The sequence below is a fragment of the Mustela erminea genome, chromosome 21, assembly GCF_009829155.1.
Source record: "Mustela erminea isolate mMusErm1 chromosome 21, mMusErm1.Pri, whole genome shotgun sequence".
Taxonomy (NCBI): Eukaryota; Metazoa; Chordata; class Mammalia; order Carnivora; family Mustelidae; genus Mustela; species Mustela erminea.
This window is the reverse complement of record NC_045634.1, coordinates 13,094,932-13,167,020: the sequence shown is the minus strand read 5'-3', so window position 1 is coordinate 13,167,020 and position 72,089 is coordinate 13,094,932. Positions and strand designations below refer to the sequence as shown.

Here is a 72,089-nt window from a genome sequence, read left to right as displayed (position 1 = left end):
AGAGCCAGACATGGGGCTCCATCAATACCAGGACCCTGGGATCATGACCTGAGCCTAAGCCAGATGCTTAACCACTGAGCCACCCAGGTGTCCTGTGAAATCTCTTTAAAATGTTGCTCCGGAATCTTAATTATCACATAGAACAAAATCTCCCCAAATGATATTCAAGTACATTGAGAGAAAAGCAAACAAACCATTTTAAAACCATAAATGGTAATGTTTCAGGAGTCCTGCTTTATATGCCATTGGAACTGGTAGTTGGATAGTCAAAAGGCCTATTAAAAGGGAAACCAAATAAAATATGACTTGTATGCCCACTGCACTTTAGAAAGTAAGCCGAGCAAAAGCAAGCAACAGGAAGGAAATAATCGAAATAGAGTAGAAATAAAAGAAAGAGAAAAACAAAATAATAACTTAATGAACACATGTCATTCATTTGAAAATATCAATAAAACCAACAAGCCATTAGTGAGACAAGAAAAAAAAAAAAAAAAAAACAGAGAAACTCAAATGACTAAAATCAGGACCGAGAGGAAACATCACTACTAATTCACTACTAATCCTACAGATTCAAAAAAAAAAAAAAAGGATTATAATGGAATACTATGAACAACTCTATGCAACTAACATAGAAGATAGGGACAAATTCCTAGAAAGATATAAAGTACTGAAACTGACTCAAGAAGAACATAATAACCTGAACAGACCTAACAGAAATCAAGACATTAAATCAGTAATTTTAAAAATTTGAGAAAACCCGAAGCAAGCTGCAGATTCAGTGCAATCTCTATCAAAATCCCAATGGCATTTTTCACAAAAACAAAACAATCCTAAAATTCTGTATGGAGCCACAAGGCATCCCAAATGGCCAAGATAATCTTGAAAAAGGACAAAGTTCTTGAAATAATCTTGAAATAATCTTGAAAAAGGACAAAGAGGCATCGTGCTTCTTAATTTCAAACTATATTACATACCTGTAGTAATCAAAACAGTATGGTATTGGCACAAAAACAGATAAATGAAGGGAAAAGAACAAAAAGCCCCTAAATAAACCCACATATATAGTCGATTAATTTAAAACAAAGGAGCCAAGAACACGTGATAGGGAAAATAGTCGCTTCAATAAATGATGTTGTAAAAACTGGACAGCCACATGCAAAAGAATGAAACTGGACCCCTATCTTACACCATACACAAAAATGAACTCAAAATAGATTAAAGACTTAAATGCAAGACCTGAATCCCTAAAACTCCTAGAAGAAAACATAGGCGGTAAGTGCCTTGATATCAGTCTTGGTGGTGATTTTTTGGATTTGACACCCAAAGCAAAGGCAACAGAAGTTAAAATAAGTGGGACTACATCAAACTAAAAAGTTCTGGCACAGCAAAATAAGCCATCAATAAAATGAAAAGGCAACCTATCCAATGGGAGAAAATATTTGCAAATCATGTATCTGATGAGGGGGTTAATATTCAAAATATAAAAAGAACTCACAAAATTCAATAGAAAAAAAAACTGATTTTAAAATGGGCAGAGGATTGGAGCGCCTGGATGCCTCAGTGGGTTAAAGCCTCTGCCTTTGGCTCAGGTCATGAGCCCCACATCAGGCTCTCTGCTCAGCAGGAAGCCTGCTTCCCTTCCTCTCTGCCTATGTGTGATCTCTGTCAAATAAATAAATAAAATCTTTTAAAAAAAAAAAAAAAAGGGCAGAGGATCCAATTTGGTATTTTTCCAGAGGAGACAGCTGGCCAACAGGTACGTGAAAAGATGCTCAATACTTATCATCAGGGAAATGCAAATCAAAACCATGAGATACTACCTCCCATCTATTAGAATGGGTATTATCAAAAAGACAAAGGGGTGCCTGGGTGGCTCAGTCAGTTGAGCATCTGCCTTCAGCTCAGGTCATGATCCCAGGGTGCTGGGGTCAAGCCCTAGATGGGCTACCTGTGAAGTGGGGAGTCCACTTCTCCCTCTCCCTCTAACTGCCACTCCTCCTGGCCTGTGCATGCTCACTCGCTCTCTCCCTCTCTCTCTAGAGAAAAACAAAAGACAAGAATGACTGTTGGTGGAAATATGGAGAAAAAGGAACTTGTGCACTGTTGGTAGGAATGTAGATTGGTGGAAACAGTATTGAGATTTCTAAAAAAAATTAAAAGTAGAATTACCATATGATCCAACAATTCCACTTCTGGATATTCAAAGGAAACAAAGACACCAATTCAAAAAGGTATCTGCACTCCCATGTTTATTGCACATTTATTGCATTATTTATTTATAATAGCCAAGTATGGAAGCAAGCTAGGTGTCCACTGATAGATGAATGGGTAAAGAAAATGTGGTGTATATACACAATGGAATATAGGTCAGCCATAAAAAAGAACTCTTGCCAGTTACAACAACATAGGTGGACCTTGAAGGCATTATACTAAACGAAATAAGATAAAGACAAGTACATATGAACTGACTTCCACATGGAGTCCAAAAAGAAAATCCCCCAAAACAAAAAACTACACTCATAGATTCAGAGAACAGATTGGTGATTACCAGAGAACAAGCTGGTGGTTAGGGATGGGAGGTAGGCAAAATGGGTGAAGAGGTCAAAAGGTACAAACTTCCCATTATAAAAGAATTGTCATGGAGATTCAATGTACAGCATGGTGACTATAGTTAATTAACACCATATTATTTATTTGTAAGTTGCTGAGAGATCTTTAGAGTTCTTCTCACAAGAAAAAACGATTGCAGCTATATGCAGTGATGGATGTTAACTAGATCTATTGTGATCATTTCACAAGGTATACAAATATCAAATTGTTACATTGTATACCCGAAACTAATAGAATGTTACATGTCAATTATATTCTAATTTTTAAAAGTCCTTCAAAACGTTAAATATACTGTTACCATATAACCGAGCAATTCTGCTTCTAAGGTATATACCCAAGAGCAAGGGAAATGTATGTCAACATAAAATCTCGTGTCTGAATATTAAGAGCAACATAATTCATGATAGTGAAAATGAGGAAGCAATCCAAATATTCATGTACTGATGAGTAGATAAGCACCATGTACATCTATCATATGGGCTATATGGCCATAAAAAAGAATGAAGTATTGATACATGTTACAGCGTTGATGAACCTTGAAAATGCTTTGGTAAGGGAAGGAAGCCAGACACAAGATAATGGCATCCTGTAGGATTCCATTTACATGGGATGTCCAGAATAGGCAAGCCTATAGGTACGGAAAGCCGATGGCTAGGGTATGGGGGAGGGAGAGCAGAGATGGGATGGTAAATGGCTGCTAATGGGTATGAGGTTTCTTTGTGAGAGTGAAGTTGTTCTGAAATTAGACTCACAGTTGCACTACTCTGTGGGTATTTTAATCATCACTGAACTGTACACTTCAAATGGGTGTATTTTGGCATTCGTGAATTATAGCTCAATAAATCTGTTCTTTAAAAGAATACATACAACTATTACAGCTGACTTATTAACGCGACTTACCACGGATGGCATGAACCTCATTCACCTCGCTGGTTTCACATTATAAGACTACCGTTCCATCCTTCTCCGTCCTCTAGGAATGGGAAGAAATGGGGAGAGGGTTAACCCCCTTTTCCGTGACAGGAGGAATACCTCCTGTCAAAGTTATTTGGAATTCTTCTGTGTAGGAGTTTTATTTCTCCGTTCTCACTCATTTTTATGTTTTTTCCAGTAGTTTTTTTTATCGGCCTAAACTCATGGGTATTTGTATTTTTTGCTCTGGAATATAATCCAACACTACATTATTCATTTCACTACTTAAATTGTTCCAGTTTTGGTCATGGAAACTCTTTCAGGTCGAGGCTTATGTAATTGTAAGTAAATTACTACTTTACAGTAACAGTAGCTGTGCTCTGGACATGCAAACAAACAGGCAGTTCAGAAGCCGGCCGTCAGTGAACAGAAGCTCACGTGTGCACTGCAAAGTAGCCTTCAAGCCGCGAGCATTTCATGGATGGTGGAATCTGCCAGGGTGTCCTACAGGAGTTCTGGGGAGGGCTGGCAATGAATTTGAAAGTCGATTTAAGAGCTTCAGCTCAAATGTTAACTCAAAAACAAAGCCTACCATGCAGAGAGAAATTATCGAAACCCCCAAATGCAATTGTCCAGTGTTTTCAGAGACATTTTGTTACTATCCAGGCAAAGAATCTTTTTTCTTTAAGATTTAATTTATTTGACAGAGAGAGACAGCCAGAGACGGAACACAACCAGGCAGAGTGGGAGAAGGAGAAGTAGGCTTCCCGCTGAGTGGGGAGCCCTATGCAGGACTCAATCCCAGGATCCTGGGATCCAAAGGCTCAGGTTTAATGATAGAGGCACCCAGCACCCAGGTAAAGAATCCTATGGTTTTCAAACAACACCTGCTACCTGCCCCCCACCCCCACTACCTGATAGGAGATGACTTAGCATTAAACAATCTAGACATGCTAATGAGACTTCTGAAAGGAATGCAACCTCTTTCTAGAGCTATAGAGGTTGTCTTGGGTGAAGAGCACAGCCTGGGCTGCAGATAATTTATTGCTCTCTTCTGTTCCAAAGCACATTTCTTGCTCTGTTCTGTTCCAAAGCACATTTCAGACCCACTCCAAGCTTTAAATGGCAACTTCTTAAAGAATCTAAGTAAATCTCAACATTTTGTTGACCTCTGATAGAGTCCCTTTTAGAGAAGAGAAGAATCTATTCAGTTGTTTGTTTGCCACGTTAACAGTAATGCTTTCATTATGACAGATGTCTATTCCAGGGGACAGATCTTTGGGGGCAATTACATTCTATTAGGGAAAATTACACAGAAATTTGAATTTCCAGTAACAAACATGGGAAAACAGAAAAGCATTATGAATTGAAAGCATTATGTTGCTCTGGTTTTATAATTGTATGTTTAGGATAAACCCCCAAGAAGCAACTGGGTTTCTGCATATTTATTAACTCATTTGTGTATTCACTCACTCAACAAATAGTTACTGAAGATCAACTATATTTTAGAAGTAGAATGAGTAGGATAGAAAATAGGGGAAAAAAGTAAGATATATTTTATTGTGATACAGTCATAAAGTTATCGTGTCAGTGAGGACTCATGTCAGGGTTTAGTTTGTCTGGATGAGCAAGACTTCCTCACAGATGTGGCATTTTTATTAAATTTGTAATGTTAAACTATATTAAATTAATATTTAAATATTTTTATATATTAAAATAATAAGGTCAGTCAAGTAAAAGCTGAGAATGGTACCTTCCAGAGAAGCCAGTCCCGAGGGCCTCAGCGAAGTGCACTGGCAGAGAATGGGAACAAGGATGGGGAGTGACAGGGAAGGAGGTCGGTCAGAGATGCAGGAGCCAGAAAGCTCAGGGAGGAGAAGTCTCAGGCAATGAGTCTGAATTAAGTAAAAATCAAAGACCTTCGAAAGATATGATCTAGAAGTCCAAAAATCTGCCTCCTATGTTGAAAAATTCTGCTTACTTAAAGAGAATGCATTGTAAGAAAACAAGAGATGGTAAGGATACCCATTTGGAGACTCGAGTTAGTTCAGGCAGGAAAGTGGTGGTGGTTGGTGGGTGTTGCCTGGCAGCAAAGAAGAGGTACTGAAATTGAAAGCAAACACCCTGCTGATCAATGAGATGTGTAAAGAAGGCCAGGGTTCCTGAATTCAGGGAAGAGACTTGCACCTTATAAGATTATAATTTATTCAACCAATAATACAGAAAATATCAGAAGGGGGGGTGGTCACACAAACCGTGGGTGAGGTAGAGTATCTTAGCCTAGATTTCCTAGCTACCTCAGAGAAATTTACAGTTTTTACTAAATGTCCACCATATTTTTCTTACTTTAAGGGAAGTAAGAGGCTTTATTTGAAAGTGGTTAATTTTCTTCAGAAGCTGTACATTCATGAATGTGGGAAACAGGGAGATCAAAGCAAATCTTTCTGGGCCGGCATGGTGTTCCCAACCCGGTCTTCTCAGTTCTGCACTCCCCTGGGTGCATTAATAATGCTACTAAGTGCATGTGGAACAGAGCAATGGACCGCCAACATGGCTGACCTTTCTTCTGTTGGTTCACCATAGAACAGTTCAGTGTGGGGGCAGCTCCTTCAGCCTCCTCACTGTCTCCCTTTGCTTATCCTTCCCACAGTGGAGCCTCACACAGTTCTGACAAGATCATTATTCTTTAGGACACTTAAGAAAAAAATCTGCTAATACAGATGGTGTCTTTGAATAATAGGAGTTTGCATTCAGGACAGAATTTCAGCAGCAACAGAAATACGCCCCGGTAAAGCAAATGTTTTTAATGTATGCATTCGCACTTTTAATGGTCTTCTATAAAAAAGCCAACTCCACCCACAGGGAGGTTTTTAAAGGTGTGGGCATTCATTTCCTATTGCTGCTCTGACAAATTACCACAGACTCAGGAAGCTTAAAACAACACAAATGTATCATCGAATAGTTCCAGAGGTCAGAAGTCTCAATTCAGTCTCACTGGAAGAAAGTCAAGCTGCTGGCAGGGCTGCAGTGTTTCTGGAGGCTCTGAGGGGAATATCCCTTTCCTTGCCCTTTCCAGCTTCTAGAAGGACCTGCACTCCTCGGCCGGTGGCCCTTCCTTGCATCTCACCAACCTCTTGCTTCCATGGTCATACTACTAGCTCTGGTCCTCCTGTCTCCTTCTCATAAGGACCCAGTGATTGTATGCGGCTCCCTGGGATAATACAGGATAACCTCCCCCATCACAAGATGCTTCATCACCTCAGCAATGTCCCTTTTGCTGTGTAAGTTAACAAAGTCATGGGTTCTGAGGATTAGGACATGGACATGGGGGGGGGGGGCAGTTAGAATAACCCAGCCTACCATACCCTCTGTAGTCAAATTTCACATCCTGGTCTCTGCAGTGTGCAATGAGGGAGGGAGAATACAACTGGTAACTCCTGACTTTAAAAAATAACTTACTAGAAGTGAAAATAAGAAAAACAAATAAGACATTTGAAAAAATGCCATCGAATTAGTAAAATCTCATTCAAGGCATCAACTTAATTTTAGCGGCCTTGACTGTCCTACGATTTATCATGGTCTTTTTGCTTCTTAAAAGTATTTGTGGACAAGTAGGACTTTAAAACGTGGGGGGGAAATGGAAGACTGTAAAGCCTCAGACCGTGATTATCTGTGATTCATAATAAACAGAGTACCAGAGATGAATGCCAATGAAATATACACAACTAACTATTTGATGGTATGATGTTTTGGTCTGTGGGTGCACTGGTGCTAAAAATGAAATTCATAATAAACAAGGTTCTTCCCGTATTTAAATTATCTCCAGATTAATTCAGGAGTCCCTTTAGGGCAGTTGAGCAGCTTTTCATTCTGCTAATACACTGCAGCTGGAGAATTAAGACTATTAGAGGAAGGGGGTTTTAAAAAACTCACTGGAACTAAAACAGAAACTCTATTATGTTGCCTGTATGGTAGCTTATTTTTTAAATACTTCCATATCCATTGGTTCTTTTGTTTGGTTATTTGTACAAAAATATTTGAGCCTTTCCCCTCCATAGGTCAGGTGCGTCTTGTTGAGGATCCGATAGGCCATTACATGAGGCAGGTTCTAAAGGGGTCACTTTGACTCCTAGGTTGACACCGGATAAAGGGAAGGAAGGACTAAATGGAGGAGACTGGTGTGAACAGTGTGATGTCCGTGTTTGACAGGTCACTCTCAACAGTAACAGGAATGCTTACTTAGGATCTAATGTACTCGAATCAAGAATCAGTAACCTAGAGACGGTTCCTTAGTATTTCAAGGGATACTATCAGAATCCACCACAAGGGGACGCCTGGGTGGCTCAGTTGGTTGAGCGGCTGCCTTCAGCTCAGGTCATGATCCCAGCGTCCTAGGATCGAGTCCCACATCGGGCTCCTTGCTCGGCAGGGAGCCTGCTTCTCCCTCTGCCTCTAGCCTGCCACTCTGTCTGCCTGTGCTTGCGCTCTGTATCTCTCTCTCTCTAACAAATAAATAAAAATCTTTTAAAAAAAAAAAGAATCCACCACAGGGTTTGGTAGTTAGCAAAATTAACAAAGAAGCACAACTGTGTTGTTTAGAATAGTTGAAGGCCAATTGGAAATATCTGCACAGGCCCTACTACCCTTGCCTGAGTGGAGTATGAGAACCTGCAAGCCCACGCTTGTGGCTTTAGTCTGCCTTCAAGGTCTGGCGCTGCTGCCCCACTGATTCTCGATTTGTCTACTGAATCCCACCTTGAGGTGGGCTGATCCTTTTATCAGAATTCTGTGTCCCCCTAAAAGAAAACCTGATGACACCTCAAAACTACACAGATAGGTTGTATAACCTTTTGTACAGGCTTGCTAACAAATATTTATATGTTCGGCAGAATTTGGTCCAAGACTTGCTTTCTCTGTCACATACTATCTTACAGGCAGTTAGTGGGGGAAGGGAGAGTAAGGCAGCCAACCTTTCTGTAGCCGATGAGAAGCTATTCACCAAAAGAACCTGACATTTTTGGAGAGGTCAAATCAGTTTAGACCCATTCACATCTAATAAAATGATTTAGCTCTTTATTTTAATCCAAATCTGGATTCTATGCACCTATGTTTCATGTTGGATGTTTCTATGTTCAAGTATAATATTGCTCTGAAGTTTCCCTTTCAAGCTATCTTTACTAGGTTCTAGAAATATAAAAATGGACAAAATTCAGTCAGAGCATGAGCAGTGCATTGGGATTATGGGTAATTTTTATTCACATCTCTGTACTGTGATGTATTTTAAAGTTTCAAGAAACATACTTACAGTCCTAAAATTCCATGGAAAATTCTTAAACATTTTAAAGGGCATTCAGTCATTATTTTTGGTATTTTGAAAGTGAACTTGGGCCAAAAGCTTCCATTAGTTAAGAAAACAGTTTTTTAGATAATATTTAACAGAAACTTTATGATTTTATATAACTACTTTTTAAGATGTACAACATACACAATAATCTTTAAGGAATCATATTTATATTAGTATTTATGCATTAGTTATATTTTAAATCCACCCATTGTTTTGAGAAAAAAATTCAATATGTGAAATATAATGAAAATATTTTCAATAAGTTCTCATAGAACATTTAACATTTCTCATTTATATTGTTACCAATTGTGTTTTAAAAGTTTCTTCCCTCTCACCCTCCATTATAAAAAATGACAGGTACAGTCTTAAAATCGATCTTAATAATTATTCTTGGATGAAGTGGGTTATGGGTGAGACAGTTCCTTTTGTTAGTTTTTCTCTGAAAGTTTTGAATATTTTGGTATCTGCATCTTTGCGTCCTCTGCTTTGTAGCAATCATTATTTAAGTTTAAAAAGAAACATTTAAAGTGAAATTCATTCATAATACTTTTGTGTAGAAGTTTGCTCTGTATTCTAATAGAGACTATGCTCTCTTTTTTAGGTAAACAATTCAATGGGTTACATCTGAATAAAGCATGACTTCTAAGGCTTCACCACCACCCCCCCACCACCAAATTATGTGGTTCTCAAATATCTGCACACCAGGCACCTCTTGCCAAGGGGGTCATCACCTGAACTCACTTTCTGAAGGGAGTTTTTAAGAAAAAAATTTCCGCAGGTGATTTTAACTTAGTGCTGTAATGGCGGAGCTGGGGAGACACTTCAAGTGTATTCCTGCAATGCCCAGGCATGGCAGAGATCTCCAGCCAGACTTCATGGGAACCAGATGAAAATGGACAGTATCTGCAAATTCCCAGCAGCTCTGCACCACAGGACCTTCCACAACACTTGAGTATCTGTAGTTGGTAGCGCTGAGTGATCATTTTGGTACAGGCTGTTCCAGCGAGGCGCTTTTGGAAAACACCACAGCTACAGATTGGAGGTAGGATAAGGTGGGGCTGAGGGAGGATGCCATTTTAAGGCTGCAAGCAATTTCTCAGCTTCTGGAAATTCTGCTGCCTGGCTTTGGCATGCCAGTTCTTAGGATACCTGCACCCTCTGGTGGGCACCTTTGGAAGCTATGAAGATTTCACACTAAGCCCTTCAAAGAACTGCATCCTTAATATTTGTTCACTGCACTCTTTCCACCAGTTTTTTATTTTCTTTTTAGAAGCTCCTAAACCAGCTAGCCAACAGACCGCACACTGTCCACGAGTCAGGGAATATCCACACGTGAAGCCTTTGCTCTGTTCACGTGAATTGGACAAATCAAAACCAGATGAACCTTCTGGCCCTAAGAGGCTTTACTAGGGTCAATAGTAGTTCCCCACCACCACCACCACCATGCCTGGGGGCACGTTCCCAGATCTCCAGCGGATGCCTGAAACCGCAGATAGTACCCAACCCTCTCTATACTATGTTTTTTTTCCTATATGGACACAATTTTGATGAAGTTTAATTTATAAATGAGGCACAGTAAGAGATCAACAGTAATTAATCAGAACCGTAACAACAGGGGCACCTGGGTGGCTCAGTGGGTTAAAGCCTCTGCCTTCGGCTCAGGTCATGATCCCAGGGTCCTGGGATCAAGCCCCGCATCAGGCTCTCTGCTCAGCGGGGAGTCGGCTTCCCCCTTTCTCTCTGCCTCCCTCTCTGCCTACTTGGGATCTCTCTCCCTGTGTCAAATAAGTAAATAAAATCTTAAAAAAAAAAAAAAAAGAACGATATCAACATGCCGAAATAAAAGTTACGTGGATGTGGTCTCGCTCTCCCTCTAAACGTATTCACCCAAGGTACTCACCCTTCTTCCCGAGGTGCTGTGAGACGATGCAGTGCGGTGGCTGGGGAGGAAGTGAGGTAGATATCCCGCCGCCACTTTGTGACGTCAGGGGAGGCTGCCGCTGACGTTATGACGCTGCGTCAGAAGGAGGAACAGCTGCTTCCGGATCCCGGGTAACCGAAACCAGGTGGTCGGGACTCCTGGGGTCACAGATCAGGATGGGCGTCTGCCCTGTGGACCCTGTGGCTGGAGTGGGCTGAAGCCGGGCCTTGCCACACTCAGCCAGCAGGGAAAGACTTTCACCCAGTCCCGGAAGGACTTTCACCCCTGGAGTTTTGGAGTCCCTGTGTCCATGTCTACTTCTGAGCGTGTGCATGTGCGTGTCTGTTTGCCTGTACGTGTATATGTTTGTGGGAGCGTTATGTTGGTTTTTTTCTTTTTCTGTTATCAAACCTCTAGTATTCAGGGACGCCTGGGTGGCTCAGTGGGTTAAGCAGCTGCCTTCGGCTCAGGTCATGATCCCAGCGTCCTGGGATCGAGTCCCACATCAGGCTTCTTGCTCGGCAGGGAGCCTGCTTCTCCCTCTGCCTCTGCCTGCCATTCTGTCTGCCTGTGCTCGCTCTCTCCCCCTCTCTCTCTCTGATAAATAAATAAAATCTTTAAAAAAAAAAAAAAACCTCTAGTATTCAAAGACTGTGTTCATCTTAAATATTGCAACTTGATGTTAATATTCTGAGTAATCAAGGTAGGGCCTTCCGTTCCCATGTTCAGCAAAGCAGCTGTGGTGGAGAGGCAGGGAGTGACCAGAGGGTGGAGGGGGGCGGTAGAAAGGCGTGGGGAGGGCAGTAAAGGCTTAAAGGAATTCACAAAGAGGTGGCAAGACGTAATCCTGAGCCACGGGACTCACCTACACGGCAAATGGCAACAGGGATGGTTTGGGGGAACAAAGGAGAGCTGTCCGCCTACCGCCCTCCAGGTGTCTGAGGGGCCCAGCTGTGGACCTCAACCCCTGTGCACCCAGTGCTGGGGGCTCACAGTAGTCACTCACTAAAAGGAAGTGAGGTTCCCCCAAAGCTGAGGACTCTGGAGCATATTGTTCAAAGGAGAAACTACTATCCAGAGACTAGATATTTACAACAATTATATTTGAAAAGTCAAGCATATCTGAATGGTGAAGTTGATTCAATGTTTCCAGATATTGTAGCTACATAGAATTGTTTAGATAAATTAAGAGCATTCTGTCTGGACGCTTGTGGTTTAAAATGTAACAAAAAGAGGTATCAAAGTGCCATCTAGTGGGACGATGGAGAATTAAGCTGAAAATATGTACCAGCTGATGGGGGTTTTTTCCCTGTAAAAACAAGTAACATTATATTATGTTGTAATGGAAATTATAATACCGTGTCATACATGGTGGTAATAAGGGGTATGAGGCGGCAGGAGGGGTAAAGTACACGGAACAGCGTGCAGCACGTAGCAAGCACTCCGGAAAAGGTAGAGATTGGAATTCCTTATTTGTGTTTTTTCTCATTTCTGCTAATCAAATGATATTATTAACAATATTGATTGTTGGGCCTACTGAATCTCAGGTTTAGGATATCCATTTAACAAGCTCTCTGCTTAACTCTAGAACCTCCATTTTAACTCCTTGGGGATAGAATGAAATGATAATGATGGGAGAGCCTTATGGTCACCCCTTCCATGGGATTGCTTAAAAGGCTGCTCAAGAAGTTTGTTTCCACATACAGTATTCCCCAACACTGAACTAGAAGCTGCTGGAGTTTGGAGGAAGGAAAGAGTAAAACACACATCCAGTGAAATATCTTCAGTGTCGATGCCATGGGAGCACACAGAAGAGCAGTTAAATGTAAAATGTCTGTGGGTAACATGTGGCATCTAGAAACCTGTTTCTGATGCATCCCACAGGGCAGCAGAGAGGACTCTCTTCACATGGGATTTAATACCCTGAGTACCACAGGGCAGGGAGGTAGGGGGGAGAGACTGGAAACATAGATATCAATGTAAAATGCCCAGAATTCAGATAAATTGGACTGATGAGCAAATGGAGTGCCTGAGCTCTAGTGGAGCTGCAGCCCGTTTTCATAACAAGTCATCAGTATGTTGTTAAACTCACGTACTGATGTCAGAACGTTAAAGCTGCCAGTCCCACCTGAGATTTTCATTCTGTTTCTCATTTACAAAGTAGACTCTGCATAAAGGAAAATTAACTTTCAAGTCTGGGAAAATAGTCTTACCTTGATTGCTACCACTCTACACGTTGAAATTCAGATGATGCAGAAATATCACTCTAAAATAGCTATATTAATCCTTCCCTCAACTAAGTGAATGACTTGAAAAATATATCCAGATCCTCCAAGCCAAATCCAAATTAATCGTGTGATTATGTAGACACTCCTGAGAAGGGAACTTTTGGCCCTGATTCCTCTTCACTGCTTTACCATTTTTATAATGGGGCTAATTATTTTAATTGTGGTAGCAGAGACTTTAAAAAAAAAAAACGACATAAACCCTACTTTGTGGTTGATACTGTTTTCCATGTAAGAACCAAGGTTTCATATTTTTGTATACTTTGTTAAGGTGCCTTTCCGGCCAAGATCATGAGTGCTGCCCTGGCTGTTCTTTTGAGAGTATCCAAGCATTGATATTACCTATAAATCCTCACCAAATTTAGAAATTCCTGCCTGTGCACAGCAGTGTCCTTTCAAAGTATCTTGTGGTTACAAAGTATGTATCTCTTCACTGGGGGGTATTGAATGAAGTGGGAAAGCTGCCTCAGTAGATAAAAGTTGACATCTTTTTAGGTAAAACAAACACGTAAATACACAATTATAATCTCCATCTGGAAATCCCGCCATTTATTATTACATTTGTCACAAAATTACCTGATACCCCAAGGACAAAAGGGAGGGAAGTCATTTATTGGATCTGCTTCGTGCCAGTTACCACATGAGTCATCTGAATCATCTGAATAGTCTCTTCTCTAAACATTTGGGTTAAATGGACAATGACAGTAAATGATGTACTATTTTACACGGAAGGTTGGGGCTCTTAATCCAACATGACTGGCATCCTTATAAGAACAGGGGAAGAGACAAAGGGGAGGAGGCCATGTGGGGACAGAGGCAGAGATCAGAGGGAGGCAGGCAGAAGCCAGGGAACAGCTGGGGCCACCAGCATCTGGAAGAGGCAAGGAAGGACACTCCCCTGGAGGCCTCAGAGGGAGTGAGGCCCTGCTGACACCTCAGTTTTGGACATCTAGTCTTCAGAATTGTGAGAGAATAAATTTCTGTTGTTTTAAAACACTCAGTTTGTTGTAATTTGTTACAAAAGCCATAAGACAAAAACCACATGTGAAGATGAAGAAGCTTCGAGACCCAGAGAGGAGGTGAAGCGGAGGTGACTGTTAAATATTCATTTCATTCTCTGTCTCTCTCTCTCTGTCTCTCTCTCTCTCTCTCTCTCTCACACACACACACACACACACACACACACACACACACACACACACAGGTACATTCCTATGGGATGACCTTGGAAATGGCAAAAATGTTCTCCCAAGAAGGAAGAGAAGCTCACACTGCTCTGATTAATGGACACCACATGCACACAATGTGAGTTGGAGTTGGGTAAGGCCCATAGACCACAGCTGGCCTCCACCTCTTTCTGACATGGTGAGAAACCCTCGCAAGGGCAACAAGCTCACCCACAGACATCACGTAGAAAGGCCCATTGACAAAACCTACTGTGACAACACACCATGACCAGTAACTGCTGCTGGGACAACCATGTGGTTGGTGAAATCTCTGAAGGTGACCTTCTAGTCACTGTCAACCAGGGATGTGGAAAAACCTCTCACGCAAGGAAAGGGAAAAGCCATTCTAACCCAGGATGGTGTAAGGTGTGGAAAAGCACACAAAAAGGAAGTTAACACAATGTAGAGCCCCAAGGATGAACAGAAAAGAGGGACTGAAAGGGCCCGAGGGAAAGATGTTTCTTCATCAAAATGGATCAGGTACCCCGAGTTTTTAAAGAGGTTGGGCAACAGGTAGTGCCCTAAGAGTAACATATATAATACAAAATGTGTTGTTTACAAAGTCTTTCTTAAATAAATATCTTAATATTGTATATGATTCTCATTCCAAAGTTTGGGTTCACTTCCTAGAATCTGTGATAATGGCAGCCTACAGGTGCCCAGGGTGCTGGCCTGTGAGAATCACTCTAGGTGTGGTCCATGTGTGGCCTCGTTACTTGCTTTCCCAAGCACCACTCATCTCAGAGAGACACATGGCTCTATAAAGAGTCCTAACCAAAATTATTCAAGAAAATAGAACTTCTAAAATTAGAAGAAAAAATAAAGGATGTGCTGTCAAATAGTACAGTTCTAAGTGCCTAATATATATAGGCTAAAGTTAATTGAATCAGGGTAGTAATAATACTTGAGGTCACTAAGTCCCAGTGCCTCCCAATGTTTCAGCTGCAAGTAATAGAAAACCCAATTTGAACTGCCTTAACTGTGCCTTAAACACAAAAGAGGATTGATTTACTGCTATGAAATAAGGAAGCGCAGAGTTGGTTCAGCCTTCCGGCATTCTGTCTCCATGTCTCAGTGGGGCCTGGGCTGGCTTCTCAAATTTGCTGCCATGAGTGCTTCCTCATTCACATGGAGGAGGAGGAGAAAGCCATTCCCTCGACAATTAAAAAGTCTTACATGTTGCTCAGACTGACATCTCTGAGCCAATCCCAGGAGCTGGGGGAGGCCATGTGCCAGCTACCTAGACCTGCTCAGCCACAGACGGATGGATCCGTCCCTGGAACCAGAGATGGCACTACTTCCACACCAAATCTATGCCTGTAACCTGCAAGAAGGACAGCCGACCAATATTTCCACAACACTGAGCTACTGTCCAGTTTTAATAAGATAAGCTCTGGAAGTTTTGTTTTGTTTTGTTTTTCCTTGCAAGAATTCTTACCATGTTGTAAGGCTGCAAGGATCATACTCTATTTTTTGTCTACATGGTAACTACTAAATATTTAAATAAAAATTAAACTGTTAATAAGTTGATGACCTTATACATGTGATGTTTAATGTCATTTGTATTAAGGAAATCACAAAAACAAAACTATATTGAGACACCTTTTTCCAACTATCAGGCTGTCAAAAATTCCCAAGTTTAATGTCATCAAGTTAGCCAAAGGGTGGCCCTGCTATATTGCTAATGGGAGAGAAAATTGCCACAGGTTTTTGGAGAGAAACGGGATAACATTGAAATTACAAATGCATTTATTCTTTTGGTTTGGTTTTGTTCTCAGCAATTCTACTTCTGGAATATATGCTACAAATTTACCACATATGAGTGAGTGAAAAAACTGAAAACCACTTAAGTGTCTATCAGTAGGTGTTTGGGTGTTTGGAATCCCCACACTGGAATACCATACTTTTGTAAAAAATACAAACTGAGGAAGCCCATTGGGTACCAATCAGAAATATTTCCAAAGCAGAGTATAAAAAAGAGAACAGTGCTGAACAGTTAGGGTGTGCAATCTTTTGGTGTGGGGCAGGGAACCTTCTCATTATAGGTATAAGGTATATTTAATATGTTCTCCCAGTATTTTCATTTCTGAATCATGGGCATATGCTTACTGTTCAAAAATTAAGATAATATTCAATGTTAAGTATAACAAAACTAAGGTGTGTGCTTTTCTCAAATATTTGTCAGGGAAGACTTTTCAGAAAGATCTTTCTCTCTCTGCCTCTTTTAAAGAGCAAACATTTATTCAGAAATGGATTAGTAACACACGGTCTCCTCTCCCTTTCATGCCTCTTCCTCTCGTTTTGAACTACAAAAAAGACACAAATGGGGAATGTAGAGGGAAGATCTCTTCCTATGAAGAATTATATCCCAATTTTTTTTAAATGTGAAGTGTTACATCAAGACTACTAAGGTAACGGGGCACCTGGGTGGCTCAGTGGGTTAAGCCTCTGCCTTTGGCTCAGGTCATGATCCCAGGGTTCTGGGATCGAGCCCCGTATCTGGCTCTCTGCTCAGCAGGAAGCCTGCTTCCCCTCTTTCTCTGCCTGCTGCTCTGCCTACTTGTAATCTCTGTCAAATAAATAAATAAAATCTTTAAAAAAAAAAAGACTACTAAGGTAATAAGCAGATAATAAGAAAATTATTACTACTGTTTGGTAATTTTAACGGTGCTCAAGTCTCAGTCTCAGTCTTGTTTGACTCTGTAAGCATTTTGGATCTGGCCCCGTTAGACCATCCCAGCCTTTTTGATTTGGGGTTCTGTTTGCTTTTGTTTTTAATTTGTCCTCCTCAGCACAAGCTCATTTTTATCCCAGTCTTTGAACCTGCCCCAAATGCTCTTCTTCCTGTCCATTGTCACAGAACCCTGTATGTCCCTCCCGCTGAAGTTTTACACTTGTGTCATTCTTTGATTTTTGTTGTTCATGCTAACTAGACTGGGGTTCCATGAAGGTAAAGACATAGCACTTTGCTTACCACTATGTCCTCATAGTTCAGTGTGCTCCCTAAGTATTTTTCATACTGGATAATATGTAATGTTGTTGACACAGGTTGAAAGCGGCAGTGGAAACAGTGCACAGTCTAGTCATCAGAAACAGTAACCAAATACTCGCACTAGAGGGAGAACCCCAACACTTAGCATACAGGGAGCTGTTTTGAATATAAAGAAGACGCTACAAGAGCCATCCATTGTTCCCAAATTGTTTTTTCCCTGAAGTCTGGAGGTACTTTGTATTGAATTCTGTCCAAATCCTTTATTACCATGAATGCAGATTTGTAAACTCACACTCACCATGGCAGCTTCTCTTCGGAAAGCTCTAGCTTGCTCCCCTCACCTCCATCAGCTTCCCTCACCCAGAATCACACCGAATAAATATACAATCTACGCACCAGTAGTTTTCTAGGCAAGTACAACTTTAAAAGTCTTCCCTTAAGATACCATGTCCAGGTGAATTACAGCCTTCAATCCTTTCCCATATAGAAATCCTAGAGTCCACATTCACATGCACTCATGGTTCATGTCCACCCAAACTACTTTAAAAACATATTAGAAACCGAAATGACAGGGGTGCCTGGGGGGCTTAGTTGGTTGAGCAACCAACTCTCAATTTTGGCTCAGGTTATGATCTCAGGGGCATGGGATCAAATCCTGCATCAGGCTCTGTGCTGAGCATGGAGCCTGCTTCAGATTCTCTCTCTCTCTCCCTCCCCTCTGCCCTACCCTCCACCCACTCTTCTCTCCCTCTTAAAAAAAAAATATTTTGAAATGACAAAAATTCCTGATTATTCTGAAAACCAGCCATTGAATCCAGTCAAGTTCTTCTTTCACAAAAGAAAGATGTTCATGTAGGCAGAGTACACATTCTTGAAAAATGAGGGTGACTGTCCTTGTCCCCATTTTCTCCAGCTCCCAGTTCTCACTTCACGAATCTTTTCATGGTGGTTGCTTCTGGCAGCTCTACCGGAGCCTCTGATGCCACAACTTGATTCTTGAATCTTAAAAAATATCAATACTTGAATTGTTAAAAAATATCAATACTTGAATTGTTAAAAAATCACCATAGAGTATTTCTTTGGCCCAGTAACATGTGATCAAAAACCAAGAGACTGGATGCTGAAAACAACAATTATCATAGAATGGAATTTTTGAAGATGATCATTTGTTTCTCTTGGCACGTTCTCACAAATACCCACCGCCTTCAATGCGTTACTATCTCAGTACCATAACCTGTGCAGGAAAATGGCGGCCCAGCCTCTGTCTTCAGTGCAATCAAAACTCTCCTCCCAGAAATAATCTGGTTTGCCTTTCAGGTGTCAAATGGCATGTGGGGACTCTTTCACACTGCTTGGGTTTTCTCCAAAATCCAGTCCACATACTTAACCACGTTGGTGTAAACCCCTGGCCGTTCCCTTTGACCACAGCCTTCTCCCCAGCTGGTGATGCCCACCAAATGCCAGACCTCGTTGTGTTTACAGGACAGGGGGCCCCCTGAGTCTCCCTGTGATGGGGTGAAGAAGGGGGAAGAAAAGATGCACATATGAGTTCAGATGCTTCTCATCAAAATACATTTCCCTCAGAGTGATTTTGCTTAAAATTCTATTCTTGGCTCTTCAATAAACTTCAATGTAAATAAAATAATATATCATGGTTTCCAGAAGACTGCTTTTTAAATGCATTAAACTTTCTGGGGTGCTTGGGTGGCTCAGTCAGTTAAGTGCCCAACTCTTGATTTTGGCTCAGGTCTTGACCTCAGGGTCATGAGATCAATCCCTGCATCAGGCTCCTTGTGTGGAACATGCTTGGGATTCTCCTCTTCTCCTGCTGCCCTTCCCCCGCTTGTGTGCACGCGCTCGCTCTCGCTCTCTCCTTAAAAAATGCATTAAACATTCTAATGTGAATGTATTCAACTGGTTGAAAACACTCTTACCTTACAAGCATCCTTCCCTCCCTCTTTATAGCCTGCACAGATCATCTTATTCGTTATTTTATGCCTTCTGTATCTTATCTGGCATTCTTCAGTCGTCACCAAGGGTATGCTAGCTTTCTGGAGAGTATTTTGTATTTTGCCTGAAAAAAAAATCAAAATCATACTTATATAAAAATCTAGAAAAAATATTAGGTTTACCTCATAAACCTTTTATAATTGCAAAATATAGAGATTATTTGTGAACATTAAGTTCAAAACTAAGTATGCCTCTAACTGGAATTACAGCCCAGAGAAAATATCTGAATAGGCCAGGACATTTCATGAAAAGTGCTAGGTTTCACATAAAACGTCATTAAAAATAATGTCTTTAAATGAGATTGTCATGTTTAAAATTTCCCATCAAACAGAAGTAGGATCCTCCTCACTTGGGCAACTTTACCTTTTCATTTTTTTAAAGGTTTTATTTATTTATTTAAAATAAATAAAGAGGGAGAAACAGACTCTCAGCTGAGCAGGGAGCCCGATGTGGGGATTGATCCCAGGACCCTGAGATCATGACCTGAGCCGAAGGCAGACACCTAACTGACCGAGCCACCTAGGTGCCCTGCCTTTCATTTTTATTAACATGCTTTCTGTAGTTGAAGGACATGATTATTTTACTCACATTTTAGCTGTATGCCATGATACAGCAGATAAGGGCAAACCTGAGTTATGTTCTTTACCTTTAGGATAGAGCACACTGAGAAACATCATTTCTTACCTCTTAACTTTCTGTACCCCCATCCAGTCACCCAGCAATCAGTATATATTACATTTCTATCTCCTTTGGAAGGTAGACATATGGGCCTCTGAGCATCTAAATTTTAAAAATCATAGTTTAGTCATCAGAATCAAAATATATCTTCTCTCCCAGGAGAGACTCTCTTCTTTAGCTTTATATCAGGTCATGTGTTCTCTATTTATTATATTTGGGTTTACCTCATTTCCATTCATTTTCACTCATGTTCAGCATTATCCGTCACATACTAGATGGGTGAGGGAATGAGGGGGAGACAAGGCACAGCCCTCCCCATGAGCTCCATCTCTCTAACTAGGTCTGTGACCCTGTAGAAATTGCTTACTTGTTCTGACCTGCAATTCTTTTGTCTCTAAAAGAGAGATATAAATCATCTTTAATATTCCAATATGTTATAGAGTTACATCATTTGGTGCATCTGAGAAAACCTGCAGAAAACTTAGCTCTTCACCCACATCCCACAATAAAATTTATTTTTTATTTTTTTAATAATCAGGAAAGAGTGCCAGTCTTAACAGACTAAAAGACTAGCTTTGCAGACTCTCTCTCTTTCACGATCACACCACCTTGAGATTGCTGAGGTCAGGTCATGAATCTGGAGGTGTTAAACATTACATCTAGGAAATCATTCTTGATAACTTCGCATTTAAAATTCCAACATACCTGTGTAATTTATTGCGGTTTCCAGTTTCAACAAGGCAATATCATACCCACTTTCTGCCACTTCATATTGATCATGAATTATTATTTCTTGAACCCCAAAGAAAGATGTGTCCTTTTTAATTTCTGATTGGTTTAGAATGCCACTATAGACACGCAAGATTTTAGGTGACTCTATCCTAAGGAAAAAACAGTAAGAGGATAAGAAATTCCCATTACCAAGTTGCTATTTACCTATTACTAACATTTTCTACAGGTGGTGGGCTTTTTGATGGAAAAGAGTGATTGCATAGTAAGCTTTTTCACTTACATATTCCTCCCATAGAAAGCTCTGGGTTAGTATATAAAAAAACACATAAAATGAATGAGGCTCTTTTCACCCAACACACACATACACACACACACACACACACACACACACGCACTCACACACACACGTGTTCTCTCTCTTTTTCTCTCTCAACCTCCCTCTCATGAAGGGTTCCAGGTTCTAGTCTCAACCTTAGCATTATTAGCTGTGATCCTGAGAAATTCATTTGGATTTTCTGGTACTCCATTTTCCCATAGGAAAAAGGTAAAAAAAAAAATATATATGTGAGTTATAATGTGAGTATGCTACATATTGGCGAAAAACAAAAAAAAAAAACACACAATACCATGTCTGGAAACTCAGAGAATTCTGAAGTACAAAGAGCAAGTTTGTCCAACTAAAATTCCCTGGGATACACATAACCTCCCGATGGAGCTTTTAGATCTGGTCAATATTGAAACTGACCTAGGTAGAGAATCCAATTTGAGGATTTATAACGAATTCTTCCTTCTGTATTTGGAAACATAGGAAGAGAAGAGAGAGAGAGAGGAGGAGGGGGAAGGAAAAGAGAGACGGGGAGGAAGCAGCAAGGGAGAGAGAGAATGGTATAAGATTTAGAGAAGGGGAAATTCTCCTTGTGTTTAGTTCTGGACCCGAGGCCCAAGACAATGCACAGAAGATATGTCCTGATGGAACTACCAAGAACACTCCTGGACATTTGGATGCATTTAAATGGGCACGTGAAATAGCATGCCATCATGTTTCCGCACCTCATCTGATGCTGGCAGACCATAAGTGGTTTTCCCCTTCTGCATTTCTTTTTTTCACTCTAGAAATTTAATTTAGCAAATAGAATAATTTGAATTTTTAAAGTATTTACTAAAATGCTAATGACAGGATTTAATATATGTGTGAGCCTGGGGAACTAATAAAAACAGGAATGGTACCAACTCATCGAAACAGTGCGCAGCTGTTAGTATCCACCGGTTTCCAATGATGGAGCCTCCACACAGGTGTCTCTGGCTAGGTGACGTGATCTGCAAAGTTATCTGCCATGGCCACTCGCCATGAACAGATGCCGTTCCTCCAACAATTCTGGGTTTGATTTTGGTTGTACACACTGCAACAGAGGGGTGGCAATGAGGAGCTTCCTAAATCTTCCTTTTCCATCAGTAGTTATATCCCTTCAGGTTCAAAGAGGAGAAAACCCTCCCTCGATTCCATCTTTTTGTTTGTTTGTTTTGTTTTTTTCCTTTTTTAAAAATTTTTTCAATTTATTTATTTTCAGAAAAACAATATTCATTATTTTTTCACCATCGATTCCATATTTTATCATGATGCTGACTTGAAATTTTGTAATCAAGTTGGCAAGCGAAGCATACACAGGAAAACTGAATGACTGAGGCACCTGGTAATTACACGTCCCCAAAGAAAGTCTCATCCGGTATTGCATGCAGTCTTATCCTCCCTCACATGATAAACCCTAATGGTTCTTTCAAAGAAGTCATTGTCAAGGGTGGCCCTTGGACCTATCACATTAGCTGGGAATTTGTTAGAGATGCAACCTCTTGAGCTTCCCTCAGAACTGATAGATCAGAAACTTGGACAGCAGAACCTAGGAATCTGAATTTCAATCAGCCCTGAAGCTTGAGAATATCCTTCCACTCAGTTTACAGCATCTGTCCAATTCCTCCCATCTTCTTCCCTTTAGGCTGACCTTTGATCCCAGTCTCTCCTGCTCCAGCTGCATTCCATCCAAACCCAAGCTGCTCTTCTGTTTTTGAACTGCTTCTGCCTTTGGGTCTTGTTGACAGTTGGACGTTCTCTCAAGGACTTTGATTCTGATTTACCCCTCTGTTTCCTCCTGTCTTAGCTGCCCTGGGTAGGACAGTCCATTCCGCTTCTACTTCCTGAGATGTCAAACATGAGCACCCACCTTCCTGATGGGAGCCTTGGCCAAATCTGGCCCAGCAACCCAGGTAGAATGGAAATGAGGTGCTAATAGACAACAGTTTTCTAGAGCAATTCTTCTCATATTTTAATGTGCATATGGATCACCGGGTTATCTTTTATTTTATTTTTACTTTATTTTTTCACCTGATTGTTTTTTAAAGTACTGATTCTGATTCAGTCTAGGGTGAAACCTGAAATTCTTTCTAGCAGGTTTACCGGTAACCTCAACATGCTACACCCAGACCACACTTAGAATAGCAAGGCCCAGGGGATCAGGGAAGGTTCGTGGCCTTAGCTAAAGGAGGAGTGTGAAATCAGCAAGAGAGTCACTGGTCAGAAGCCAAGTCCTAGATGGTCCGCTTCCTGGTTTTGTGGGTAAACACAAAGTATGGGTAAACACCAAGTCAGTAAAACAGTCTATCCAGGCCTTTCTTTCCTCAATAGGGAAATGGATATATAATCCTGGGGCAGACTTCAAATCAAAGGAGAAGTCAGGAAAAGGAGTCTTGGAGAAAACAGCAGTTGGTGCATGTGGAGGCAGGAATAAGCCTGAAGTGCTTGAGAAAGCCTAAACAGGCTGGGATGCAGAGAGAAGAGTTCTCACCTGAGAGTAGATGGAGTGCGATTAGCTTCAGAGTAATATTTTGAAGATTTTGACTAGATTCTGGAATTTCAGGGAAGCCATTATGATTTACAAGAAAGGAACGGCAAAGTTTAGGAAAATTAATAGGTAAGCCATAACTAAAATATGTTACAAACAAGAAAGTCTTTCTTAGGGATAAGTAATAGGTCTTGTTCATTCCCTTTCATCTCTCAGTTTAAACAAAATGCTGAAGATATATGTTTAGCATTAGATTTTGTGTCAGGAAACATTTTTTTTTATGGCAATTGCTATGTATCTTCAAGAAGTTATAAAGACCAATGCCAGTGTAAGACATGATAACTATCTCCAGTAGGTATCCCCCCCCTTCATCTCGTATACTGCAGGAAAATCTAATTACCTAGTTTCAGAAGGTGCCCTAAAAATTTGTAAGATTTTATTTCCCCTTATCTTGTATTTTCTGCTTCAGCTATCAATTTCTACATGATATATACCGTAGCCTTCACGGACCAGAATCCATACATTCGTTAGAGAAAAAGCTAAGAAGGAAGGTGGGTGGGGAATGGATTCTGCAATTTTTTTTTTAAGATTTTATTTATTTATTTGACAGACAGAGATCACAAGTAGGCAGAGAGACAGGCAGAGAGAGAGGAGGAAGCAGGCTCCCTGCTGAGCAGAGAGCCTGATGCGGGACTCGATCCCAGGACCCTGAGATCATGACCTGAGCCGAAGGCAGCAGCTTAACCCACTGAGCCATCCAGGTGCCCCATGGATTCTGCAATTTAAGGTGTAAGTGTGATTCCCGTTTTAGAAACTATATCAATATCACTAACAACAAAATCTGCCAAATGTCAAGCATCCCTTCTAGTACTTAGCAGATGACAGAATGTTCATAAACACTCCTTCCGTCTCAGGTAAATGTATTGTGAGGAAAACAGAATATCTGAGATACAACTTCATTGGCTGGCTTTTTAAAGGAGCTCGGGCCATCCAAAGATTCCCATCAGACCCCTCAACACCCCAGGAAGGCACGGTTTCCTAGTTAGGATGTTAAGCACTGGACACAATATGGTATATGCTATGTGACAAGTTCTCAGAAGGTAAGGATTTACTCATCTTCTCAGTAGAGAATTCTGACACAAAAAAATTTTCATACTCTGAAAACCATTACAAAGTATAATCACCACTCCTTTTTATTCACTAAATCTCGTTGAATCTTAAATTTGTAGTACTTTATAATACTGGACACAAAAGCAACAAAAGTCTAAAATGTAGTTTTATTTAAATCAGTAAATACTGAAGTCATAATGGGTAATTTAGGGAGGAGTGTGGTATATTCTTTCCTCTTGGGCATTCTGTCCCTTAGATCATCTGTTTGCCTAAAAAAACCAGTACTTGGTACTATGCTTAGAAATTAGCCCCTGGAATTGGCCATGGCTGATCTGATTGCAATTAAAATTTTTATGTTAGTATAGCTCTTCTTTAATGTATACAATCTTTTTATTTCCTTTCTACCCTACCACACTCATTGTTATAAATTAAAAAGGTTTTACTGTAAATTTTTGCCAATAGTAATAGATATGCAGAACACTTGTAGGCAATCAGAAAGAATGAAGGCCCCTGAGAAGAAACTACTTTATTTTTTGAATAAATACATAATTTTTCAAACATATGATAACATATGATAATTATTTATCTTTCAGTTAAAAGTCAAGTCATGGCCAATGGACAGAAAATGAATGATAAACCAAAATGCTGGCTGATATTCATTTCTAAAGGATGATAAGAAAGATCACTGGCCTTCATAATAAGAATCAAACATCAAAGTGTTGGCTAACCCCGAGTCTCACCATGAAATACCAGCTATATAAATGTGTCAAATTAAAACACATATTCATGGGGCGCCTGGGTGGCTCAGTGGGTTAAAGCCTCTGCCTTCCGGCTCAGGTCATGATCCTAGAGTTCTGGGCTCTCTGCTCAGCAGGGAGCCTGCTTCCTCATCTCTCTCTGCCTGCCTCTCTGCCTACTTGTGATCTCTGTCAAATAAATAAAATCTTAAAAAAAAAAAAAAACACATATTCATTTAGTACTAGGCAATGCAGAGTTTAGGTAAGGCCCAATAATTACCCATAAAAAATGGTCAGCCTGAGTGACGGGAGCAAAAATAAGAGAAAATTGCATCTAAGTTTGTTATCGTACTAATTTTCTCCCCTTTGCGGCTATTAGTGACTCTCTCTGTCGTGATATATTTGGTACAGAGTAACTCCTACAGATGTATTTTTCCTCAGGTAACATTAAACTCACCATTATCCATTTTACATAACCTTAATGTATATCCAGAGATGCCTCCTCTCCCATGAAGTATTTTAGTTGGAGATCCATTTGAAGAAAGTTTTAAGTAACATTTACCCCTGCAAGTTGGAAACAAAAGAGTATAAACATAACGCACCCCTCTAGAAGATGGGACAAGAGTGTCTACATAAGTCTTCATAGGTCTTACTTCCCTCCGTTGCAAGATTCTGGAGATGGGGAATAGGTAAAAAACTGGCAACGTATGGTGTCAGTACACATTTTCTGGCAAGCTTCATGCCCTTTTGCATCAACAATATCCAGTTCTTCTCCCAAGAAATCAGTGTCGTGGTAAAATGAGGAGTGACAAAACACTAGGCAGCAAACCACAGATCAGATATGAGACACAAAACCTCAGCACTGGTCAGGCTTGGCTGTGCTGAGCTCGAGCAGGAGAAAGTGCTTTCACAGCTTACCTGGGACACTGTGCCTGCAGCTTTGCAGACTGAACCCAGAAAGAGCTTTGCTCTTTTTAATGCGCGTGCTCGGTAATCCACTTTCAGATGTTTTCAGGAGACAAAGATTTCTGACCATAAAAAAAGTGGGGGGGGGGGGAATGTAAATATATCATGTAAGACATATCAAAGAGAAGAACCATTTTTTATGGCACATACAGAAGGCAATTAATTCATGTTGATCTCGGACAGTGAAAATTTTTTCATTTTGTAAGTACTCTTCATATATCATTGAGTGAAACCCCATGATCCACAGGTGGCAGACAGATCTTCAAAACGAAACCACCTGCCTCCATAAAAATTTTCTGAGCTGGTTCTATTGTCAGTATTCCAAGTACTTTCCTTCTTTACCCACTTTCTTTCAAATCTCCTAGCCCAACTCAAAGATTCCATCACTTTTATGTTAATGGAGAAATCTGGCATCCGGAGTTGCTGGGTGACTCTGGATGGCAGATTTATTCCTGGCTTAGACAGGGATAAATGCATTCCAACACAGACTCCGCACAGGGAGCATCTTCCTAGAAGGAAGGAACTTTTCCTAATTAGCCCCAAATCACAGTGTAAAGCAGAACTGTCCCAACAGAATTTTCCGCAGTGATGGAAATAGTCCATGCCTGTGCCATCCAAGGCAATGGCCATTAGCTACATGGGGCTAGTGAGCACTTGGATGTGGCTAATACAACTGTAGAAATGAATATATACTTCTATTTAATTTTAATTAATTTAAATTTAAAAAGCCAAGTCTTGGCCTCTAGTGTTCATCCCCCTCTCTCACCCTGTACTGAGGATCCAATGTGTTACTCCTCTTACAGACATTGAGAATTTTATAAAAGGAATACAAAGAAAAAGGACAGCGATGAACCCAACGGTATCAAAGCCATCTTTCTAATTTGTGGCATTTATCATGTCCCAAGGCTCAATCTTTGAACCTCCTTTCTTCTCTGCCTGTTTTCAGTCCTTTAATGTTCTTCACCCAGTTTCAGTCACTTGGATGACCATGTCCGCTGGTAACACTTGAACACAGATCTAGAACATAAACCTCTCTTCTTCGTTCCAGATTTCTCTTTCCAATTGCCAATTCAGCACTTCTGGATGTCTACTAGGCATCTCTTCCCTCTTGAAATCTACATCCCCGTGATGGGGTTTTCATCCTCTCAGCTCCCTGGGCCAAAAGTCGTAGCACTATCACTGACTTTCTTTCCTCCAGAGCCGACGTCAAACTCATCAGCAAATCTTATTGGCCCTATGTGGACAATATATCCCAATCTGATGACTTCTCTATCACTTTCACTCTGGTCCAAATAGGGCAGGGTTTTTATCTGTTTAGTTCATTAATAGAATCCCTGGTGTTTAGAACAGTGACTGGTATACAGTAGGCACCGAATAAATTACATTATGCTGTTGAGTAAATGAAAGCAACAGATATATTTTCATGTGACAGACTTAATAATTCTGAAAGTTGCTCAATGGAAAACCAGGCTTGCTTGATGGACAAGGAACTTGAGGGCTACCCTGGCTGGATTGCTCTTGGGGACACAATCCCCATGAAGGCAACCAAATCAAGTGAATACCAAGGATTCTGAGAATTCTGATTCAGATAATATAGAGAACCTAGATTTTGAAGCAAACTTAAGGGTTTTTGTTTTTTTTTTAGTAACTCCTATTAATGAGGGGGCAGCAACCCCAAAAGATAACCCTTTAATGATCAAAGAAAATTCCTATCCTTTACTATGGTTTCCTGTATCAATACCCATCAGTAGGGAAACACCATCTCAAGTCTCAAAACTCCCTCCGCGGTTATCCCCAATTTCATTAATATAGGCCTTCACTTCCCCTTCTCTTCACGGTGATTGGGCATTTCACTGGTATTCCTAGCTTTTTCTGCTCAATGATCTCAAACTGGGCATTGGACGAAGTTGCCTCTTAATGGTCATCCATGCTTTCTTCATTCCATTAAGAGCTAGGCAACTCTCTCTTTGCTGAAGGCAGGGACCTCCCCCAGCTAAAGAAAACAAGAGTCCTTGCTAACATGGGATTTGTGGCCATTAGGCTGGGAACAGAAAGAGAGAGAAGCAAGGGATTCTTCTTTGCAAATTTGATCTACTCTATGCAGGCATTTAGATCAAATGTGTAGCAGCTCAGAATTGTTAACAATGGATTTTGAGCAGTTGTTTTAAAAGATACCACATTAATCTTAATCTGAACTCCTTACCTTTCAGATTCCTTTGGCCATTCTTGAGAAAAGAAGGTAAAAAACAAACAGCTGGGATGGTGAGTACAAATGCGGCGACAGACAAAGGCATCTGGAGCCACGACACTGTCAATGTTACTGTCTGCAAACGCCGTACCAGGGAAAATGTCCCTAATGCAAGCTGCACAACAGAAGACACTATGCTTAAGGAATCAGTTCTCCCATACAATCGGTAAAATCCCAGTTATCATATTTGTAAATGCCATATGAAAATTAGGGGGCGAGGGAGGTATGAATAGGCTAAGCACAGAGGAATTTGAGGGCAGTGGAAATTCTCTGTATGATACTGTAATGACATTGTCCAAACCCATAGAATACACACCACCAAGAGTGCATGAGAAAGTGAACCATGGACTTGAGGGGATTAGGGTGGGTTCGCGTACGTTAATCAACTGTAACGAACATACCTCTAGAGGGGAATATTGATTGCGAGGGAGTCTGGGCATGGGTGGGGCACAGGCGTGTATGGGGCATCTCTACTTTACCCTCAACTCTGCAGCAAATCTAAAATTGCTCTAAAGTAATAAAGTCTCCATAACAATTTTTTTAAAGTTTTTTGTAATCTCAGGATCTTCAAATTTTTCTTTTAAATGAGGAAACATAAAGTGATTATTTTAAATTCCAATGTGGCTCTAATTATACAGAACATAATGAATTTTTTCACAGGAAGAAGGTAAAAGATCATTTGGTCCATCTCATCAGTGAGCACCCATCGTACATACCATCAGCACGCACTTACTATTTAATGGCCAAACCATCTCACAAAGTAATAATAGTTACCCAGGTTAGAAAGCGCACAGGATTTCAGTGAAAATCCAGACACCACTGAACCGAGCTTCATTATTCTGGTTGGTAGCCCCATTTGGGTGTACTTCAGTAGACAAATGTTACTAAATAAAAACAAAAATGGAAAAATGTTTTACTCCTCTAAATACAAGTAGGAAAAAACGTAAGGTGATAAGAAATTCCAATGTAGACATTACTTGGGCGTTACAGCTAAGGGATCACTCTGAAAAGCATGAATCAGAGAACTGGACAGCTGGACTTCAGTCCTTGCTCTGCCAAGACCTGGTGGGCCTGTGAATTTTGTCAACTTTGTTTTTCATCACAAAAATGGCAGCTTTGGAGGAAGGATGGTCTAAAGAGTATCGGGTAGGAAGTAATGAATTCTCAAGCCCTTCTCAATTTTAGCAGTTTAACTTTTTTATAATGCCCAGCAACTCCCAAGCTCCTGGCTTGCTGTGCCCATTGTGTTAAGTCTTAGATATAAATAAAATATGTAAAAAGATACATGAACTAAGCTAAATATAAACCATGAAAGCTTGCTTATTAACTTGAGGGTTTTGTCATTGTTTTTGAAATAAATCTCTATTGCTTTATTTGCTTTGCACTGATGTCCTTGTTGTGAATATGGAGAGTGGCAATGTTAAAACCCAAAGGTAAATCCAAATACTAGTCATTTGAACTTATTTCTCTTTCTCTCTTTTGGATTCTAGATAAGTATAATTTACCACAGAACTCAAAAACATCGCAAATATTTGTAAATGTAAAAGTCAGAGACATTTTTTTTCCCTAAACTATTTTTAAAAAGAGAACACAGATTCATCATTAGAGATCAAATCCTTTTTATATCCTACCCATTTATCTCTGGAATATTTCAAAATCCAATATGGGAAAGATTTTAAAACACTTCACATGGGTTTCAGTTATTTAGTCTTAGGTAAGAAACTTTCATTTAGAGAGACCTGAGTGGGTTTTTCCTTTTGGTTCTATAATCCTTTAGGCCAGAAATGGCATAGTCAGACCAATTATAACTCTCAAAACTGTCAATGAAGAAATGTGTCATTTTTAAATTAGTTAGGAGATGGGTTAATCTTTTTTTTTTTTTTTTAATGTAACAATGTCAGTAAAAGACAGACTCCTTACTATAAGGAAATGCATCCGAGTTGGGCTTGAAACGCACTTTCTGTGAAGAAGACTATCAGCACTGTACTTACTGTAGTAATGTCATTTAGGAGCTAAAAGTAAATTCTGGCATTCAGCTAAAGAGAAATTTTGTTTTTCTTTTTTTTTCTCCTTTTTGAAAAAATTTTATCTTCTCAGTGTTCCAAGATTCACTATTTCTGCACCACACGCAGTGCTCCATGAAATTCATGTTTTTCATCGGATAATGTAATGATCTACTTACTGTCCTTGGGTTCAGCCAATTGCTCACTCACCGATGCTCTGCGCTGGGAAACTGGCTTGTTGCATATGTGAAAAAGTGACAGTGCACATCATTTGTACACCTCTCTTGGCATTCCTGAACATTCCTAGCGATTGAGCCATTATAGTTCATGCCTTTCATGTCCAAGCCCACATACACCTTTTTGTTGCAAGCTGGAAACAAAAGCAGAAAATGGCAATCTTCCAGACTCCAGGGGCAACCGGAATAATGCTATCTTAGCAACTGTCCCTCCTGACTTACTCTTTCCACACTTACTGCCACTGTTCCTCAGAAGTCCTTTGTTTTCATCTTAATCTGCTTAATTTCTACCCTCAGGTGGAAGCCGCAAAACAATACCAATGTCCTTCTTATATTGCAACAATGTAAACTTGTAAATCACTGTTTCAGTTTTCCCCCTGGCCTCCCTGATCTCCTTTAACCCTCTGACTGATTGACTAAACTATCCAGGAATCTTTTGACTATTAAGACAAGTGTCATCTCAACCTTTACAGCTGCTCTTCTGATTTGAAGTCATATGTTTAATAAGGACTTTTATATAAAACTTTAAGCTGGGAAAGAGAAAGAGAACAAATGAATGGTGAGGACTAATGTAGTAAGATCATGTCCTTTTATTGTGTAAATTTTAATGAATGGGGGGATATGCATGCTTAGTTTTTATTCTACACTGAAGGAAATAACTTCATTTGGAGACTTTATGACCATACAGCAGGGTTTTGCTGGATAATTATAAAACCATATGTGATATGACTATACATATACATCACAGTAACTAGTATTTACAAATTCTAAGACAACTTACCACTTATTTGGTGTGAGCATTGCTTGAAAGAATATCCAGATATGGCTCCTGTCATATTCACCCTTGGCAGTGTTTCTGTTACACTGTCTTTCAGGATACAAGTAAACCTATTAAAAAAAAAAAAAATTATTGCATGAGAATTTACATTTTAAAAGAATGGATCTTGGGGCACCTGGGTGGCTCAGTAGATTAAGCCTCTGCCTTCTGCTTAGGTCATGATCTCAGGGTCCTGGGATCAAGCCCCGCATGGCTGTCTCTGCTCAACAGGGAGCCTGCTTCCTCCTCTCTCACTGCCTGCCTCTCTGCCTACTTGTGAGCTCTGTCTGTCAAATAAATAAATAGTCTTTAAAAATAAAAATAAAAGAATGGATCTTAAAAGCCAGCACACAGAAAGTCAAAGAAAAAGAAACAAACTCCTCTATCTCCTGCCAAAACAAATATTTTCTTGGCAAAACTGCAAATTTGTTCCTCATTCCAACATCCCTACACTTAAAAGATCACATATTGTATCCCCTACTACCTAGAAACGGGAGTGGGTGAACTCTGGCCTGTTGGTGAAACAATCCTCTACCTATTTTGCCTGGCCCATGAGCTGAGAATGGTTTCTATATTTTTAAATGGTTACATTTTAAATGGTTATAAAAGTACTTAAGTAATATTCTTGATTTTGCTTTTTGACCTGTAAAGCCCAAACTATTCCCTGCCTTGTCAAGAAAAAGTTTGCCAAGCTCTGCTCTAGATTCTAGAATAGTAATTTCATAAGTTCTGGGTACTATGTAAGTATCTATGAATGTGGCAACAAGACACAAAGATGCTGATAACTTAATTCTGTAGTAAAGCTTTGTTACTGAATTTTCAGGTTCAACATGGAAACAAAAGTTGTGGATGGAATGTCCTAAAATTTTAAAAATGTAACTCTAGGGCACCTGGGTGGCTCAGTGGGTTAAATGACTGCCTTCAGCTGGGGTCATGAAACCCAAGTCCTAGAATCGAGTCCCTTATCGGGCTCCCAGCTCAGTGGGGAGTCTGCTTCTCCCTCTGACCCTCTCCCTCTCATGCTCTCTCCCACTCACACTCTCAAATAAATAAAATCTTTAAAAAAATAAAAATAAATGGGGTTATGGACATTGGGGAGGGTATGTGCTATGGTGAGTGCTGTGAAGTGTGTAAACCTGGCAATTCACAGACCTGTACCCCTGGGAATAAAAATATATGTTTATAAAAAATAAATTTTTTTTAAATAAAATAAAAAATAAAAATAAAACCATAATTATAAACATAAAACCACTAAATGCAATTTGTGATCAAATGCTAATGCAATCTTCTGGAGAAGATTCTGGTTAATAGCTATAATTTATATTTGGGGGACAACTGAGATGATATGAAGGGATTCTTGTTAAAATTATATGTTTTTCATGTAGGAAAATGTATGCTGAAATATTTAGGGGTGAAATGTTACAATGTCTTCAAATTAATTAAAGTGGTTAAACAGATAGATTAGATAGATAATAGAAAGAGAGGTAGATAGGGAAGAAATGGCAAAAGTCTTGGTGGTGTCAGGGGACTACTGTACTGTTCTTTGAAACTACCATTACAAATATTTATCTCCTGGGATTGGGAGGGAGACAAACCCTAAGTGACTCTTAATCTCACAAAACAAACTGAGGGTTTCTGGGGGCAGAGGGGTTGGGAGAAGGAGGGTGGGGTTATGGACATTGTGGGGGGTGTGTTTTGGTGAGTGCTGTGGGGTGTGTGGACCTGGCGATTCACGGACCTGTACCCCTGGGGATAAAAATATATGTTTATAAAAAATAAAAAATTAAAAAAAATTTATCTTCTAATAAAATAATTGAGGGAAAAGCACCAGTTTAAATAACATCCAACATCAATAACAATCAAAAAGCAAAGAACAAAATGATTAAGAGGCATCAAAGTGGAGAGAAATAAGAGAGAAAGTGCACCATTAAAATCTAGACCACAGAGAAGTTGGAAAGTCCACACTGAGGGGCACGTCTGCTCCTCACTTATCTGCCAAAACACCATCCTTTTTTTCTGTAATATTTTGTATTTTAATTGAAGGACAGTATGTTTTCCAACTATTGACCATACATTTTATAAAATGGTAGATGAATACTCATTGGTAAGTAATCCTCACGTAAAAACTATTTCTGCTACGTAGAAATGCAAACATTTACCATTTGGCAGGATCTTGAGAAGACGATTCAGCCATGAAGGTGAAAAGCAAACAGCGTGGGTGGTGGGTGCAGACGAGCTGGCAATGCCTGGCACTTGGTGTGAAGACGGTAGTGATGTCTCCTCCTTCGAAGCAGGTGTCTGTGAACAGCTCAGTCACACAGTCTGTGATGTAATACATTGCATGCCTTATTTTGGATTTTAGTTGCATGTAACTGATTAGAAAATAATCTCACAAAGGCCAGCAGAGCAGGTCTACATAACAGAAAATATGCCTGACCTTGGAAATCAGAGCAATCAATACTTTTATGGTAGTTTATTGGGTGAGAAGCCTCAGACAGAAAAAGAAATCACAAAATGGCACGTTTGCCTTAATGGAATGGTGCAGATGAGGGTTGTCTGGGAGACATGGGAGCTTTGTGGGTGACTGAATAATTGCACAGAGCTTTACTGGCCCAAGATGTTCTTTAGCATTGCATCCAAGTCTGGACGGGGCCACCTGCTTTTTCCTTTCCCTGCTGATTGCTTGTTGGAACTCCACGATTATATGAAACAAAGGATCCAGACTGATCATTTTTCAATAGTGCTCAGTGGCCCTGGATGTGATATTTGGTATCATATTACTATTTTTTTTTCAAAGATTTTATTTATTTACTTGATACTCAGAGATCACAAGTAGACAGAGAGGCAGGCAGAGAGAGAGAGGAGGAAGCAAACTCCCCGCTGAGCAGAGAGCGCGATGCCGGGCTTGATCCCAGGACCCTGGGATCATGACCTGAGCCGAAGGCAGAGGCTTTAACCCACTGAGCCACTCAGGCACCCCTCATATTACTATTTTAAATGGGCCAGTTTAGTAACAGGAACTTTAGATGCTCAGAAAAATAACTGAATCCGATTCTAACTGAAACCATACACAGGTTTGGTTTTTTTCTTTTAAAGCTAAAGTGCATAAGATTAATTTTTTTCCTGTTTCTAGGAAGATATAGCTAATATTCCAGATTATGACTCTTTGGGTCATTATTATTTAGTCACTGAATAAAAGGTTGTAGTTTTTAATCTTGGTATATTCCTATTAAGAAGTACTACTACACCGCCCATGGTCTTCTTAATATCTTTCATATACATTTACTATATGCATACTACATATGTAAATGTATACATACAGATTTGGTAAAAATGAAATACTTAGGGAGGATAAAATATAACTCAAATACTTATTGTAGCAATAACCAACATACCAAATATATAGGAAAAAATTTAAGTAGGGAGCAGTAAAAACTATCACTAGAGGCTTACAGGATTTAGGTAGCCCATGGCATTGGATGGGGGAAATTCCAACTTCATTTTCTCTAACCTCTAACTAAAATGTGGCATAGACTTCTCTTGTTAACGTAAGTAACAAAGCACATAGTGTTCACGGTATCTGCAACTTTGTCATAGTACAATTATAAGATTTTAAAAGAAAATACTACCTGCAGATACCTTAAAATACCATTATCCTCATGACTAGTTTGGTAGTAATTATTACTCTGCATTTTTAGACCACTAAAATTTTAGACCACTAAGATACGAAGCACATCTATTTTTATATCAGAGTTCAGGGGTTTTTTTTTAATACATTAATTAACTATATTGCAATATACTTGATTTTCTTGGTAATCCTGTGTATTTTTACTTTATGCTTTTAAAGACATTATTTTGAGAATATAGTCTCCATGGATTTATGGGGAAAAAGGAGTAAGGATCCCTGCTACAGACTCTGCTCAAAATCCACCATATACACCTTCTAAATTACCCAACTACAACCTCTGCAGATAGCATAATTTTCTCCGAAATTGGCAGCTAGCCAAGAATGACCTGGAGGTTAACAGAAACCTGCCCTGGCTCAAGTTCTGTGTTGCTTCCAACAGAACTGTACAGCAGTTCCCCCCTCCCCTGCCTTAATGAAGTCTATTGACAGCTCAAAATACTCCCACTGCCCACACATCCCACCTCTTGGTGCAAAGCAAGTACTAATCACCACCAAACTAGTAAGAGTGATATGGATTTGGATATAAATATAGGTACAGATGTGTATATAGACATACATATAGATTACTGCTATTACGAAGAGTTCCTGTACATTCCCTGTTTTGAAAACCCCCAGAGCCTTAAGTGAAAAATAAAACTATGATGTCCTTCCCTGGAATAGATGGCATGGGACCTCGGTGTGATTTCCATCCCTGGGATCAATCCCTTTTGTTTCCTAGTTTTCAAGTCAGGGAAACAAGCTCTTTCCAATTCATACCTAAGATTAAGCTCTACTTACCACCAGAAACGGAGGCAAATAAAATGAAATGTACCACTTGATATAATAAAATCATCCTACAAAGAGAAAAATGTTCATGTGTTTAAAACATAAAACGTGAATTTATAATTCGCTTACTGCCATCAGTGTTTACAAGACATAGGGAGGGAGGGAGTGGTTAATTCCATAGTGTTCCCAGGGTTCTTACCATAATGCTGAATTTTACTTTCCCCACATCCCAAGACATTCTTCATCATGGTTGTGTGTAGAGTTCAACACTTTCCTAGTTCTGAAGAACCCAGAACTGACAGGGCAGATTACACCCCACATCTTTGCTTTCTCCCCGCCCCCACCCCCACCCCACCTGCCCCTCACCATTAACCAGAGATTTCTCACTGCCATCATCTGACCCTTCCCCAACTCCAATTTTTCCACTTTTATTTTCCCTTACAAATTGCTTCCTTACTTTCCATCACTGAAGTCTCTATAGCTGTTGACTCCAAATGATTTTCTACTTATGAAGTTTCCCATTTTAAAAATTCTGCTGCAAATATATTCATAGACTGTCTTGGTCATCCATAAATGTACTCATCCCCACAAAGTACTGATTTAACTCCTCTATAAAAAACTGACCATCAAAAAAAAAAAAAAAACAAAAACCGACCATCAGTGAGAAAAATCAAGACTTTTCTTTTTTTTATTTGACAGAGAGGCAGGCCGGAGCAGGGGGGGGGGGCAGACTCCCCACTGAGCAGGGAGCCTGATGCAGGTCTCAATTCCAGGACCCTGAGATCATGACCAGAGCCTAAGGCAAAAGACCCTAACCCACCGAGCCACCCAGGTGCCCCAAGACTTATTTTTTAATATTGATCTTGAAAACCTTTTTAATTTGCAAAATACTTGTCATTGATTACAAATGGTTAGTCTTCTCTCATTCTGCATCTTCTCCCAAACTGATTAGAGATATAAGCTTCTAAAATGTCAGGTCAGACAAATTTTAATAAACCAATCACTCTCCATTGTAAAAAAAAAAAAATAATAATAATAATAATAATAATAATAATTTTAAGCCCCAGTGGTAGAAAAAGGATAATTGCTTGGGAGGAATCTTAAATAAGAATTTTCAGAATCATACCTGAGAACATTTTGTTTGCTTGTTTGCAGCATTCTCAGCAAGAGTGTTTCTCTTCTTCCGAAATAGTCTTCATCCTCCTCTACATGAACTTATGCAGGTAACGCTCACTAATATTTACTTTAACTGGTTCCCAATGTTATGCAACCTTGTCTCTTTGTGGAGCACTTCCGCAAGGCCCTTAAAATCTCGGCATATCAAAAATGTTCGTCGGTCGAGTTGCTTGCTCTTTTTGTCTTATTTTACTGTCTTCCCAAAAAAAAAAAAAAAAAAAAAAAAATGATGCCCAGAGGGATTGCTAGAGAACTCGGATTTGTCTGCATTTCTCTTAGCAGTTGGGCAAACTTCCATTAGTGTATGCCTGCTTGCCAAAGGCTCGCAGAACCACATGTTCAAATACCAGCTGTTAATCATTAAACCCCGCCGAACCTGAGCCTCGCACTCCACAAAGAAAACAGGGAAGACCTGAGGGACCTACTGATGCTCAGTAGAGCAGCTGGACGGAACCTCACCTGTTGGAGGCGGGGAGGCTTCTGCCGGGGTCTATGCTGATAGTTCTAAGAAGCCAAGCTCTTTTTTATTCCACTCACAAACACTGAAAGTCTAACTTACTTTTTTTTTTTTTTTTTAAACGGAAAAATATGGGGCTTTTGTATCTTTCTTTGGATGTTGGCGCCCTGAGACAAATGGAGAGCTGGGAAGTCACGTGTCTAGCCTTTGCAGGAAAAGCAATGGAAACAGAACAGGTCGATTCTCTCTGCCTTGGAGGGTGCCCCCTAGTGATAGGACCTGGTGCAGCTCATAAAGAGGAAAGCTTGCGAAACACTTTCTTGGGTTTCGCCTGGTTGTATTTGTTAAGAGCCTTCCCATTGATCTTGAAAGAAGGGCTAAAATCTCTACAGAAGCCGAGGATGAGGCATGTCCTCTGTTACTAGTCATTAGTTTACTATTCATGGAACTGCAGCAGAAACCATCTTGCTGCACTATAAACCAGCTACCTGTAGGTCCTTGGCCAAGTTGCCTTATCTCTCTGAGCTTCAGGTTCCTCATTTATAATATTAGACAATAACTAGCCCGAAGGATTTCTATGTGATTTCCTGGAAGCCTAAAGAAATTTAAAAAAAATTTTTTTTTAAGCCTTTTTTAGGGATACCTGGGTGGCTCAGTCCATTAAGAAGTCTTTGGCTCAGGTCATTGTCTCACCATCCTGGGATTGAGTCCCTCACATGGCTCTGTAAATAGTGTGGAGTCTGCTTCTCCCTCTCCTCTGCCTGGCACTACCCTTGCTTGTGCTCTCTATCTCTGTGTCAAATAAGTAAATAAAATCTATTTTTAAAAACCTTTTCAATGTAGCTGATTTACATATATTTTAGTTCCCTCACAAAAATAATGTAGATAAATAAATAAATAAATTTAAGAGAAAGATAATTTTATGGCTCAAAGAAGACTTCTATTTTCCAGAGAGAAGCAAAATAAGATTTTACATTCACAAATGAAGTCACAATTTAAAAACAGTTCTGAAGAGGAAAGAAGAAATAAAATTATAGGTTTGCCCCCATTTGAGATCTTGCTGAAGTTACTGGTGTCAGAGGAAAGATACTTTGTTCAGGGACACTGTACTGATATGAGTGTGATCTTCCAATCTTAGAAAATGCCACAGTTACTTTGAGCCTCTCGATATTTGGAGATAGAGACAATCTCATTTTATGTCCATTATAACAAGGTCAACATTATCTGAACAGTTTCTGACAGTGTTTTGGGGTGCCTGGGTGGCTCAATTAAGTGACAGACTATTTTTCAAAAATATTCTTTATTTAAACTCAATTAGCCAACATATAGTACATTAGTTTCAGATGCAGTGTTAACAATTCATCAGTTGTATATAACACCCAGTGTTCAGATTCTCCCTCTCCCTCTGTCTTCCCTGCCCACCACCACTCACATGTGCTCTCAATAATGAAAGTGTGGAATACCTAGTCTCCATTGGCCAACTGCCTGTGTAGAAAGACAAGCAAAGATTAGGAACACTGGACACCACTTTCAAAATTTGCAGAAATGGAACTGCAGTAGAAGAGAACTTACTGAAGGAGACAGTGAGACTATCATTAGTGAAGTGAAGTAGATTTGAAGCTTAGCCCCATATGAATTCATTGGAGACTTTCTGAAAAGAAGAGAGAGAGGCCAGTGTTATGTTGCAGAGGGCAGAAAATGATAAGGGGGGTTTGGACTCAGAAGAAGGCTTTATGCAAAGTGCTGGGGACTGTGTGACATTCTATCTGGAAGGCAGTTCTTCAGACAGTTTTAATTCCTCCATTGCCAAGATTGTGTGACCAATCTGGACACAGAGTCATTAGCTGCTTTCTTGAGTTTCCCATTTGAAATTAAGTACATTCCAGCCAAACAAAGAGCCCATATTTATGATGCGATGCTTTTTAAGAAGCTCAAACACAGAATGGCAAATTTATGCCAAGACAGGTTTATAAGGAAAACTGATATATGAAGTGATATAAGGTCCTTACATCCTTGATTATTTACTTCATGAAACCACATCTCTATCCTAAAGATCCAATAAAAAAGACTATAATGATAACCTTCCAATACTTTTCGGAGAAACAGAAAGACTCTAGTGATAGCAATACTTCATTGGGAAACCAGATAATATCGTACTAAGTTTGGTTTAGCTAATTAGTGAAACCTCTAAAGCCTTTGAAATAATATAAAAATTTCAAAATATTTTTGTCCATTCAAATAAAAGCATAATAGGAGTTCTGCTTGCATGGAAGCTCTTTGAGATTAAGTAGACTTTCCTTTCAAAGTGACAGTAAGTACTCTAAAGACTTTTTTCAATTAATGCCACTGCAGTTTAGAATTCCAACGTCAACTGCTTTTATCTTAAAGGTAAGTTTCCCCACCACCACCACCCAGTGAATTAAAAAGCTTTTGAAGGCTAATGGAAATAGGGAATTACTAGACAAAATCTTAGGAAGAATCTAGAACTTAGTCTACAGAGACGCAAGTCCAAGTCAGAGCTTATAAGCATTGGTGACCTCAAATCCCCATCTGGGACAAAGGAAACCACACAGACAGACACATTGCAGGTAGATACCCCGTTTTAGGTCACGGCCACAGTCAATTTGCTCTTGGAGCTCTTCTTGCTCTCATCAAGATTTGCTTTGAAAAGGGGCACAGACTCCCAAATCCTACAATCCCATTCTGCCATTCCCTTTTCATTATAAGGTGTTAATGCTGACCTTCAATTGGGGTATCTCTACACTGCCATTTTTGATGTTTGGACCAGATCATACCTTGTGGTGAGGGACTGTCCTGGGCCCCATAGGATGGTTAACAACATCTCTGGCTTCTATCCGCTGGATGTACCCCCTTGCCCAGGTGTGAAAACGGAAAATGTCTCTAGGCTTTGCCAGATGTCCTCTGAGTGGGGATTGTTTGCAGTTGAGAGCCACTGTTTTAGATGCTAATGAAAATAACAAATAATGGCTTTCAATGCTCCCATCACCTTTTATCCTTTTCATAGAATGAGACAACATAATCAGGACTAGAGACACAATCTCGGCTATATGAATGCCATGTTCAGTCTGAATCTGTCCTTGACAGTGACCTTGAGCTCATCTTTGTACCTTGACAGTGACCTTGAGCTCATCAAGTCTCCCACGGCCTCATATCTAGAATAAAGATGCATTCTTTCATAAGATATTCACTGAATGCCCATTTATATGCAATATGAATGAAAGAGAGCCTCCTTCAACGTTGCTCACAATTTAGTGAGGAGATAGAGGTAAACAATAATTAAACGTTTTTAATTTAAATCAGAGGTTTCGCACACCTTGGTGAGGAACCAGACGGATGTTGGAGCCCTGGGCTAACCTCGGATTAGATGTGCACCTATGGGATACATGGGCACATGGGGGAGACGCCAAGAAGAGCAGTGCAAGCTTCCAGGCCTGGTACTGCCACTACCCTCTCCTGGGTGGCACAGCTGAGGACCCACAGCTCCTCCTCACTCTTCCTCGTGAAGGTGAAGTCATCCCAACCCCTTGCCTTCTTAGCCTCTCACATTTCTCAGTCCCACTTGGTTCTTCCTGCATGACGGGCTCCTCTGTTCGCCCCCATACATGACAACACCCTGAGTGACAGAGACCAGGCCCGGACCGCGGGCCCCGATCAGCACCTTTAAAATAATCGTTCATACCCTAGGGGAAGTCCACATTTCAAAACTCTGGTATCGCCCAGATGAGGTCATTGCCTGACCAGTGTTTCGTCCAGCAAGCATTCCAAAGTCCTGTTCAAACACCCATTTGAATTAGTACTAAAAGCCAGAGATAGGCGATTCTCATAGCAAACCACTTTTTTTTTTCCTTTTAAAGATAAAATGACACCCACACAGAACAAGGGCCACTGTATCTATTGCATGCCAAAGTACAAGGTGAAGATGTACTTGTTTTTATATTGTAGAACCCAGCCACGTTTTATAAAACCTAGAGCATTTTTGGAGTAAACTCTTGGGTCTTCAGATTCCTAGTGTGTGGGGTGTGACTAACTCAGACCTTATGGTTTTCCTTCAGGCCCCTCCCCCCATCTTTTTTTTTTTTTAAGATTTTATTTATTTCTGGGCACCTGGGTGGCTCAGTGGGTTAAGCCGCTGCCTTCGGCTCAGATCATGATCTCAGGGTCCTGGGATCGAGTCCCGCATCGGGCTCTCTGCTCAGCAGGGAGCCTGCTTCCTCCTCTCTCTCTCTCTGCCTGCCTCTCTGCCTGCTTGTGATTTTTCTCTGTCAAATAAATAAATAAATAAAATCTTAAAAAAAAAAAAAAGATTTTATTTATTTCTTTGACAGAGACAGAGATCACAAGTAGGCAGAGAGGCAGGCAGAGAGAGAGAGATAAGCAGGCTCCCCGCTGAGCTAAGAGCCCCATGCGGGGCTCGATCCCAAGACACTGAGATCATGACCTGAGCTGAAGGCAGCGGCCCTATCCACTGAGCCACCCAGGTGTACCCTCTTCCCCCCCATCTTTAGCCCTTTCTATCTCTTACTGTGTCTTTGAGTGTGGAAGGGGAAAAAAAAAAAATTTAGAAATTTCACCTTTCTATTTTTTCTACTTATTTTGCACAATATTTTGTCAACGGTCAACTTTGTAAATGTGAACTCAGTTTAATGGAACTGAATATAACAGGCTAGTGTTGGTTGCAGTAATCCTGGACAAGCAGGGAATTTGTGATCCAGGCAGATTTACATTAACTCTTTTCTCCAGGGCTACCACAAGTTGACAAGACTGAATTTATGATATACTTTATACCCAATGCTTCTTGAATTACTACTGCAGAACCCAAAGCCATGGACATCCCCACCCTCACCGCACAGAGCAGATTCCTTGTCCTCCATGAAGGCTGTGTGACACCGCCCCTTCCCAGGCCTCTCCTGTGCACCCAGCCCAGGGGCCTTGTGCCAACACCAGCTAACGAGGTAGGAAGGCCCAGATGTAAAGGTACACTGTTACTCTCCCACGTTCAGAAAACCCATCTCTTTCTTGGAAAACTGAATCTTCTATACTTGGCAAAACAAAACCCAAGCTTACTGGCTCTTCACTCCCAAGTGAAGCAGGCAGTAGTAGGTTTTCATGACCATGCAGGTGAGGAAGAAAGAAGAAATTACCACCTCTAAGAGAGACTGAGCCCCAGAGCAGGCAGTCAGACAAGAGTGATCCCCGTCCAAGCACTGTGCTAGAATCAGGAGTACCTTACTTCCATTCTGTCTCACAATCAGAAGAAAACACTGGTAAATCACATTCTTTTGCCATTTTATTTCACAACAAATAATCCTGGAAATGTTCAGTTGTTGTCGCCTGTTATTAGCATCGTTACTGAATGTCTAAAGCCTGCCTCTACACAACATTTTCCTCTCAGCAGCGCTGAGTGCATTGTCTCTTTTTGCCCTTATGACAAGGACAGGAAGGAGATACCACTCTCCGCGTTTTTGCAGACAAGTGCCCCAAGGCTCACTATTTGGCTTGGACCCAGCCTGCAAAACTTACGCTACAGACTGGCTCTTTCCCACTGCTAGAAATCTTCTTCATGCTGGTGTCTTCATCAAAGACTGGTGTGCCCGTCACTGACCTGTGTTTTCTCTAAAATCCAGTCCACATACTCCGCAACTTTGGTGTAGACACCTGGCTGTTCTCTGCGGGCACAGCCTTCACCCCAGCTGGTGATGCCCACCAAATGCCAGATTCCGTTGTGTTTACAAACTAATGGACCGCCAGAGTCTCCCTGTGTCACAGTGGGTGGAAAAATAAAATAGAAAGTTTGAGAGATGTGCCTTTCAACTTCTTTAGTCACACTGCACACAACACACACATCCAGGTCCTTATAGTTCTTCAGGTGTCTTCCATTCCTCAGTAGCTATTGGACGTGATGAAAATAATTTAATTCAGTAATGTGTGGTTGTATTTTTTGTTTAGTCCAACAAGGACATGTTGACATCATGATCTCAATGTCAAATATATCTAATGCTCTAATATTTTAGTACTATTATATGTACAATGGTGCTTCCTTAAACATAGTATGCTTCTGCACAGATTGTGAGATACATATATAATATAATATAATATAATATAATATAATATAATATAATATAACATAAATTATATACATGTATATTCAGTTCATTAAAGGTTACATAGAAAATTGTCAGATTATTTGGCTCTGAATTTTTAAAGAAAAATATAATGAAATATACTATGGAGAATATATTTTGCGGTTGATTTTTCTCAAGCAGACCACTGTGTGTTTTTTCATAATTGAATATATTACCTTACAGGCATCTTTCCCTCCTTCTTTATAGCCAGCACAGATCATCTGTTTGGTTACTTCATAATCTCTGTATTTTTTCTGGCATTCTTCATTTGGTACCAAAGGAATATTTGCCTTTTGCAGAGTATTTTGGATTTCCCCTAGGAAGTAGCCAATATGAAACTTCAGAAAGAGGAAATACAATGAGTATGAAAATACTAAAGTCTTAAAACAAGTCAGAATAATGAACCTTTCATTAAGGTCATTTTTTAGATAAAAATAGTAAGGGTGGGGATGCCTGGGTGGCTCAGTGGGTTAAGCCTTTGCCTTCAGCTCAGGTCATAGTCTCAGGGTCCTGAGATCGAGCCCTGCATCAGGCTCTCCGCTGAGCACAGAGCCTGCTTCTCCCTCTCCCTCTGCCTGCCGCTCTGCCTACTTGTGCTCTTTATCTCTCTGTTGAATAAATAATAAAAATCTTTAAAAAAATATATAGTAAGGGTGAAAAAGTAGAGTTAATCACACCAACAGAGAGAGAGAGTAAAAGAGAAAGAAACTGAGAAGCAGAGAGAGGGAGAGGGAGAAAGCTCATGCCATGTATTGGCCTGTGCTGTGCAATGTTAGGACCACCCCAGCACCTCGGGCTGACCAAAGACTTTGCTTCCAGATTCTCTGCTATCCTCCTAGCTCAAAAGAAGTCTCTCAGAAATTCCCTCTTATCACCTCCAACCCCAAACCTGGAAGTCCTTACCTTTAAGTTTTTGTTTTATATATTCAACATGATCATTTAAAAATACATGATTTTGGGGGAAAAACACCCACCGAACCTCTGGCAACAGAGGAGCATTTTGTTCTTTGAGTAAACGCAAGTATTTTTCAAGAAGAACAATTTATTTACAAATAATTGAATTTCTACTGGTGTCTGGGTTCCCCTTGAACATACGTTGGGAGCTTTCCTTGTTTAGTTAAGGTTACTCTTAAAATGTCTTCCTGTCTTAAGGTTCTAGTCAAAAACTTGAAAATTTTGAATTCTTTGAATAAAGGACTACATTAGGAAAGAAGGAAAGAGCTTGACAAGCCTAAATATGTAAAGAATGATGCCTATACTGTCCCTTATAGTCTCTATCAGGAACAAAATTTTGGAAAGGGAGAAAAGTCTGTTTCCTGGGAAATTTAAGGGCAATTGAGATATATCAACTACCCGTGGGTCAGGGGTTCTTAAACTGGGGTCCACAGAAAGAATTCACTTGCTCTATAAACTTGGAGAGGAAAATGCATCTTGATTTTTACCGTCTCCAACTGAAGCCTAACGCTACCTTCAGTTATGAATGCAGGCAATAAAAAAGGCAGAATCAGCAGTGACTTTGGTGACTTTGCCATCAGCCGAGAGCACAGATATTTTTGCATCACAGTCATGATATTCTCACATGACAGATGTGGCCAATAACGGAAAATATCAGTTAATTTCAAAATTGTGGTAGTTACTTGAAACACTTGCTATTTAACATATTAGTAAAGAAACTCATTTATTACCATGTCACATCTCTTAAAAGTATTTTGATAACCCTATTTGCAATTTCACTGGTTTCCTTCCTATTTCTGGGTATTAAATCTTTAAGTGTTTAAAAGCACCATTACAGAAGGGGCTCATCAGCTTCATCGGACTGCAGGAAGGATGCATGAAACAACAAAAGATTTAGAACCTTCCAGAAAGAGAGACGGTGTGCCTGCCTATATTCCTGGCGCTCAGTAGCAAGGCAGAGAAACAGCACTGAGAGATGGGAACATTATGAATAGTGAGGACAGGACAATCTTGAGTGATCTTGTTAGCCCCATATGGGACCAGTCCTTTATATGAAGTCAAACAAGTGATCTTTATTATTAAGTAAGATGCTTAAAAGGTTTCCTCTAAAGTTTTCCAGACCCAAACCAAAATACATCTCAGAAATCACTGAGGAAATATTTGGGAATGGATAGACTGGAAGGGTCATGAGTTTGGAGAAAATTTCACACAAACTGATTTAAATCCCTCCATGTACTTTAACATAAAAAACTTGTCTTAGGAACAACATTTAAAATGCCATACTGTACCTTTTTCTTTTGTGAAGCCCCATCCAGTTACCCAACAATTAGTATAAATTGTATTTGTATCAGCTTTGGAAGGTAGGCATATTGGTTTTTGGAATTCTGAAAGTTAATTTTGAGATTAGAGTTTGGTTAAATAAAGTTACAGATATTGACCCAAAATACACATTTTCTTTTTCCCATATTCTCTTTCTATAGAGTAGCACCAAGAAAAATCACCCTTTCACTTTCTGCTCAGTTGCTAAGGTCAATGATTCAAGAAAATTTCTCTTTACCAGACTCATTTTCACATGACATTTTGCGTGTCAAATGTTCTGGATTAAATCTTAAAACTCAGAACACACATTTCTGTCAAAAGCATTTAGAAGTTTGTGTGTTTTACCCTGTGTGTGATACTTTTAAAAGTAATAACAAAGTGTCTCCATTGTCAGAGGCACTATTTTAAGTGCTGCTTAAGTACTTAAATTATTAACTGACAATTTTTAAAACAAACAGGTGACTATCATGCTCATTTTACAGATGAGGAAATCTGAGGAGCAAAGAGGTAAAAACAACTTGCCTGAGGTCGTGGAAATGATACCTGACACAGTGGGCATTAGCCAACTGTAGTGCCTTGTACCAGAGGCCTTGTCTTCCACCACCACACTACCTGCTTCCTAGAGTTCCTGCTGCATCGGTGTCTCAACTCAAGTTAGAGGCCTACTTGCCTTCATGCATTCTTAATATGCCCAAAGCAATGGTAGTCCTACTGTTCTTGTCAAAGGGAGCCATTCTTCCCAAATGGCCATGTGCATTATTTCAATAATGTATATGCCTTTCTATTCCTACCTGAAGAAACCAATTACTATTTCTTCCCCCATAAACAGAAGAGATTTATCCAAGTCACAGGTGTTGTCCCCCTTGGCAACTCCTCGCCTTGCCTCCAACTCCACCAAGCAGAAAATAAAGACAATCTCTCCAGATTCTGCCCTCTTGTTCAAGTTGATGTGAAATTAAAACCACTGAACTCGGCTGTATAGCTTGAATTATACATACCCGTATAATTCAAAGGAGTCTTGAGTTTTATTAAGGCAATATCATGACCACCGCCATCTGAGATTTTGTAATTTGGGTGAATAATAAGCTCTTTTATTTCTGAGAAAGGTGTTTCTTTTGTTATCTCTGACAGTTTTAAAATGCCACTATAAATGCGCCAAACATTCGACAAGGGAAGCCTAGGAGGGAAAAATAAAGACCTATGTGAAACCAGAAAGACCAGCCTTTGATATTGGCCCATTTTCCTTTCAACTTTACCTTTTGAAAATAGTACTTTTCTGGGAAGAAAATCCTACCACGGCATATTTTTACTTAACTAATTTTGCTTCCTTGCAGTTTGTCATCACCACCAGCTGCAGTACTGAATCTCTGAAGATTTAGTTAAAAACACTGAAATGTACATTTATGTAGCTATTTAATGTTACTAACCCCTCTGTGTTCTCTCTTTCTCTTTCACTCTCTCTGAAATAAATAAAATCTTAAAAATAAATAAATAAATAAGGAACCTCCATGCTGTTTTCCAGAATGCCTGCACCAGCTTGCATTCCCACCAACAGTGTAGGAGGGTTCCCCTTTCTCCACATCCTCGCCATCCTCCTTCCTGACTTGTTAATTTTAGCCATTTTTTTAAAGATTTTATTTATTTATTTGACAGACAGAGATCACAAGTAGGCAGAGAGGCAGGCAGAGAGAGAGGGGGAAGCAGGCTCCCTGCTGAGCAGAGAGCCCGATATGGGGCTCGATCCCAGAACCCTGAGATCATGACATGAGCCTAAGGCAGAGGCTTTAACACACTGAACCACCCAGGTGCCCCTAATTTTAGCCATTTTGACTGGAATTTGATTTCTATTTCCCTGATGCCGAGTCATGTTAAGCACTTTTTCATGTGTCTGTTGGCCATTTGGATGTCTTCTTTACAAAAATGTCTGTTCATGTCCTCTGCTCATTTCATGACTGGATTGTTCTTTGGGTGTTGAGTTTGATAAATTCTTTACAGATTTTGGATACTAGCCCTTTATCTGCTTTGTCATTTGCAAATGTCTTCTCCCATTCTGTCTGTTTCCTTTGCTGTGCAAAAGCTTTTGATCTTGATGAAGTCCCAATAGTTCATTTTTGCTCTTGCTTCCCTTGCCTTTGGCAATGTTTTAGGAAGAAGTTGCCAAAGGGGCACGTGCACCCCAATGTCTACAGCAGTAGTGTCCACAATAGCCAAACTATGGAAAGAACCTAGATGTCCATCAACAGATGAATGGATAAAGAAGATGTGGTCTATATATACACAGTGGAATACTATGCAGTCATTAAAACCCCGATATCTTGCCATTTGCAATGGCATGGATGGATCTAGAGGGTATTATGCTAAGCGAAATAAGTCAATCAGAGAAGGACAATTATCATATGATCTCTCTGATATGAGGAATTTGAGAGGTAGGGTGGGGGGTCATGGGGGGAAGGAAGGGAAAAAATTAAGTAAAATGGGACTGGGAAGGCAGGCAAACCATAACAGACTCTTAATCTCAGGAAACAAACAAAGGGTTGTAGGGGGGTGGGGGTGTAGGAAAAGGGCGGCTAGGTTATAGACATTGGGGAGAGTATGTGATATGGTGAGTGCTGTGAATTGTGTAAGACTGAAGATTCCCAGAGCTATACCCCTGAAGCAAATAATACATTATATGCTAATTTAAACATAAATAAATAAATAAATAAATATTCTCTGTCTAGGCCTCTGGCTGCAGCAAGGTGAGTGGGAGCACCAGGCATGGGGCTCTGAGAGGAGCTCCATGGTGATTTCAGACAGTAGCAGTCAAGCAGAGAATCACAAGCTTCTGTCAGGCCAAGCTGAGGAATACAGAGTCTCCCTCCAAAGACCACTGGGCAGGAGAAGCAGAGTGAAATTTCCTGAGAACCTAGAGGATTCTCCACCCCTGTCATCTTGGAGACAGCCCAGTCCTGACATGCAGAAAAGCCACCTGCAAAATGGACGAGTGACAAGCTTCGCCATGAACCTAACACCCTGAGCAGAAGCCACCAGCCTGTGGGTTTCTCAGAGGACCCCTCATTCAAACTGCCAATCCTCCAGTTTGCCTTAGACTGTTAGGGAAAATTATTTATATATTTAATGAAAACAAAACACATCTCATGGCATGGCCAAAAAACAAAATCATAATATAATAAAACATAAAAACAAATATAAAAAATAATAAAATATATTTTGAGGAGTGTGAAAACTTATTTTAATTCTTTTTTACTTAATTATTCTTTAAAAATTTTTATTTCTTTTTCTGAGAGAAGAGAGAGAATGTTCAAGCAGCGGGAGGGGCAGGGGGACAAGCCAACTCCCTGCTGAGTGTGGAGCCCAATGCCCAGCTCAGTCCCAGGACCCTGAGATCATGACCTGAACCAAAGTCAGACGCTTAACCATTGAGCCACCCAAGTGCTTCTAAATTAATTTTTTAAAATATGAATACATACAAAGTAAATCTAAAATTATGTCTATAGCGAAGTCTTATCTTGTGGTAAAGATTTGAATATTTTTATCATCACTGAGAGATGCAAAATACATTTGCATAAAATTCTAGAGAAAATCATGCAGCTAGGGGCAAGGTGGTTTTCTTTCAATTAAATCAGTGTTTCCATGTATATTATCTCTTATAAACTCAACAACACTGAGCCTTCGAGAATGAAAATTCTTAATATAAATTGGAGAAGCCACTATAGAAATCAATATGGAGGTTCCTCAAAAATTTAAAAATAGAACTACCCTAAGATCCAGCAATTCCATTTCTGGGTGTATATTCAAAGAGAATGAAGATACTTCCTTGAGGGATATCGGTACCCCTGTGTTCATGGCAGAATTCGTTATAATAGCCAGGACACAGAAACAACCTAAGTGTTCATCAATGGGTGAATGAATAAAGAAAATGTGATATAATATGTACAGTGCCTACATACACACACACAATATATACATATATGTATTATATACACACATATGTGTATTTAAGCCTCTATGTGTGTGTGTGATGGAATATTATTCAGCCATAAAAAAGAAGCAAATCCTGCAGTTTGCAGCAACATGGATGAGACTTGAGGGTATTATGCTAAATGAAATAATTAGACCGAGAAAGACAAATGTTACATGTTTTCACCTGTATGAGGAACCTAAAAAACTGAACTCACAGATGCAAAGAACAGACTGGTGGTTGTCAGGGGAGTGTCATAGCAGGAATGAGTGAAGGGTACAAACTTCCAGTTATAACGTGAATAAGTTCTGGAGACCTCATGTGCAGCACCGCAACCACAGTTAGCCATACCTGAAATATCTGAACGTGGCTAGGAGTGTGAATCTTGAAAGTTCTCACCACATTCACAAAATGTGATTCATCTGTGGAGCTGGGTCTGTGGATATCTTAACTAACCTTACTACAGTAATCATTTTGCAGTGTATGCCTATATGACAGCTTTACATCATAAACCTTAAATTTATACTTGCTAAAGCTGGAGGAAAAGAATGAAAAGTCTTGGTCCCAAACTGGGGTACATTCAGTAAAAAGAGGACCCGCTATTCTCCTTCCCAGAGTCTTTCCTACCAAGTCAATAGCTTTCCCCTTGTGGAGCAGGGCCACTGACTGGAGCTCCCATGAAGAAATGCGGAAACCAGGAAGGAGGCTCATCTGCCGCCATGTCCCAGACTCTGATATACTTCAGTGGCCGGATGCCCAACCCTGACCTATGGCAACCAGAGCCCTGCCCTTTATTTAGTCAGGGGAAGAGGGAGAATTTTATGGGGCAGTGGGGAACAACTTTCTGAGAAAAACTGAGTATCTTTTATTTTTATGGCTATTAGTATTTCTTGCTATTCCTATGCGTTGTCCATGTTAACATTTCTTATTTAATCATAGCTTATTTTTTTTGTAATTTTTATGTTCCAGTATAGGTCTTTAAGTGTGTCACTTAACCCTTCTCATAACCTTATGAATTAGATATCATTCCTTTCATATTTCACAGATAGGGAAATAAAGCTTAGAGAGATTTACAAATCGCCCAAGGTCACTCAGACCTCTAATAAGTGACAGAGCTGGGACTCAAGTCCTGTTTTAACTACAAAGTTGAAGTGTTTTAGAAATATCATATCGGATTTTATCCACTGAAATATATAGGGTAATAAATTTGGTGTTTTTTTTGTTTTCACTATTACTATTCTTTAGTGCATTTGTGAATCGAAGAGCTGGAAGTAAAATCTCTATCACCCTGGAAATTAAGTCTTTGAAGAATATACTTGGGGAGTGGCAGATGCAGGTGGCAGGAAGTGGGCATTTTTTCCTTATTCTTTAAAGCAGGAGTGACATCCTCTCCTGGGAGTGTCAGTCCTGTGAACAGACCACACTGTGTTCTGCTGGGTCAGTTCATTCAGTGCTCAGACCCTATGAGTTGTTCAACAATTTGAATACCAGCCTTGCTTTAACATGTCGAAGAGCTGGAAGTAAAATTAGTACACTGATGGGCTGATCGAGACACCAATCAGATTCTTCCAAACAAATTTGCAAGTTAAGGGTACCTGGATAAAATGCATCAAAACTTACCCATCAAAGCAATGGGCAGCAGTTAGCACCCACTGGTGTCCAATGATTGACCCTCCACACAGGTGGCTCTGATCTCTCAGCTTCACTTGCAGGCTGACTTGCCAGGGCCACTCTCCCCAAGAAGAGTTGGTTCCTCCAACAATGCGTGTGTTTGTTTTTGTTGTGCAAACTAAAAAGAGAGTCTTGACCTTAACGGTTGGAATTCAAGGTGAGTCAGAGTTCACCTCAGCCAAGGAAAACAGAATACATAATTCAATTATCTAAGACCAAGCAAGCTATTGAGACAACACAGACATCCCTTGACAGTTCCATGAAAAAGTGAGACTTACTTACCAGAACTACCCCCACTTTTACACAACCTCAAAGAATAACCAGAGCTCGCTCGTGTCCCGTACGTAATCCTAGTTGGCGAACCGTCCAAAGATAATCGTAAGGAACAGTTGCACCTAGATAAAATGATCGATATAAAGATTACACCTTGACAGAGGGGGATAATTCATGAAATTGTCTTGCTGACTGTCTTTGAAAAATAAATGTTCACTAACTTCTTTCCTCTACAGTCTTCTGGGCGTAAAGAATAAGTAAAAAACTGACAGCGAATCATCTTTGTACAAGTCTCTTGGCAAACATTCACTCCTTCAACAAAGGTCACGTTCAGTTCTTCCCCTTCAAAATCAACTCCTGAGTAAATTTTCGGATGACAGGGTTCTGTGTGAATTAGAGATGTAAAAAGTTATAAAATGAAATCAGCAATAAACCCACACTTATCCAGGTTTTTGGTACTGAAGACTGTTTTCATTGCTATTACTTGTTAGAAGATCGTAAAGTGTATCACATTTTATGTACTATTATTAATGAATCACATTACCAGGCAAGGTTTTGCAGGTTAAAAGGCTATATCCAGACATGGTGTTTTCCTGAGGAGTAGGGGAACTTGGTGTCCCGCTTCTGGAAGTCTTAAGAACACAAACATTTCTATTTTAAAAAAAAAAAAAAAAAGTAAAAGAGAAAGTAACAAAACTGCATTAAAGGCAAATACAAAAGTGCATCGTATTTTGGAAAGCACCTCTGCAAATTTCATTTCTCTGAGAAACTCTTTTCAAAGTGAAGCGCCCCACAGGACTGTAATAAATCACAGAGATTAAATGTAAACCAAACCACATCTCCCTCTGAAGAAAACTGATAGGCACAGATAACCTGGAAAGGGAGAATGTTAAAGTTCCACCTTCTCATTGAGAGGAAAAAGAAAAAAGAAAAGGGAAAAAGAGCCAAGACCAAATTCTGGGGGCTACTGTATAACTATGCATCCCTCTCTTAGGTCTGTCTTTGTGTAGAAGGAACAGGGCAAGTTATCAGAGGGTAAAGAGGTCAATCAGGATAATTAGGGCTCTAGTTTCTGAAACACAGGAATCAGAGACGACATGAATGGCTATGCTGCCAGTGAGTGGTTTTTACTTCAGTTTAATAAGACGAAATATTAAGATCAGTTAGAAGTGTATCTGATCCTTTCTTCCATGAATCCAATGCTATGTTTCAGGAAGAGAATGTAGGTGGGAAAACGGCTCAGCTCTTAACTCATCTACACCTGGCCGGAAAGTACCTCCTTCACCCGTGGCTTCAAGTGCTCGGAGGGAAAGGAACAGAACTATAAAATTACAGTGATGACAGGCAGGAGCAAGTGTTACACAGTCTCACTCACCTTTGTGGTTCCAGATGCCACGCCTTTGTGTAGAATGTAAAGAAGAGGCAGCTGGGATGGTAGGTGCAAATAGTTTGACACACAAAAGCATCAGGGGTGACAGCTCTGCCGACATCCACATCTGAAAATGCGAGGTGCTGGAAAATGTCCATGCGGCAACCTGTGAACTCACAGACGGAAGACAGCCCTCAGCAGGTGACGCGACGCTCAAGGGACTTGTCCTTTGTCATCACGGCTAAGGAGATTATGACTGTTATTTACAGTACCAGATATCCTAAGTGGAAAAAGTGTCAGTTAAAATATCCTCAGACTTGTGGGGTGCCTGGGTGGCTCAGTCGTTAAAGCATCTGCCTTCAGCTTGGGTCATGATCCCAGGGTCCTGGGATCGAGCCCTGTATCGGGCAGTCCGGCTCAGCAGGACTCCCACTCCCCCTGCTTTGTTCCCTCTCTCACTGTGTCTCTCTCTGTCAAGTAGATAAAATCTTAAAAATAAGTAAATAAATAAATAAATAAAATATCCTCAGACTTGTTTGCCATTTGGAAGAAGGAAAAATTGGTCTAAATCTGATAAGAGATATATTCTTATATCAGAGAAATGAAACACCTCGACCTAGGCTCTCAACTCCATCCCAACTCATGTAAAATATTTAGGCTACTTAGCATACGCTCAGCTTTTCTTTCTATTACCCTGACCCTGAATTCCAGATTTTAGGAGATAAGGTTTTGTGTTCCATTTTCCTGAATATTATGAAAAAGATTTTGATAAAAACAGATTAACAAAAACATCAGGTAGCTAAGAAAAATGCCATGGGCCCATTGAAATTAGAACAGGAGAAAGCCCACTTTCATTTTCCACATATAATCTTATTTTTTATTTATTTATTTATTTTTTATTTTTATTCATTAGAGAGAGACAGTGAGAGAGGGAACACAAGCAGGGGCAGTGGGAGAGGGAGAAGCAGGCTCCCCACTGAGCAGAGAGCCTGATGCAGGGCTCAATCCCAGGACCCCAGGATCATGACTTGAGCTGAGGGCAAATGCTTAATGACTGAGCCACCCAGGCACCCCTAATCTTATTTTTTTTAAGATTTTATTTATTGATGAAAGAGAGAGAGAAAGGGACAAGAAGACTCCATGGTGAGCACCAAGTCTGACATGGGGCTCGATCTCAGCACCCTGAGATCATGACCTGAGGTGAGACCAAGAGTTGAATGCTTAACCAACTAAGCCACCTCTACCTCTGATCTTATGTCTTAATTACACTTTAATTTGTGTTCTTATTATTTACTCACTTTACTCAATTTGATTACCCAAATTTTATTTAAATTATGGAATAATGATAGCAATTATAGGAAGGACAAAAAGAGTACTAATTTAAATGAACATAGTTGTATCAAGATAATGTACCTCCATGACATAATACCTACATAGGGGCAGTCTAGGAAATTAGGCCTCAGTTAGTTAAATCTTTCCAAAACAACAGCAACAACAACACACACAGACTCTAGAAGCTGGAAGAGAATTTATAGATCACCATGCCAACCTACAACTATATCCCCTGAAGGATGTCCCCAACAAGTTGTTTACCGTTTACTAAGATATTCACAGTGATGAGGGATGCCTGGGTGGCTCAGTTGGTTAAGCAGCTGCCTTCGGCTCAGGTCATGATCCCAGCATCCTGGGATCGAGTCCCACATCAGGCTCCTTGCTCAGCAGGGAGTCTGCTTCTCCCTCTGCCTCTGCCTGCCATTCTGTCTGCCTGTGTTCGCTCTCTCTCTCTCTGACAAATAAATACAATCTTTAAAAAAAAAAAAAAAGATATTCACAGTGATGAGGTGCTCACTACCTCATGGCAAGGCCCAATTCTTTGCTGGACCATTCTAGGTGTTAGGTATGTTTTTCCTATTTTCTTCATAGGAGAATCTACCTTAATCTGTCTAATGGAACCACACAGATTAATCTAATCCTTTCTCTAATGAAAGCCTCTATAAACAAAAATTAAGACAGTCATTCTTATCTTTTTCAGCTTAAATGCCTTTAACCGGTCCCTCTAGCGATTTTGTGTTTTCCATTACTTCTAGGTATCTTACTCTCCTGGCTACCTCCTTTCAAAATGCTCAGGGTTGACCGTTGCTACATACCACATATGCAACATGAGCTGTATACAATGTTTTGGTCACTCCTTGGCCCAGCCAGATGACAAAAACACAGGAGCTATCTTGTTAAGAACCATTCTCTTTTTTAAAGCTAGTTTTTTGGTTTCATGTGTTTTGTTTTGTTTTATCAAAAGCACTACAGGATGTGAGTGGAAATGGCAGAGGAAGGTCCTCTGAAAATCCTCACCTCCATAGAAGAAATGGGAGCACGGGCAAAATTGTCAAAATCAATGTTTTCAGAGCTCTAGAAATTAATCAAAATTAATCAAATTATAACAGTCCAGGGAGCACTTGTTCAAGAAAAATGACTGAATCTCTCTAAGAACAGTGAGTTTTGTGGGGTTTTCATTTGCCTTGTTCCCATTCTCTTCTTCCCAGCACCATGGAAGCCTTGAAAACAGCCCCACCATCATGCTGGAAACCAGCCAGTAGTCTAGCACCCCTAGAGGGGCCAGACTGGGTTTGGGGCTACTCCAAGGCCCCATTCCCATCCCCAGTTAAAACCATTATTTGACCTGTCTGGAAATTCTCAGGAGAATTCCACTCACAGGGATCGAGTTTATTTGACATGACTCAGAACTTCCTTCAGTATTAACAGCTTTTTCCTTGTACGTGTTTGTCAAAAACAAACAAACAAACAAACAAACAAACAAAAAGTGCCAAGTATGTAGCACTGCAGCTTCCTAGGGCAACAGGAATTGCTGGAGCCAACAATAAGCTGACAAAAGTCTTAAAAGGAAAGTGAAGGGCAAGAGGATGGTGGTGAAAGTATTTATTTACCACATTCCTGGGAATCTAGAAGACCATATGTAAGTACAGGGCTATGTGCATGACCAGAACTGTGCACATGTCCATGAAAGAGCTGAGAAAGTTCTAAACTCTCAGGCTAGCTGACATTGCACCTGGGGTCAGCAAAAAGCAAAGGCCAAGGCAAAGTTGCGATATGCCTGTCTGCACATTGAAGCCATGCCCAGCACTCCCCAAAAACCATTGTCAAAGGCTGGAAAACACTGATTCCGGGCAGGTAAGGACCAGAGGAGAATGGAAACAAATCGGAAAAGAGATACCCTGTTGCTAACTTCCCGATCTCCCTCGGAGTGGGGGTGGGGGTGAGTCCTCCCCAGAATCTGCTGCAGAATTCGGCAGGAGTTGATGCTGGATACTGTGTAGCATTGAGTATTGGTGATTCAGTTTCAGTAACATCTTATTGTGGACATGCTGGCAATTAAGTGAGGTGTAAAGTTATGACAATTTTCTGGATAACTGAATTGAAATTACCTAAATGTCTGAAACTATAGCAGTTTCTTGATCATTGTGTTGAGTCATTTCACTACGCAATGGACACCACCAAGAAACGATCTTACGGTTTTCTCCGCAATGTCACTGCTGTAGTTCCCTAGAGCTGGTGTAATAAATTATCACCAGTGCAGTGCCTGCAAATAATATAAATTTAGTATCCCACCATTCTGAAGGTCAGAAGTCTGAAATGTGTCTCACCCGGCTACAATCAAGATATCGGCAGGGCTTTGTTCCTTTGGCAAACCATTCGGGAGGACGTACTTCCTTGCTTTTCCCGGCTTCTAGGCTACCTGTGTTTCTTGGCTTGTGGCTCCTTTCTTTATCTTGAAAGCCAGCAATGTAACCTCTTTAAAACTCTCTCTCTCTCTCTCACTATGACCTTTCTGTCTTCCTCTTTCTCTTATAAGGACTCTTGGGATGAGATCGGGCCCATTCACAGAATCTGGAATAATCTCCCATCTCGAAATCCTTAGCTTGATTATATCTACAAAGCCCCATTTGCCATGTAATGTAACATAGACAAGTGTTCCAGGTATTAGGATACAGATGTCTTTGGGGGACTCCAATTCTGCCTACTACAATCACACAGGAAAAAGTAGCCATAGAATTACCAGTTTCTGAGAGTGCACAGGGCTTCAGAGAGAATCCAGATGCCACATGAGTCAGCACCTTTATACTGGTGGGCGTTCCTCCTGGACCGTGCTTTAAAAGGCAGCTGTTTCTAAATGTGAAGAAAGGAAGTTAACTTCTCTTCCTAAATTGCAAAGACATGTGTAGCAATCCTTTTTTGCATTGAAATAATCGTTGGTCAGTGGGAAATAAAACCATCATAATAATGAGTTTGACGCTGATTGGCCCATGTCAAAGAGACATTTTTCTGCTCTGCACTAGGAAGGTTATGGTGAGAATGGGATGGGCGACATTTTTCAACCAAACCCTCACTCTCCAACCAATGGAAATTACTCTCCTTAGCAAAATGACACCAAAACTGAGTAAATAAAAAAGCAAAAATGATTAGGTCTGAAGGCCCTGTCTGGTCTTCCACTGGGGGGAAAAAAAGTTACAGAAAGTACAATTAAATCTTAAAAGAACCCCGAAAGATCAAACACTATGCATGTTACTTACCGGTGCTCTGCACTATAAAATCTCTCAGTGGCGTATGTGAAAAATTGGCAGTGAATGCTATTGGTGCACTTTCTTTGGCATTCTTCAACACTTTTTACCTTAGAGACATTAAAATTAACTCCTCTCATATCAATTCCTTTATGAATGTCTCGGTAACAAGCTGTACAAATAAAATGCACAGAGAAAACTTAGTAAGTTTCCTTCCAGAAGTACATGATCATTGAGTCAGGGTAGTTTCAAAGGATTCCATCCTGTTTTTCACAACTGCACTTTTAACTACAAGGTTTAGGTTTTTTGTTACATCACGACATTATCAAACTCTTCTTGAAATAAACACATTCCAGAATGTTTCAGAGCACTAGCCCTGAGAAGCAGGGGGAAAGGGTTTGTTTCCAAAACTGTATAGTATATGAAACTGTATAAGTAATATTTCACCCTGAAATTATCAATGAGCAATGGAAGAGAGAAACAAGGCAATGATAGTGAGGGCCCTGATGATTGTGCTAGGGATCTAGCACAATCGAAACAAACTCATGTGTCCTCGACAAACTAGTAGGAAAACAATATATTGAGGTGGGCAAGGCAGTGGATAATTCACAGTGATTCATGCACATAGGACTTTGTAGATTCTAGAAATGAAGTGTCTTTCCAATTCTGCTGCACACGAGAAAAGAAACCAGCTGAGCTGGGATAGGACACTTACAAAGTAAAAACATATCTTTATGATCAGTGCAAAGCTATAAACCTACCTATAAATGTTTTAAACCAAAACTGGTCCCGAGTTTAGGGACTTTATGTCCTTGAGAGTAATTACTCACTTTAATTTGAGATACTCGGGGAGAGTTAGGAGGGAATATTAAATCAAGTTCTGAAGGACGAAGTTTGAGAAAAAAGTAACAATAACTAGGAGTATTGAGGAAAGCAAAATACTGTTCTTTAACTTGTGCTATGATAGCATAATTAAAAATAATTCTTAAATGAATGATTTGCCCTAAATTGTATTAAGATACAAATTTGACCTTATAACATAGGACATATACTCATCCTCAGGTAAACTACATATTGACTAAGGCACATATCCCTGTGTCCCTAACTAAGGACAGGTTTCCATACAAACAGCAGACACAAAGCACACATGTGTGTTGAGGGAGTGGTATTAACAGAGGAAGGGAGGATAGAAAACCTTAAAACATCTGAAATTTGAAAGTACAAAATTAACTGTAAATAGTAAAGGTAAAATAGCAATGATGGACAGTCACAACATGGTTCTTTCAAGTTTCTGCCAGCTCGTCAGTTGAATCTTTTTAGTACTTTTCGCTTTCAGATAGACCAGTTATGTCAGAGAAATTGCTCATCTCCTTTAAATTAGGATAGGATTAAAAACAGTTTCCCAAGACATTAGTAGCAATAAGTATCAGAATTTAAACTTCCTGGCCTCTTAGTCCTCATATTTTCTTCTAAGAAGTATGATTCTCATTAGCAAGATTTACAGAGACCAGACCTTCAGTTTGGGGACTTAATGAGGTTTCTTAATTTCTGCATTATTGACATTTGGGACTTAACTTCTGCATTATTGACATTTGGGACCAGAAAATCTTTATCAGGGGAATGTCCCTGGGCCTTGTGGAATGATTAGCAGCATCTCTGACTTCTATCCACCAGATGTCAGTCGCAAGCCCCTAAGCTGTGACAACCAAAAATGTCTTCAGTCATTCCCAAATGTGCCCTTGATGAAGGACAAAATCACACCCGGCTAAGGTGTGCAAATTATCTCAAGTAAAACAGGGAGAGAGACCACCCTCGGTGTTCTCTTTAAGATTCTTAAAGTCAGGGACAGGGGAAGGGGGCAGCTACCATTTGAATGTGTATTCACTTTCGGCAAACCATACCCTGTAGTGCTGACCTCATAAGTAATAGGGCCCTTGAGCATGGAACTGATAACGGGAGAGGGAGGATACAACGAGTTAATCGCGCCCCCCCCCCCCCCGCCGTTATCTTTCTGAGCGCTCCCTTCAAAAGTCCAAGGTAGTACAGAGTTTGGGCAGAAGACATTTTAAGGTAAACCCATTATTCACTCAGATTTAGCTAGAAATCAACAGCTTACCACTTATTTGATGACCACATTGCTTTAAGGAATGTCCAGAAATTGCATTTCTCCGTGACACTCTTGGCAGGGTTCCTGTAGCACTGTCTTTCAAGAAGCAACCAAATCTGTTTTTAAAAGTACTTTCAGTTAAAAGTAGAATAATAAACACACATTGAGGAGATGTCTGAGGTTTTTTGGAAACTAATAAATATGTCCAGGAATAAGGAAAATAATAGAGCTTCCCTGACGCTTGCTGGAAAGAACACTCTTAGAGGAAAGTCCACAAAATCTAACAGTCTTTGTAATACCTAACTTCAGCATTCTTTTTCTTTTTTAAAAAACACTTTTAAGTACAGAAAGTTGATCATATTAAAGAGGTAATGATTTTTCCTGTGTACCTACAATTTGGGGAATTATGTTCTCACCTGGTCATTGTTTTTATTTAAGAAATTAAATCAGTCATGAGAGTTGGATCTATCTGCAGTGTTCAGCTTTTTTATTAACTCCTTCTGGTTTCCACTAATGGTAGACTTCATTCTATCTCTGCTGTTAATCCTAACGATATTCTTTCATTAGGATTCTAGAACCTAACTCAACAAAGTTGATGCCTCACCCACAGTCTGGGTTTTCTGTACAAGTTTAACATGTAGAATCTGGGGGTGATGCTCTAATTCCTAGTCTTTAAATTCAAATGGAATTAAGATAAAAGAATAGACTTATGGATACAGAAATAGGAACAATGAAGAAATGCTCATTCTGGATATTGATCAAAGCGAAAGAAAATTATGATGAAACCATGGCCACACTCAGTCAACTTTATGACCAAATAAGATCTTTAATGACTATTTTTTCAGGGCTCTTACTTTTCCAAAATGCCAGTTAATAATATATTTGTATGTGCACACTCATGTACATAGACACACACACACTCTACATCACAGATGCCCCCACAGGCCCTTTCTGAACAGACTTTTCCTGAGGTCACAAGCTCTGGATCTTACTCAGTAATATTCTCAATAAAATATTTGCCTTCTATTATATTTTCTTAGGCCTGTGCTATCCACAAATATAATCCTGACTTACACAGTTTCCTTGCTCAGGAGAAATATTCACCTATTTTTAGACCCTTTCTGGAGACAATCACTTAACCCAATGATTTTCAAGCATTCTCCCTGAGGCCTTGGATAAACCCTAACTAGTGTCTATGACTCTAGGTCATTGCAGCAACTGTTTGATATGCACATTGCCAGGCCCAAGACACTTGGGTTCAGTGGGCTGAACATTTGGGTCTGAGGCTATGGCCTAAGAATATGCTAATATAAGAACCACTCCAGATGATTCCAGTGAAACTGGCCCTTGGACCCCATTGGAAAAACATAACCCTACAATATCTATATCTTTTTGCACACAACTGGTTCTATTTTGAAAAATGTCTGGCTTCTCCAGTAATGACATAACAGTGTTTACCTTTTGTCTGTGTCATTAGTGGAATCTTCAGGAAGAAAGCTAAAGAACAAACACCTAGGATGGAATGTGCACATCATCCGACAGTGTTGAGCGTTTGGGGTGTACATGGCCGTGAGGTCCCCACCTCTGAAGAAGGTGTTTGTATATAGTTGAGTCAGGCATCCTATGATACAATCATTGGAAAAAAGGCATTAATTTTCAATGAATGCAAATAATTATTTTGATAGAAATATGTCTGTGTTCTGAGCCTTCTTACTGCCTCCACTAAATACCAAAAGAGCTTTACAACAGGACTTTAATTACAGAGGAAGTATGAAACATATTAAGGTGACTATTTGAACAAGGTATAATGTTATTTAAAGTCAGTCTATGGGTACTTCTACATAAAAAACTTGGTTGATTTGTATGAAATCAGAGGATAATTTGCATATAAATTATCCATAAGAAAATACAATTCTAGCTTGGTTTCTCCCTATAGCCTAATGTGCTATGAGAATGTTGTTACTTAAAAAAAAAAAACAGGCAGGGTCCCTGGATAGCTTAGTTGGTTAAGCATCCAACTCTTGATCTCAGCTCAGGGTTACGAGTTCAAGTCCCCCACTGGGCTCCCTGTTAGAATGTGAAGCCTACTAAAAAAATAAAATAATAAAATAAAATATAACAGGCTTCTAGTTATGGAATAAATAAGTCATGGGCATAAAAGGCACAGCATAGGGAATATAGTCAATGATACTAACAACAGTGTTGTATGACAACAGATAGTAGCTACACTTGTGGTGAGAATAGCAGAATGTACAGAGAGGCTGAATCACTATGTTGTATACCTGCAACTACTTTAACATTATGTGTCAACTATAGTCACAAAAAAAATTTTTTTTTAATGTAGAATCTATTTCTCCAAACCTTCCATAATAAATATCTCTGTAAGGGGAGTTAGAGACAGACTCATTATAAGCCTCTGACTGTTGTGCTTGTTGTGTTGTGTTTTTACAGAAAGAAGTTGAGTAACTGAGCCTTAGGGCAGTACAGACTTGTGCAAGACCCACATGGCTAATGAATGTCCTAGGAGAGAAACCTAGCTCTTTTCACTCCCAGTCCTGTTCCCTTTTCTAGTGTGCAATGTTAAATGTTGTTCCTCATCTCAGTTTAATTTAAATAAACCAAGAGTTATTGGGTACTTACTGGGATCAGTACATTTATTTGCTCGGTTTCTATAAGCAAACACAAATGTGTGCATATGCTAAATCAAAAACCCATTCCAGACTATTTGCTGTTTAGAATTGTTCACAGTTCTAAAGTACCCTGCATCCCACATATTATTAGAATATTAAGTGCTATCTTTACTGTTCTACTGTTTCATATATTAAAAGTAAATTTTAATACATGAATTTGAGTTTACCTTGAAAGACCCACTTTAAAGTTAGCTTAATAAGCTTTTCCAACTCAGGCAGTACATTTTTCTGTCAACTGTCTGTTAACCACAGGATATCCCAATGGCAACTCTGTCCATTCCCTAGAACATCTATTTTTGTATTGCCCTTCAGGGAATGGACAGCTTAGACACATGTGTTTCATTAAGCACTGAAGACTAAAATTTCCTTTGCACTATCTTACCCCTCTGGGGAGTCTAACCCTGAGCTCTGCTAGGATGACCTAACCCAGGAAGATTGCTTTTCTCCCTCTTATAGGTGTGGCTAAGATGACTAACCCTTGGGTAAGTTTCATATTTTGAAAAAAGCAGAGATTCCCTAGAAGTTGCCGGGTGTATATGCCTGGATTTCATATACACACAAAACACTGAGTAGCTGGTCCAGTGACAACACTAGCTGCAAAGTGACCTGTGTTTTAAACAGTTGGTGTATTTGTCTGATTCCTAGTTACCAAGCAGCCATCTTTCCCCCATCCCCACAAACATGAGTACAAACAATACCCTATGCTAGCCTGGGAGTTCCCTTTCTGCAGCCAAGGCTTGTGAACAGCCATGCAACTTGATGGGTGGAAAGGGGCAACCAGAAACACACCAACTTTGGAGCAGGCTGGGAGGAGAGCTCTAATAGGTGTTCTTGCTTATCCTCATAAGCTGGTAATGAGGATGATAATGGTGATGACGATATCAAAGATAGGCTTGTTGGTATTGTATTTTAGAGTGTTTTAAAGCACTGTTATAAAAGTTATCCACAACATAAAATAATATCACACTGCCTCCTCTGTCCATGGACTTTGGGCAGGTTATTTGTTCTTGTTTAAAAAAAAAAAATTCTACATGATCAATAATAAGAAGAAAAACACTACATTTTTTTTTAATTGGGCAAAGGATATGAAAAGGTAATTTACAAAAGAAACACAAGCAAATAGTAAGTATACAAAAATAGAAAGTATCATAAATGCAGGCAAGTCAAAACAGTTGATGCCATTTTACTCACCAGAGTAGCAACAATTTTTAATTATCTAAGTTACCAGTGTAGATTGGCTGCAAATGATTTAAACAAAAACAAAAACAACCAAAAACAAAACCTAGTTCAACGTGACTTAGTATAAATGAAATGTATTGGTTCGGAAGCCAGAGGCCATGGCAGGTTGGGCTTCAGGAATCACTGGACAGAGTACTTGGCTGATCCCATCAAGATTCAATTTGTCTTCATCCCTTTGCTCTGTTCACGGTGTTGCTGTTGCTCTCAAGTTCCACATAGAGGCAAGATGCCAGAAGCTCGGGGCTTTGCACTCTCCAACAGTTCAAGTCAATTGGAAATAATAGTAAGAAGGAGAGTCTTATTTCCAGAAGTGTAAGCAAAGGTCTTATTGCAACCCTTTGGCTCTGATCGGGTCACTGTAGCCAGCAGGATGTGTGCCCCTGTTTACTAATTCAGGTCAGCTTAGGTCACAGCCACATAGACCCAAACTTGGAGGCGGCAGTTTCCCAGAAACAGATTAGGATACAGTTTCCAGAAAGGTGAATATATGTCAAGCCGTAGAGAAAACTACTAGAGTTGGCCCAAGTGGCATTATGATCACTCTTGGCGGCTGGTGGAGAGAGTTAATTGGAGAATCACCTTTCTGAAAGATAATTTCATGATGTACATCACAGAACCTTCCAAACTATTTACACCTTTCTATCTAACATTTTTATTTCCAAAATTTTATTCTACAGAAATAACTGAATATGTGTATAAGAATGTACGTACAGGGGCGCCTGGGTGGCTAAATGGGTTAAGCCTCTGCCTTTGGCTTAGGTCATGATCTCGGGGTTCTGCGATCGAGCCCCGCATTGGGCTCTCTGCTCAGCAGGGAGCCTGCTTCCCCCTCTCTCTCTGCCTGCCTCTCTGCCCACTTGTGATCTCTTTCTGTCAAATAAATAAATAAAAACCTTTAAAAAAAAAAAAAAAAAAGAATGCGCACACAAAAATACCATCACTTGGGGCGCCTGGGTGGCTCAGTGAGTTAAAGCCTCTGCCTTCGGCTCAGGTCATGATCCCAGGGTCCTGGGATCGAGCCCCGCATTGGGCTCTCTGCTCCTCGGGGAGCCTGCTTCCTCCTCTCTCTGCCTGCCTCTCTGCTTACTTGTGATCTTTGTCTGTCAAATAAATAAATAAAAATCTTAAAAAAAAAAAATCACTAGGGAAGATTACTAAGTTCCAAAAAATATAACATATATAAAAAGATAGTTATAAATGGGTAACATAAATTATAAACAAAGTATCTATAATTAATAACATCTTTGTTAGATGTGTAAATAGACATAGAGAAAAATATCTGAAAGACTAAAAAAATATTTTAACAGTAGTCATTTATGTATTATAGGACTACAGATAATAGGCAATTTCTCATTTTCTGCTTACCTGAACCTCTAATTTTCCTAGCATGAACATAATTTTTTTTTTTTTGCCAAAAAGATAAAACTGAAATGGCCCTGGTCCATAGCATCTCTGGTTTTTACCCTTCAGCATTCAATGGATTTAATGATCATGGCTTAAAAAAACAATTAGACATGGAGAGGTGTTGGTTTAGGAGGGGAAAAAGAGCTTCCTCCTGAAAAAAATTATATCTCTTTATAAATGTAACCTTTACACAGGAGGTGTTTATCTTCGCCATACATCTGAGAGGTAGGTAAATAATCACTGCAGTGTCCATCTTAAGTCAACACAGACTCAAAATCTATCCATAACGATGGCACAGAGAAAATGCCATTCTATAATGATTAATAAAGAACTGGGTCCAAAGTCGTCTTTATTCCCTGAAAATTTAACAGAATGGCTAGAGAGAGAAATATGTTCAAAACTTGGTGTTCAAACCAGAATTAGTCAAAGGGATGATTTACTAATTTAAATTTAAACCAAATACTTTTGTTTCTGAAGCAATTCCCCTGTGGCCAAAAGAGTAAAGATATGAACCCTGTACCCCTTACAACACTTGGGTTTTGGATCCAGATATTACAAAATGCCTACACAGTAAATATTAAGATAAAGTTGATTTTTAAAATATATTGATACTAAAAATAGAGGGCTGAGTGTTTAAGATCTGCTTTATAGAGAGTCATTTGCCAACAGCAGTTTCTGCTAACACAGGCACAAAGACATTCTCACTTCCGGGTTCCCACTCCCGTACATCCAGGGCAATACATCTGAGAAGTGGCAGTTGCCCCTGGATATTAAAAGGATATGTGTCCTGACCTCTTGGGTCCGCCTCCTTCCCAAAGCTGTCTGTTCAATAGTTTTCTCCAGGCCTGGCATGTCTGGTTAACTATTCCTCTCCCACACACAATTTCAGATTTTAGAGACAATTCACTCACCACAGGAAACAGTAGCAAAGAAGCAAGTGAGATAAGCTGCTTGCATGGGTGAAATCATCCTAAAAGAGAAAGCAACACATGCATGACCCTGCTGGTGACAGATCATATTTAACATGAACCTTCATTTAAGGTAATAGAGATCTTCTTATAAATGTCCACATTGCAAGTCTAAGCACATAATTACCAATACAGGGAGCAAGCGCTTTCTGTATATTTTATGCGAGGTACTTGGCACAAGATACAAACTGAGATCTCTAGACTACTACTGCGTTCATAGCTCACTTGTCGCCGATATTGATAATTATGGAAAGGGAATTGGTAGAGGGAAATTAAACCGTTGTGAAACCTCTTGATTTGAGCAAAAAGAAAATGATTGTAAATAATGGCCAGCATATAGGTCCAGAATCCCTAAGAAAATCTCTCAAAATACTAAAGCTCATTGAAAAATGTTAAAGCAGTCGATATCCTCTTTAATGTTAAAATATCTTACACTAAAAGATTTCATATGTAAGAATGTCAGTTTCTCCTATATTCTTAAATACACCAGAAATTAGAATACATACTGATAGCTTCTTCTCAAAGTAGAATGATGCTTAATTAAAAAAAAAATACTATTTGGAAGCAATCAGAATAAAAGAAATTCTCTACCTGAGAGCACAATTCTTCTATGGCTCTGGAGGTGAGGGTGTCTCTCGCCACTTAAAAATGGACAGTCCTCAAGCTTTCCTAACGGGGCACTGCAGGCCGTTATTTGCTTGGCTCTGATATTGACTTTGATTTTCTGCCAACAGTTTCAACTTTTTGTCCTGTCAACATATTCTGTGAATGTCCCATTCCTGTGTTCAGCTATTTAATATATTAACTATTTCATGTTAGGGCCCCACAATGCATGCCTTGATTTCTATTTTTTTTTATTCCTTCTTTAATTGATTTTATTTATTTATTTATTTATTTATTTAAGAGGGAGAAAGAGTGAGAGAGCATGAGAAGGGAGAGGGTAAGAGGGAGAAGTATATTCCCCATGGAGCTGGGAGCCCAATGTGGGACTCTATCTGGGGACTCCAGGATCATGACCTGAGCCAAAGGGAGTTGCTTAACTAACTGAGCCACCCAGGCACCTTAGATTTCTATTTTTCTAAATGTTCATAACTTTTCCCATTATTTGGAGTCATGCAGCTTAAATCTTATTTAACTTTTCCCATTGTAATTACCTGGATGACAACTGAATAAGGAAGGGATGGATATGGGTAGCTCTTTTGGCAGGATCTTTTGATGAATGATATCTATGTTTTTTCATACCCCCATCAAAGAAGCATGTAACACCAAAGTTTTGAGAGTGGAAGGGAACTGGAGGATGATTAGGTCCTTCTCACACCCAGTTTAGGAAATGATATATAGCAGGAGTTGACAAACCACAGTTCACAGACCAAAACTGGCCTGGTGACTATTTTTATATATAAAGTTTTATTAGAACACAGCCACAATTATCTATACTTGCTTTCATTCTATAACTACAGAGTTAAGTAGTTGTGACAGTATGGCCTACAAAGCAGAAAAAGTTTATTATCTGGTCCTTTTCAGATGAAGTAAGCAGAAACCTGCTATATATAGCACTCCTAGTAGAATTTAGACTTCTTTGTCAGGATGCCTCATCTGGAAAAAAAAAAAAAAAAAAAAAACAACGTTTTCCTAGAAATCTGTTCCTTTTCTATTTTTTTTTAAAGATTTTATTTGTTTATTTGACAGACAGAGATGACAAGCAGGCGGGGGGGGGGGGCAGGCTCCCTGCTGAGCAGAGAGCCCGATGTGGGGCTCAATCCCAGGACTCTAAGATCATGACCTGAGCTGAAGGCAGAGGCTTTAACCCACTGAGCCACCCAGGCGCCCCTCTATTTTATTTTTAATAAAAAGTCTCATTATATACTGAAACGCACCTTCTTGCAACTACTTTAATATTTTTAAATTTACTTATATTTATTTAGCCAGGTGAGTGGAGGGGCAGAGGGAGAAGGAGAAAGAATCCTTAAGCAGGCTCCACGCTCAGCACAGAGCCCAATGCAGGACTCAATCTCATGACCCTAAGATCATGACCTGAGCCAAAATCAAGAGTCAGACACTGAATCAACTGAGCCACCCAGGTACCCTCTTCTTGCAACTTCTATCCTTCAGTCCTAGATTTACTTACTAGATCCATACAAAATAATTTATTCTCTTTTTTGTGTGTACTTCTTTTTTTTTTGTATTTTTTTATTTTTTTAATTTATTTTCAGCATAACAGTATTCATTGTTTTTGTACCACACCCAGTGCTCCATGCAATCCGTGCCCTCTATAATACCCACCACCTGGTAGCCCGACCTCCCACCCCCTGCCCCTTCAAAACCCTCAGAATGTTTTTCAGAGTCCATAGTCTCTCATGGTTCACCTCTCCTTCCAATTTCCCCCAACTCCCTTCTCCTCTCTATCTCCCCGTGTCCTCCATGCTATTTGTTATGCTCCACAAATAAGTGAAGCCATATGATAATTGACTCTCTCTGCTTGACTTATTTCACTCAGCATAATCTCTTCCAGTCCTGTCCATGTTGCTACAAAAGTTGGGTATTCATCCTCTCTGATGGAGGCATAATATTTTATAGTGTATATGGACCACATCTTCCTTATCCATTCGTCCGTTGAAGGGCATCTTGGTTCTTTCCACAGTTTGGCGACCGTGGCCATTGCTGCTATAAACATTGGGGCAAAGATGGCCCTTCTTTTCACTACATCTGTATCTTTGGGGTAAATATCCAGTAGTGCAATGGCAGGATCATAGGGAAGCTCTATTTTTAATTTCTTGAGGAATCTCCACACTGTTCTCCAAAGAGGCTGCACCAACTTGCATTCCCACCAACAGTGGAAGACGGTTCCCCTTTCTCCACATCCCCTCCAACACATGTTGTTTCCTGTCTTGCTAACTGTGGCCATTCTAACTGGTATAAGGTGATATCTCAATGTGGTTTTAATTTGAATCTCCCTGATGGCTAGTGATGATGACATTTTTTCATGTGTCTGATAGCCATTTGTATGTCTTCATTAGAGAAGTGTCTGTTCATATCTTCTGCCCATTTTTTGATATCATTGTCTATTTTGTGTGTGTTGAGTTTGAGGAGTTCTTTATAAATCCTGGATATCAACCTTTTGTCTGTACTGTCATTTGCAAATATCTTCTCCCATTCCGTGGGTTGCCTCTTTGTTTTCTTGACTGTTTCCTTTGCTGTGCAGAAGCTTTTGATTTTGATGAAGTCCCAAAAGTTCATTTTCGCTTTTGTTTCCTTTGCCTTTGGAGACATATCTTGAAAGAAGTTGCTGTGGCGGATATTGAAGAGATTACTGCCTATGTTCTCCTCTGGGATTCTGATGGATTCCTGTCTCACATTGAGGTCTTTCATCCATTTTGAGTAAATCTCTGTGTACGGTGTAAGAGAATGGTCGAGTTTCATTCTTCTACATATAGCTGCCCAGTTTTCCCAGCACCATTTATTGAAGAGACTGTCTTTTTTCCACTGTATATTTTTTCCTGTTTGTCGAAGATTAATTGACCATAGAGTTGAGGGTCCATATCTGGGGTCTCTACTCTGTTCACTGGTCTATGTGTCTGTTTTTATGCCAGTACCATGCTGTCTTGGTGATCACAGCTTTGTAGTAAAGCTTGAAATCAGGTAACGTGATGCCCCCCATTGTGTGTACTTCTTAAACTATTTGAAGACCATAATCACTTGCCCACTAAATCTCCTTTGTTTCCTAACCCTCAAAATTATAGACATTATTCTGACTAGTAAATCAGATTTGTAGGGAGTTGATTCTTATATAAATATTTTATGCTTATTACTGCAATGCAGAAATGTGTTTATTAAAAATGTAGCATAATGTTGCTGGTAAAATATTTTCTGGCTGTAATGAAGTAGCATATTCCAAATATGCCTGCTGTACCACCTCGTAGATTCAGGGTATCAACTAGTACACCAACAATCAACAAAAAACCCCTCTGCCTTGTGCAATATAAAAGAATTTTTTTAAGATTTTATTTATTTATTTGACAGACAGATCACAAGTAGGCAGAGAGGCAGGCAGAGAGAGGGGAAGGGGAGAAGCAGGCTCCCCGCTGAGCAGAGAGCCCAATGCAGGGCTTGATCCCAGGACCCTGGGATCATGACCTGAACCCAAGGCAGAGGCTTTAACCCACTGAGCCACCCAAACTCCCTAATATAAAAGAATTTAATATAAAAGATATAAATATAAAAGAATATAATATAAATATAAAATATAAAAGAATTTAAGCTTGGGCTCTCATCTGTTACCAGCATCAACAACAACAACAAAAGATGAGAGGAACAGAGCTACCTTGCCTCCAAAGCACAGCAGAAACCCTAGAGGTTGTTTCCTTAAAAGGTGAGATTACAGATTTTAACCTTTTTATATCCCTCTGTGTTCCATTTGAACATTTCTTACAGCAAAACATGTTATGTTTTAGTAATACAATAAAACTAAAAATTTCCATTTTAGAAGAACGAAATCAGAAATAAGTTGAAAAGAGGCAATGGTAGGCAGAATTGTAAAATGTTCCCCGAGATTTCCCAGTCTAATCCCAGGGACTGAATGTAGGATGAGATGCCCTGTCTGTCCATGATTGTGCTGGGTTATATGACAGAAGCAATTCTGCAAGTGAAACTAGGATTGTTAAAGAGTTGATTTTGAGATAATTAAAATGGAGATGATGTGGGAGCTTAATCCCATCCTGGGGGTGCTGCTCTTTGAAATCACGGTTTTCTTTTGCTGCTAGCCTAAGGAGAAGGCAGAACCCAGGCGTGAGAGGGAGGTAGTTGGCTTTGACATGGAAGGGGCCTGTGGCAAAGCCCCCACAGTCACCTCTAATGTTTCCAACAAACTGAATGAGCTTAGATGAGGATTCTTCCCATGACACCCACTTGATTTGGGGCTTGTGAGATATCAAAAAGGGCGGGAACTCAGCTAAGCCCACCTACTGATGCACAAAATGCTAAAAGGTAAATTAGGGTTGTTTTAAACTGCTAAGATTGAAGTCAGTTATTACCGCAAAAGAACACTAATACGGAAGAGTTAATATCAAAAGTGACAGTGGCCTGGAGAGAGGGGGGTTTGGAGCTGGACACTTCTGGAGGGAGGGAATGGAGGAGTCCCTAGTGGAGCCCAGGCCTGTGGGTGGGAAGGTGGGCTGGCTGCAGGGTGCTGATCTGCCATGGGAGCTTTCAGAGAACCTCTGGAGTGTTCTGTTTTGTTTTATTTTTAAGATAAAGCCCTGAGTCTTTATTGAAGCTGCTGTGTGGCCAGGAGATGGGGTGATCAGGAAGGAGATCAATGAACAAACCTACACTATGCTGCTCATTAAGAAAAGAATCTCAGTTCACTGAGGAAGGTCTTTGGTGGTGACCTTTGACTCTTGAAAGATTTCTGCTCTCCTCATTTCTATGGCATTAAATGTCCCTGTGAAGGGTCACAGTTTAGGCTCTGCTCTTCCCAGTGCACCTCAGTGAGAAGTAAGGTAACTTATATATATAACACTGCTATTATAAATGTACACATAAATAAAATACATATTAACAGAATAAAGTACGAAGTAAATATCTTAGCAGAACAGGTGAGGTAGGGCAACAGCTGGGAGGGGAGGGTAGAAGAGATGCTATTTGTAAAGGACCAAAAAGAGGAAAGAGGG

At 39.9% G+C, this 72,089-nt stretch overlaps 2 protein-coding genes across 4 annotated transcripts; both read right to left on the bottom strand.

Annotated features, from left to right (window-relative positions):
- Positions 1–18,315: 18,315 nt before the first annotated feature.
- On the bottom strand, positions 18,316–37,992 carry F11 (coagulation factor XI). 3 transcript variants are annotated; one of them, XM_032329260.1, is made up of 15 exons: positions 37,241–37,992; positions 36,127–36,182; positions 33,821–33,983; positions 31,626–31,732; positions 30,819–30,978; positions 29,380–29,489; positions 28,561–28,720; positions 26,310–26,419; positions 26,045–26,207; positions 25,849–25,955; positions 21,942–22,110; positions 20,684–20,859; positions 19,985–20,080; positions 19,225–19,364; positions 18,316–18,795 (listed from the first exon to the last, which is right to left on the bottom strand). In XM_032329260.1, the coding sequence occupies exons 1-15, from the start codon at positions 37,270–37,272 to the stop codon at positions 18,634–18,636; spliced, it is 1,911 nt and encodes a 636-aa protein (XP_032185151.1). In that variant the 5' UTR covers positions 37,273–37,992; the 3' UTR covers positions 18,316–18,633. The 3 variants fall into 3 exon arrangements, with proteins under 3 accessions (XP_032185151.1, XP_032185152.1, XP_032185153.1); XM_032329261.1 differs by lacking the exon at positions 37,241–37,992 and having other exon boundaries at positions 33,821–34,006; positions 36,127–36,149; XM_032329262.1 differs by lacking the exons at positions 18,316–18,795; positions 19,225–19,364; positions 19,985–20,080; ... (6 more) ...; positions 29,380–29,489; positions 37,241–37,992 and adding an exon at positions 36,572–36,646 and having other exon boundaries at positions 30,815–30,978.
- Positions 37,993–43,021: 5,029 nt separating this feature from the next.
- On the bottom strand, positions 43,022–67,093 carry KLKB1 (kallikrein B1). Its single transcript, XM_032329328.1, has 15 exons — positions 67,012–67,093; positions 66,364–66,422; positions 61,578–61,740; positions 60,129–60,235; positions 58,025–58,184; positions 57,511–57,620; positions 53,445–53,604; positions 52,614–52,720; positions 52,291–52,453; positions 52,079–52,191; positions 51,746–51,914; positions 47,163–47,341; positions 46,134–46,229; positions 44,067–44,206; positions 43,022–43,523 (listed from the first exon to the last, which is right to left on the bottom strand). The coding sequence occupies exons 2-15, from the start codon at positions 66,419–66,421 to the stop codon at positions 43,344–43,346; spliced, it is 1,905 nt and encodes a 634-aa protein (XP_032185219.1). The 5' UTR covers position 66,422; positions 67,012–67,093; the 3' UTR covers positions 43,022–43,343.
- Positions 67,094–72,089: the final 4,996 nt, after the last annotated feature.

Bases quoted from the DNA above. Each gene is read 5' to 3' on its own strand.
- KLKB1 (XM_032329328.1), bottom strand. From the start codon at position 66,421: ATGATTTCACCCATGCAAGCAGCTTATCTCACTTGCTTCTTTGCTACT. The intron at 61,741-66,363 runs GTGAGTGAATTG...ATTGTATCATAG, and splicing joins CTTTGCTACTGTTTCCTGTG to GATGCCTGACTCAACTATAT. The intron at 52,721-53,444 runs GTGAGTGAGACT...TTTTTAAAATAG, and splicing joins TGGCATCTGGAACCACAAAG to AAATGTTTGTGTTCTTAAGA.
- F11 (XM_032329260.1), bottom strand. From the start codon at position 37,272: ATGCTGCAAACAAGCAAACAAAATGTTCTCAG. The intron at 31,733-33,820 runs GTAAATGTTTGC...TTTTTTTAATAG, and splicing joins TCTCAAGATCCTGCCAAATG to GTTTACTTGTATCCTGAAAG. The intron at 28,721-29,379 runs GTAACTATTATT...TCTGTTGTGCAG, and splicing joins CTGTGCGCTTTCTAACCTGG to CTTGCATTAGGGACATTTTC.